Source organism: Phocoena phocoena, chromosome 3 (assembly GCF_963924675.1).
Source record: "Phocoena phocoena chromosome 3, mPhoPho1.1, whole genome shotgun sequence".
Lineage (NCBI taxonomy): Eukaryota > Metazoa > Chordata > Mammalia > Artiodactyla > Phocoenidae > Phocoena > Phocoena phocoena.
The window spans coordinates 158,294,456-158,366,544 of NC_089221.1; the positions used below are offsets into that span (position 1 = coordinate 158,294,456).

Below are 72,089 nucleotides of genomic sequence, written 5' to 3' on the forward strand. Positions count from 1 at the left end.
TAATATGATATTTAGGAAATTTCCCTATGAATGATTTTCTGTCTTTTTTAAAAATCTCTTAATATACTTTTTAATTTTGTTATTCCTTCTTTACAGAAATCATTGCCTCATTGTCCTTAAGTGTTTTTTTTGTTGTTGTTTTGGGTTGTTTTTGTTTGTTTTTTTGGTAATTATCAAACTGAAAGGGAGAAAAGTAGGAAGAAAGACAGGAAGTTAGGAAAGAAAAAAGACTGAAAGGAATTTTCAATCTCCATAGTAACACCAGTGTTTTAAGACAAACTACTGCACAATTTCACAGTCTTAAAACTGTAAATCCTGTGCAACACGAGAAAATTGAGAATGAGGAGCTGAAAATGAGCCAAATGCAGTGAAAGGGCACGAGTTTGGTTTTCAAAAGAACTGGAGTTCCAATCTCCGGAATCGTTTTCACAACTTTGCTGTGGAGGTGAGAATGGCTTCTTCACGGCAAGGTTTGAGACAATTGAAAGAAAACGTTCTTGCTAGTAACTCACAGCTTGTCAGGTTTTAACCAAGGTGTTGCCCCTTTTCTCCTCTTGGAACAAGACTGGAGCACTTGTCTTAGCCACTGGGGATCTGGGATGGAGTGTCCTCAAGCCATGTTTCTAGTACACACCTCTGTCCACGGAAGAAACCTGTCTCTCAGATGGGATACAGAGTACCTTCACTTTCTAAATGGCCCTGGGAAGGGACAAATAGTTTCTCCCCTTAAGTTAAAACTTTGGAAGGAATATAATTAGTTTTCTTTTCTCTGAGGTCCTTCTCAGGATACCGTTCTAGTATTAACAGTCTCCCCACTCTTTCCACTTCTCCACCTGCAGTTTACACTTCATAAGTACCTTCTATAGCCCCTGTGAATATCTTATTTAATTTAATTGTGTACTTGTTCTTGCACACAATGAATTTTACTGTATGTCATATGGATCTGTCATCACTCTCTTGGTGAGGGGAGAGATCGGGCAATAACCATTCATTCATCTTATATACATGGGCACAGCTTGGAAGCTCAAAGAATGAACTATTAGGGACTTCCCTGGTGGTCCAGTGGTAAAGGATCCACCTTACAATGTAGGGGACGTGTGATCGATCCCTGGTCGGGGAACTGGGATCCCACATGCCACAGGGCAGCTAGGTCTGCACACCACAACTACTGAGCTCGTGCACCTCAACTAGAGCCCGCATGCCGTAAACTACAGAGCCCATGCGCTCTGGAGCCTGTGCGGCACAACTGCAGAGCCCACGCGCCCTGGAGCCTGCGTGCCACAACTAGAGAGAAGCCTGCACACTGCAACTAAAGAGAAACCCATGCACCACAGTAAAAAGCCCGCACGCCCCAACGAAAGATCCTGCATGCCTCAACGAAGATCCCACATGCCGCAACTAAGACACAACACAGCCAAAAATAAATTAATTAAATAAATAAATCTTTTTTAATAAAGAGTGAACAATTAATTGCTTAATGTGGTAGTACAAGTCTTCTCAGCCTTGGGGAAACACCTTCTCTTCATTGCTCAAAGTTAGAAAAACTGAAAGGTGGTAACAAGTGCTAAACTGGAGAGATCTGAGCTCTCCCCCCACACATGGGCAATGACTCATGGAAAGGTCAGGAAATGAATCCAATGACTGACAACTCACAGCTTTTCAGATATGATTTTGCATGAGTTGGAGACAGCAGAGCAGATCACCTGCATTAAGGCTATTGATTTGTAAAACATTTAATCTGTGTATTTAGGAAAGTGTGTGCTAACAGTGTACCAAAAGGTAAACTTTATTTTCCCTGTAGATGCTGGTCAGAGTGTGAGCACTGTTGTCCCCAAATGCACCATTCCACCTCAGAAATGCCCACACTCAAACAACAAATCAAAGAAATTATTTTGCTTTGGTAAATTTATTGCTTCCTTGTGATTCTTTCTTGTGATTGCTTTCTTGTGATATGAGTTTTATGTATGTGTCTATAGATTTGTGTCTTGGTATATCAGTCATAATCCATAAACTTTCCAAGAGCAAGGAGGATGTTTCTCATTTTCTATTTTTTTATTTCTCTGATGCATTTCCTATGTTTTTTAAACTTAACAAAACCACAAAGAAGTGCAGACTTATGAGTAGAGCTCCTTTTATGGAGGTTCTGAGACCCAGTTTCCAACATGGTGGATGGGGAGGGTCCCCACACCAACAAACCTTGGACAGCAGCAGTGTGTCTAAGAGTACAACTCAATTCTGACACTAACTACCCAGGGAAAGTATCAGATTCCACAGGTTAAGTGTTCAGTCCTATAAGATTTCCTCAACCCCCTAACCACTTCAGAAGCCAGTTGCAAACCCAAGCTGTTACCTGTGCTTCTGACCAATTGGCTACAGACTGGAGGTTCCATCAATCCCCTCCTTGGACTTCAGATTCCAGCCACAAGTCCAGGTTGTTACCTGTGCTTCTGAGCAACTGGCTATAAATCAGAAGTTCCCATGATCCCCTCGTCAGGTTAATTTGTTAGAGTGACTCATAGAACACGGAAAAACATTTTACTTACTAGACCACCAGTATATTTTAAAAGGATATAACTCAGGAACAGCCAGATGAAAGAGGTGCATAGGGCAAGCATCTTGGAAGGGCATTCTCCTTGTACCTCTATGTGTTCACTGACCCGGAAGCTCTCCCAACCCTGTCCTTTTGGGGTTTTATGGAGGCTTCATTCATAGATATGATTGATTGATTACATCATTGTCTATTGGCTATTGATTCAACCTCTATCCCCTCTCTCCTCCCCAGAGGTCTAGAGGTGAGACTGAAAATTCCAGCCCTCTAATCACATGGTTGTCCATTGGCAACAGTCCCCATCCTTAGGTGCTTTCCAAACTCACCTCGTTAATATAACAAGAGACATCTTTATCACTCTCAACACTTAGGAAATTCCAAGGGTTTGGGAGCTGTGAGCCAGGAACTGTGGATGAAGACCAACATATGTGAGAAATATATGTTTGGTCATCTGAATGACCAAACATATATTTCTTACAAGTCACAATATCACAGCTCCTAAATCCAGAAATCTACTCACCGTTTTTACTTGTATGCCACCAGGTATCATTAAAAATCAGAAGCCAAAATGTGTGGATCTAATGGGAGGATTTCCACGGGATTGTGTGATCTCTTCTTCCCTCCTGTGTGCACACAGGTGGTCCAGCCAGGTGCAATTCCAGATGTGGGAGGAAATGAAGGCATTTCTCCTGGTCTTGACCCATTCCTCTATAAATGAGAGGGGCCGTGATATTTGTGCAGAGGAGCATATGGCAATGACAGTAAAATGCAGCTCTCCTGAGGAAAGCCTGAGAAGGGACCCTGATGGTGGTTTGGGTTTCTCAACAGCCCCAAGCTCTGGTGAAACTTCTAAACCCACAGGGGTCATTAGTACATACACTGAGGTGTGCTGTACGTATACATCACAACAAATTCTATAATCTCCCCTAGGGTCCAGACAGAAAATGAGACCCATGAAAATTTGTCCCTTGATATGGAAAGAATTTATTACTTCATGTAAGTAAAATCAGGGACTCAATCGATTTTTGTTCTATAAACATAAATACTGATGGATTATTTGCTTCCTTACTCTTTTCCCAAGAATTATTATGTAACTAAAAAACAACTGAGGTATAATCAGTCCCATCCCACTTGGAAAGAATCACTTTTTTTCCCCTTAGACCTACTGAAAATGGGGCAGAAGTATTCAGACATTGTTTTATTAAGACTTTTATGTATTAAAAAGAAAGAACCCATTGTCCTAGATAGTTGAAAAATTGTTTAGGTGCATTGATCAATTCAAAGTTTATTACTAATTTAAGAAAATGACAGGGAGAACAATTTTGCTTTATTTAGTTAGTTAGTTAGGATTTATACTTTAGTTTCAAAACCTAACTAGAGGGAAATTGAGCAAGTATCATGAACTCCTAATTTATTAGACTGTGTATATATGACTGTGTTTTTAATGCTCTTACAGAGGCATGCCAAGGCTGAAACAGAAAACGAATAATAACAGATAAATGAATACAAATTGAGTCCCTGAAATCAGCCATGCAATATCAGAGAAAAACATGCTAGCTTGAATCAATTGGCTAAGAGATTTATCAAAATAATTATTGGGTTCTTTGGAATACACACAGTTACAGAGTCAAGGAGTAAAGGAGTAAAAATTTACCATATAGGTAAATGTTTAGAACTTGTAGATTTGTGGAATATGTTTTTTATACAGACATATATACATATATGTGTTTATATGCCAACCGCCTCCATCCTTCCCTGTTATAATAAAAGAGTAAATCCACAGAAGACCCCAGAAGCACACAGAAAACATGCATGGAGGGGTCGGTTCTCGGAGAGCAGACAGATTTAATAAATCCCAGTGTTCCCAATTTCTCTGCCCTTTTGGGGCAATAAGTGTCAAATCACCACTGTAAATTAGCTCAGTTCCTTCTGCCTGCTGATGAAGCTATTTTACTTCCGGTTCCCAGCCAGCCCCACATATCACCCTCCTCCTAGTCCCCTTCCTTCAGGGCCTTTCCAACATGCTAGGATAGCTAGTTTAGTTAGTTGATTCACTTGACAAATCAGTCACATGATTGGGTGGTGGGGAAAATGATCAAATTAGTTATTTGAATAAATCAGCCAGTCTTTTGGTAAACTATAAACATAGCTCTGGAGAGTTACAGCTTCAGAAAAACTAATGTTTGAGAACAACTTTTTAATCATTCTTTATGATTTTAGTCGTTCTTTTTTTTTTTTTTTTTTTTAGTCGTTCTTTATAATGATTTGTGCTAGAAAAAAGTCCAGCTGTAACAGAGGGATGCCTGGAAGAAGGGGAGCGATGCTGGGGAGAGCAGACCAAAGACATCCTATAGGGAGAAGAGGTAGCTGTACCTTGCAGTTAAGATGAAGAGGGGTTCATAAAGCATGAAAGAGTCAATTTCTATAAAATTTTTATTCCATGTAATTTTATATAACGTTCCCCACATTCTTAGTGAGTATAAGAATTTGCATATGGAGTGCACACAAGGCAATGCATGAGTCAAAGGTGTCGTATTGTCATAGGGAATCAAAGCTACCTCTCAGTGGAACCATTCCTGGGCACAGCAATTCATCATGTCATGAGAATCATTACCTCTATTCAAATTTCCTCTATTCAAATTTAGCCTTCTATTCAAATTTCCTCTACACTTAAGCATTGCTTTTACTCATTTAGAACTTGACATTAAGCTTTATGTCAGTGGTAGTCTAGTTATAAATTAATAATAATACCACTATATTACATTTCACAAAATATTTTCAGACCCAGAATTCTGTCCACAAAAAGTTAATCATTTATTTATTCAACAAGTATGCATTGAGTGATAACCACATACAAACCAGTACTTGAGGTGCTTGAGATATGTCAGATATATCATTATCAATAGACAATGATCCTCCCTCAGGATGCTTACATTCTATCCAGAAAAGGCAAAAGCAAAAATAAATAAATAAAAATAAACCCAATAAATAGGATAACAATAAAATATATTAGAAGCTGATAAGTACTATATTGAAGAAAAGAGCCTCCATTGGGCCCAGTGAAGGGGAGTGGGAGGGTAAGCTCTGGGTGGGTTCTGGGGTAGGTCAGGTTGTATAGTTCTGAGAAGCTGGATTTGAGCAGCCTTAAAGAAAGAAAGGGAATGAATTAAAGAAGCATCTGGGAAAAGGAAACTGCAGGTAGAAGGCACAGCTGGGAGAAAGGCCCAATAGTAGGAAGTGCCTGGTGGTGTAAACCCAGCCAGGAGGCCAGAATAGATGGAGAATAATAAAAGGGGAAGTAAGGGGAGGGAGTTAGAATCAGAGTAGGAACTTGTGCTCAGATCTTCTAGGGTCTGAGGCTTTGTTGTAAAGATTTTGGCTATAACTATAAGTTGGATGGAAGGTAGCTGCAATGGTACTACAATCTTGGGTGCTAAAAGGATCAGTCTGGCTGCCGCATTGAGAAAGGACACAGAAGTGGCCGAGGTAAAGCCAGGATTATTGTTAGGAAACTAATGTAATTACCCAGAGGGAGAGGCTGGATGTTAAGACGATGGTTTTAGCAGCAGAGTGGTTAGGTTAGCTCTGGCTGAACTCTAGATATATGCTGAAGGTAGAGCCAACAGGGCTTACTGATGGACTAGATATGAGAAAGTAAAATCAAGAAAGGAGTTAGCCAGATTGTTGGCCTGAGTAACTGAAAAAATGGAGTCTTTATCCACTGGAAAAGATTCTGTGTATTGTGTATGAGTGAGTGTGTGTGTGTGAGTGTATATGTGTGTGTGTGTGTGTGTGTGTGTATGGAATTGGGAAGGGAAGGAGTAGGGACAATAATAGGAGATGCACAAAGCTTTGTGAAACTTGGAATGCAAGGGATGAAGAAAGATTTAAGTTGGTTTAGTAACTAACATACCTCATGATAAGATGCACATTGGGATAATAGGATTAAAGGGTGACAGTGGAGACTAGGATGTTAGCTTTCTTGGTAGGGAGGAGCCATTCGTGGGATTCCCTTTTCACCCCTTGAAGAGGGTAGCAGGCCTGAGGCCATGAGGCTTCCTTGTCCTGGTGAATGGGAGCCCCTGGGGTGACATGATCTTAGACCAGTGACCCTGTCCCTCTTGATCCCTATGGGGAAGGGGCTCTACTGCTCTGAGTGTATGTTCTCTGTCATGACTCCTCTCATAATTGCTGGCCCTATAGTGACATGGACACTCAAGTGTTACAATAAGTTGCCATGCCTCATTTAAGCCCTGATCATGGGGAAGCATGAACTGAGACCCACTGCATGAGCCAGTTTCTACTTAGTTCATGAACAGAAAAGGCCTAGAGAATTCATGGTATATAAAATATCAACAAGAGGGATGTAAGGGTACATTATTATTACCTCTGTTTCCAAAAGAGACAAAGAGGGGACTTGTTTGTTCATGATCAAACATACATGTATCAAATATGAATATACAGAAATCTTTGTTTAATACAAGGCCCCTTCAATAAAATATGTAGAGCCATCTGGAAATACAGTTTGATAAAATTTTGCTATTTCTAAAATTATTATACTCCATAATGTTCCTCCAAATGTAAAAAGTCTGAAAAGAAATATACTAATATAGAAAGAAAACTATATTAGTAATGTTATTGCAAAATATGTGAAAGATTTTAGTCAAAGAAATCTCTATAGATAAGAAAAGCTCCTTAAAAGTCAAGGTAGAGTTAAAGTAGAGGATTAAAGTCTTGGTGGATTATTATCAGGATTAGGTTATCTAAATTTTCTATTAATTAATAATTATTTAGCATTTTAGCATTTGGTTAGCAATTATTTATTAGACATAGATATAGAGAAAGATGGTAGCAGAGTTAGCTTTCAATAATTTTTAAGAAGTTTGTTGGAAATGTACAGAACATACTTTTAAAATAAGTCAAATATTATTATCATTTCATCATTCTGGTCATTTTTACATTGTATTTAAGTAGTAAAGTTGAATTTAAACCAATCATATAAATCACAACCTTACTTATTTCCCCAAACATTGGGAGGTCAATATCATTGTTCCATGTACAGGAAACATACTAAGTAGCTGAGACTGAGAGAGGTTGCTTGTTTGAAGTCTTACAACTAGGTAATGACTAGGTCAAAGAACTAGTTGAATCAGAATTCTGAGAAATTTCTACTCTAAAAAATGTATCGATGCTGTACACCTGAAACTAACACAATACTGTAAATCAACTATGCTTCAATTAAAAAAAATGTATCCAAAGATAAAGGAGAAAGTTGTAAGGGATAAGGCATGAGGCTCAGTGATATTAGAATCAGAGGAATGAATTTCATCATTCTCAAAAATTGACCCCTGAGTGAAGAGGATTTAAAGGGTAATTGAATAGTCATAGGAATCATGAATATATAAAGGGATGGTTCTGAATATATTAATAGATTAATATATTAATAGAAGGAAATGGAAGGTTAAACAATAAGAGGTATAAAGCAAGAAAAGAAGAAAGAAGCAATAAAGAGCAAAAGTGAGAGAGACAGAGACAGAAAGATGCAGAGGCACAGAGACAGAGAAAGAGGAGAAAATAAGAGAAGGAAAATGAGGAGGAAAAAGAATTACAGAGCTGATGCTAGAACAATATTGGACTGTTCTGAACCAATTTAAGAATTGCCATTTCTAATTCTTAATATATGGAAGATTGGAATGAAGAGATATTAAAAGGAATGAGACATTAAAATAAATGTATAGATATCTTTGTTTAATATGAGGTCCATTCATTTGAGGAAAACACATCAAGAAAGTATGTAGAGCCATTTGGGAAAAGAGTGGTAAGCCTGCTCCATTTCTAAAATTACTATTCTATACAATCCTTGTCCAAACACAAATATTTTTATATTTTCTCTTTTGCCCCTATGGGAAAATGTCCATAGTGACAAGGAATGAAGTGCTGACCTAAATGGGGACATCTGTTGAGCCTTCACATATGTATACCCTCCATTCTACTCCAGGAAACTTTACTAGGCTTGGGGTGTATCTTAGCAACAGAATTTTAGGAAGGATCGTCTCTAATGTTAGAAGCAGGGTGAAAATGACCCCTGGATGCCCAATTTTCTAACTCCACTTCTGTCGTAGGTGGTAAGATAAGAGGAGTCGTGTCACAAATGAAAAAATAAGGTCGAAGAAAACCAGAGAAAAGGTGATTGAACGTGTAAATATGAGACCCATGTGTGAGGTTGTAAAAGGAGATTTCACCTGCTTCATAGTCCAAGAAAATCCCAATGCAGCGGGGCCGTTCCAGGTGAAGGAGAGGAACTGATGGAGAGGCAAGGACCATGTACTCACTCCCTTTCAGTAGCCACATGGCCCAGACCCCGTTCTCAGGAGATGGTGTGGTTTCCCCCTTTCTTGACACTGTGTCTTGACAGACACCTAACCCCCATTCTGCTCTTTCTCCCACCATGACTTCCCAGTAATGCCTCCCTGATGAGAAGTTCTGCAAACCCAGGATACAAGGCCATGTGTCAAATCGCTCAGGGTTGTTGGGGACATCCCTCCATAGTTCTCCATCCTGCACACTGCGCAGGTCAGCAGTCAAGAGGAGGCTGGGATGTGCTGTGGCGGGATCCAGTTTTATGTCAACTGCAGAAAGAATTTTGTGGAACATGTAAAAGAACAGAAAAGACTGGTGAAAACCTAGGAAGCCATGATATTGAGAACTGTCACGCCATTCCTCTCTCCCTCTAATAACTCCTGGAGATAACAAAATATGTATTTCACCTTGCAGGTCGATGAGTATATGCTTCATTGCTTTTGAGTGTATTCCACTGCTATGTCTGCATAATCCAGGACTCATTACTGCCCCAGTTCAAACATCACCATTGATGATAAGACAAACCATGTGCATGACCATTTAGATTCCTTTTATCTCTATCCAGAGTACTTTGGAAGATCTTTGGTGCTCTTTGGAAGATCTGCATTTAAAATAAAATTTACAGCTCCCTTGGGATTTTTTTTCTCCTCAAAGCCTATAGGAAAAATTCATTGGTATAAAATCCACCACTTTCAAAGCTATGTTACTATGATAGGAAGAATTCTAAGATGAGCCTCATGACCTTCAGACCCTGGTGGTACTCTCATGATTCTGTTATATTATGTGACAAGAGGGAGATTATCTGAGTGGGTCTAATAAAATCACCTTTTAAAATCAGAGAGGTTTCTTTGGCTATCAGGCTGCCACCAGAAGTGAAAATCAGAGAGATTTGGATTTGATGTGTCATTGCTGCCTTTGAAGATGGAGTGGGCCACAGCTGAGGAGAAGGGTGAGTGACCCCCAACTGATAACCAGCAAGGAGATAGAAATCTCAGTCCCACAACTGCAAGGAACTGCTTTACATCAACAAACTGAATAAGCTTGCAAGTGGACTCTTCCCTGGATCCTTTAGAGAAGCCCAGCCTGGTCAACACCTTGATTTCTGATCTTATGGAATCTTAAGCAGAGATGCCAGCTGATCCCATGTGGTTATCTGATCTGAAGAACTGTGAAATAAATGGATGTGGTTTTGGGTAGCTAAATTTGTTGTACTTTGCTATGCAGCAATAGAAAACTACTACTGATGCTGTGAAGTCCCAGTGAGATTGATATGAAATTTTATTTGTACATATAATTAATAGATACCTCTACAAATGAAATGACCTCAGTGAAGAAGGGAGGATGTAAAATATTCAGTGCCTTTATTTTTGGTAAACATTCAAAATTAGTAAATTTCATTAATCATATTTTAATTTTTAATATACTAATAACAAATACTAAGATGCTGACTGTTATTCTTATTTGTCTCTAAACCACTTCTAACTATCTTTTATTGATACTCCAACCTGAATGGGTCACATAAGTAGTACATCATCTATATTATCCCATGGAACCCCACCCTCAAGGGTGCCACTATCATCCTCATATTGTAGATGAGGAGACTCAGAGTCCAAGAGATCATGTGATTTTCCCAAATTATATGATTTTCCTGTCATAAATAATGGGAATTGAAAAGGGGGTCTCCGTGGAATTGTGTTAGGCCTATTTAACAGATGTCATGTCATCATGCATCATTCCCACTCCAGCACACTTATTTGCTCCATTTATAAGAAAATAAATCTGTGAAATAGTTGTTAATACATCTATCTCCAGTTCCTCTCCCTACCTCTTCTTTCTTAAACTCAGTTGCTCACCAAGATAGAATAATATCTTAAGCAAACTACTCCTTCTTCCCAGTGCCCCATGCATTGATAAATGATCAGTCCTTAAAGTTCACCTTAAATGACTTTTCTGTAGCACTCAACACTGTTGAGAATCCTTTTGTCCTGGGAAACTTCACTTCTCTTTCCCAAAGACACCAGTCATCATGCTTTCCCTCCCTCTCCACTGGCCTCCCCTTCTTGGTTTCCTTCGCTGTTTTCTCCTCTTCTCCTCCATCACTGCTATTCGAGAAGCCAATGGTCTCAGGATTGGGACCTCTTGCCTCTTTCTCAGATCACTTCTGATGTGTTCTGGGGCTGGCAGGCACATTGCATTCATTAAATTCCATTCATATGCTTACTAATTCCAAATATATATATATATCTAGCCTAGACTTTTCTCCTGGAACTCCATATTTGTAAATTCATCTGTGTACCTGACATCAACATTTGGATATTTAACATTCATCACAGCATTGATGTGTCTAAAACCCATTTCCCTTTTTCTGCCTCACCTGCAGCTTTACCTGTCAATGTAAACAGCAATTTCATTACCCAATTCTGGAGATTTAAACCTTGGAATCATTCACGACTTTTCTCCTTCTCTGACACCTCATATCTAATCCAACAGCAGATCTTGACAGCTTTGCCTTCAAAACACCAAGATTCTGTCCATTTCTCTGTACCTCCAGTACCACTACCCTTGTCCAATGGACAATCGTCTCTGATTGGATTATTACAACGGATCCTAACTGGCTTTCCCACATCAAGACTTTCCCCTCTGTAATTTATTCTCAATAAAGCACACAGAGTGATCGCCACAAAACATTAATCCAATCATCCTATTCCTCCATTTACAGCTTTTAACTGATGTTCTATTTCACTTGGAGGTAAAGCTTTGCTCACAGTGGCCTGCCTGTTGGGTCCTGTGCTACTTGGACTTCTCTTGGCCTCCCCAGCTCTCCCCTCACTCACTCCACCACAGCCTCACAGAACTCCTCATAGCTCCTGGAATGCATCTTCCATATTTCCATCTCAGGCCTTGGCACTCATTTCTGATGCCTGGAATGCTTTCCTCAATGATCAAATTCCAAATTAGATGCCCTAACCCCAGAACTTCCAGCCACCCTTAATTTATTCTTTTTTTCAATATTCTGTATCATCTTCTAACATTCTGTGTATTTTGCATAATTTAAGCAAATATATGCAACATGAAGCTGTAGATTTGTAAGTTGACGTTATTGTTCAATTTTATATTCGAATGTTTAGAAGAGTTGCTGTCATAAAGTACACAATATTTGTGGAATTGATTAGTTAATTCAGTAAAAATAAGTGGGAATATGGAGACACTGATTATGAGAGTGTAGTAACTTGCAACATTTCATGCAGTTAGTACATATTACTTTGCCCATCAGAACATTGATTAAATCATTGAACAGGACTGATAAGATGGGTTTTCTCATCATGGGACAAAGTGGTTTCCCTGTAAGTAATAAAGCCACTATTTAGCCACTGTCTGTTTTCATTACTTGGTATAAATTGAATATAGAAAAGAAATTAAAAGTATTGAACGGTTACTGTTTTAAAAAACAACATAATAGGACCAAACAAACTAATTATAACACCACAGAGCCTACAGAGAGTACTTAAACATAACTGACTGAATATTTTTGGCTTTATTAACTATCTAATTTAAGAAATTCATCAAATTGCCAGATAATAAAATAATCCAAACCTTATATTATTTGATACACTGCAATGCTTTCATATATTGATGATTTTCTGTTTTCAAATGTTTCATTTTGTCCTCCAAACAATACAATTTTTTAGCATTTTATAAACAAGGAAATGGAGATTGATTAGAACTAATGTTACTTATATCACAGCTAATATCACTTTCAAGCCCACCATTCTAACCAAATGTAGCTTATGTGGGTGTCAGTGACTCTGATATTCTTTCAGACTATTCAGAAGTATCTCAACATTCTTTTTTTTTTATTCTGAGCACGGTGCTCTCTCCCTTCCTCCCTTGTAGTTTGGCATAAACATGTGACTCACTTCTATCAATAAAATCTTCAGGAAAGCCCTGTGTGCCACTTCGGAGTAGTGCATGATTCATCATAATCTTGCCCTTTTCCATGGCTACCAGCAACAGGAAGGAGGTGGGGCTCTGTCTGCACGGGTCCCCAGAGTGAGATTATGTGAAATTAAAGCCTCCACAATCTAGTAATCAACCTAAAACATGATCTCGAAATAAAACCTTTCTGATTTTAGCCACTAAACTTTGGGTTCTGTTTGTTACTATAGCCTGACTGGTACAGTAACAAATTGCAATAAGAGCCAAATTCCAGGTGTCATAGTTCCTCGAGCTCTAAAATGCAGCCTACCTTGGAACTTTCTCAACATTTCCCTCATCCCAGGGATGCGACACATTGTCTTCAGCTCCATGGGGATGGTCTCCAGATCCAGCCGTGTGACACTCTTACTTCTGAGAAGAGCGCAGAACCCACAGTTCTCAGTAGGGTTATCCACCAACCTCCCCAGCCTCTCCCAACCCATTCTTTGATTCAGAAAGTAAACATACCGGCTCAAGGCTCCTCCCGCACCCTGAAAGTGAAAGAGAAACAAGTAGGTGTGAGTTAGACCTCTGAACTGCTTTTGACAGACTGGGGACAGACCATGAATATCTCTTTAGGAATTATTGGAAATCATTAACTATTAAGGTAAAACTATAAGAAACATGACTCTCTCTTAATAAAAGCTAAAAACAGGCTGTTGAGTTTTCTCATGAATTTAAAATAATATAATCAGTTTGCCTCTATTAAAATAAAATCAGACCACACAAAGTTTAGGTTAATTCCTATAATATCTATTGGTTTAACTATTTTCTGAATTGATAATTCTGACATTTCAATATTTTAGTAAAGAGTTACATTCTGTGAATGCAATTAGGGTAAAAACAGATTCTAAGTATCTTCAGAATTTATTTGAGTAACAGTGAAAGGTTAGACATAAAATGTTACTCTCAATGTCCTTTTAAGAAAACCCTAAATTCCTCATTCTTTGAACCAACATATCATGTCTAAATTACCTAAGTGGATAAAAATAGAAGTCATTAATATCTAGCAACATTTTATCTCAAAGTAGATTACTAAATAAATCACCTGCATTGCATTTCCCCTCTCCCTCTAAAAAATAGCCACCTGTCAGATTAATTTTGACAGGGCATAAAGACAAGGGAAATGATTAGCTTTACTTTTCATCAGAATGACAGGCCTTGTTTTTGGCCATTGCTGGTGAAATACAGCTTACTGGTACTGAGAAAGAAAGGGAAAAGAGGGTATAAAAATGAAACTAAATTATTTGAGAATATATTCCCCCTAAGATTTATAAGACATTTTAACATTTCTTCAGTGCTAATAAACGATAACTTTATATACATTGTGTTTTGAGATATGGTAAGATGAGACAATGAATATTATTGAAAATGCCAGAGTTCTTGTGTTTATTTACTGTCTGAAATTTAGAAAATGTATCCCTTTCTGACAGTTTGCTCACTAGGAAGTGGGCATAGCAATACTAATAAAAATAATAACAATACAAATAACAACAACACAAATTTTACTGATATATAGATATATTGAAGACAAAATGGGACAAATTAAATAAAAAGTGTTTTGTAAATGCATTCATTTAATGACCCCCCCACTCCGTAACCAGTGCTATTTATCACAGTACTTGTATGAGGATAGGAATTACTTAGTTCAGAAATCCCTAAATGAGGCACTGGGGATGAGATACAATGAAGCGTGCCCAGAAAATTTCTATTGCAGTGAGTTCTATCATGATAGCATGCATCCAGCAACAACGATGACTTTCTCAGTTCACCTGGGATTCAATGCCTTCAAGGAGGATTAAAAGGAAATATTTCCTTTTCCCTGTTATTTGTCTCTTTGCTCTATAATCTCAAATATAGCGTGGGCAAGCTGCATGGAGCCCAGGCAATCTCTCCCTACCACACCTGGAATAGTCATGCAATATGGGCTAGAAAATTAGCATTTGTCTTAGAAATTAATGTGCGAATTTCAAGGTGGACAATTTAAAATATTACTCATACTTTTGGCTATTGACATTTAAATGGGTTAACAAGACTTTTGGGGATTGGCCATCACTGAAATACAGCAATATCATCACTGACCGATTTTGAGGTTACAGATTGTCCTTTTTCTGTTTAATCATATGTATATCATTAAATTGATTTTAGTTTTAAAAATATTTAAGTTTTGTCTTTAGTATGAACTATTTTATATGATTCTCTAGGGTCCCTTCAGATTCTGATGCTAGGATTCAGAATTAAGATGTTTTCCAAGTAAATTCTAGGGTGCCCATTCCCTAAAGATCATAAATGCTTAAGCTGTTTGTCTGTGAAAGCTGCTATTTGTCCCCTTGTTCTCAAGTCTACCCATCCCTCCCCTCCCAGGCACCCAGCCCCACCTCCAGCAGACCCAGGGCTGGGCGCTGGCACCTCTCCTCCAGCTCCTCTGCCAGATCCTTCAAGGCCCTGCTCTGCTGAACCAGCCGGTTCTTGCTCTCCCGCAGTCTCTGCAGGGTGGCTCGCTCCTCCTCCTCCAGTCTTCTAAGCTGCAGTTGCTCCTCCAGGGCTAGTAAGCCTCGATACTTTTCAAACTCCAACCTGAAGCGCTGCCTCTGCGTTTCCACTTTCTCCTGGAGTGACACAGTGCATCGAATGATCAGCAGATGGGGCAGAGCATTTGGCCTCCACCTTCACGGATGGGATGACGAAGCTGGAGACGGCAATGTCTGGAGTGATCTCATCTTCATAACTCTATGAACGGACCCACTGCATTCTAACAACATGCAGAAGCCAGAGACTACTCATGAGAAGTGGCCTGCTAGAGTTTTCAAACTTAGAGTTTGAGAAATACTGTTGGATTTGGGATCCCATTTCCATGGACTTGAGGACAAGGCACTTCCGTATTCAAGTTTCAGTACCGTATATAAAATGGGGGAAAAGAAGGGTCTGGGAATTAGAATCCCCAAACTGTTGAGCACAGTGACTAACATAGAGTAGTTGCTCAATAGAAGTGAAAATTTACTCTTAGTCACTGGAATGAGAACTGTGTGGAAATAACTGAATTATGAAGAGAGATTAGAGAGACCTGGATTTGTAAATGTGAATAAGAAAATGTTTATAGAGATTAGAAAATCTTCCTCAATAATGTGGTAATCATGAAACTGTAAGGCTAACATTCTCTGCAGAGCCAAGAAAGAAATAAGTTATTCTCAGGTCACTTATTGCAAAGGTTCAGGGAATTCATCTTGATTTCTACCCAAATCTCACCTCTATAATTTTTTAATAGACCTAAGGAACACATTTCGATACAGCATTAATATATCTAAATTTTATTCTCTGGAGATTGGTGTGTGGAAAAGTAGCTTTAAACTAAGAATAAGAGGCAAATTGCCCTCCCATAGTCTCTCCACATTTTGAATTCTCTGGTCCGTTATTAAACATTATACCATTTTGGTTCAATTTAAGAACACAAGCTAGTGCCTTTAAAAGAATTCTAATAACGATTTTCCTCAAATTTTGTAAGATTCAACTCTTTCCTCCAATTTCCCATTTCTACCTCCTTCTGCCACTTTCTAAACAACTAGATTCATATAATTCTGACCTCTTTAAAGTCAACCAACTGTGAATTCCATATTCTGATCTGAAAGGTACAACTCATTGAATTTCTCCCCCATTCTCCATGTTGGAGGCTGTGCTATTGAGGAGTGGTGCTAATAACTCAGTCATTGAAAAACAGTGGAATTATATTTGGGTCATAAGAGATAACATGGTCCAGAGGGTTTTAGTTGCAATTCACTCTTCTCTCATATCATCCTTCTGAGTACTACAATTATATCTACAGATACAGAAAGGCTAAGGGTTTTCACAGAATTTAGAGTTTATTTAAGCCCATGCTTTTTGCTTTTGGCTCACACAGATACATTTTCAAAGGTAAAAATCATGCTAGTTTATTTGGCCTAGGACAGGGATCTTAGAATCATCTCTACTTTAGAATAATCAGCGGAGGGTTCAAAAAATGAAGGAGCCCATATCTCAGATATGGAATTTCTGATTTTGTAAATTTGTGGTCAGGTCAGGATTAAAAACAATTGACTTGGATTGTTAGCATAAAAAGAATAAAAATTATCAATAGACATCACTATCAATGAACTTTACATATAATATACATAGCTATGGGAAAAGATAAGACTTATCACAGAAGAAAAATATAGCAAAAATAATCCTTATGAAAATATTGTCAGAAAACAGAGCACAAGACAAAATTTTTGAGAAAAGAAGAAAGAATTATAAAAATAAAAGGGTTCCTTGGAGAAGGACAGAGAAGAGAAATATTCTATAAAATAGATTCTATATCTATTATAATACATATTATATAAATAAAAACACCTATGTAATTTCCATATACAGCTTCTCAATATTGACCCTATTGACATTAGACCAGGTGATTCTTTGCTGTGATTTTTTTAGGGGAAAGGTGACTGTCCTGTGCATTAGGGTGTCTAGCAGTATTTCTGGCCTCTACACATGAGTTGCTAGTAGAGCACCCACCCTCTCCCAGTTGTGACAACCAAAAACATCTACACATATTACAAAATATCTCTTGGAAGGCAGCACTGCGCCAGGTTCAGAATCACTCTGTGTATGTTTGTGTGTGTGCATGTATAAATAGGTAAGAGAAAAAAAGAGCTCATGAGGGGCTTCCCAGGTGGTGCAGTGGTTAAGAATCCACCTGCCAATGCAGAAGACATGGGTTTGAGCCCTGGTCCAGGAAGATTTCACATGCCATGGAGCAACTAAGCCCATGCGCCACAACTACTGAGCCTGTGCTCTAGAGCCCGCAAGCCACAACTACTGAGCCCGTGTGCCACGACTACTGAGGCCTGCATGCCTAGAGCCCATGCTCCGCAACGAGAAGCCACTGCAATGAGAAGCCCGCACACCGCAACAAAGAGTAGCCCCCACTTGCCACAACTAGAGCTGTGCCCATGCACAGCAACGAAGACCCAACACAGCCATAAATAAATAAATAAATAAATAAAAAGAGAGCTGATGAGGTATAATAAAGATAAAAAATACTTATGGATGACTGAAAAAGACTGAAAATTCAGACTGTCTTTCTATATGTAAGATGATGACTATTAACCTGTATTTCATATATATAAGTGATGTGAAATATTTACTATTTCATTCATCTAACAAATATATATTTTTTAAACTAGTACTGACAGTACAAAACTCTGTTCTAGGTGATGCTGTGAGTTAAGATGAGTAAAATCAAGTGAGTGAGTAAGATCAAAATCAGTAAAGTTTATTTACAATTTGGATTGGGGTCATATTAACAGAGATAAAAAGAACACAACTGTACAATATAATTTGAGGGGATGAGGTGATCCAGGGTGAAACTGAGATTTTTTTTCTTGAGTACCTATGTAGATGGAACAAAAGTGCTGGAGTGCTGGTGGAAGAATGATTTAGTGACCCAAATCTGGATCCTTCAAATAGGCTAGCCTCCTGAACCCCAATATTCTCTCACCTTCCAAATGACAGTTTTCCTTCCCACACTGGCCTCCTGAGTCAAGGCTTCCTCCATCTCTTTCCTCACATGTTCCTGGGCCATCTGGAGCTTTACCTGTTTGGGAAGATATGCGGCAGCCGTTACAGATACCCTCATTCAGTACTTAATATTGACTGGGTATGGGGGGAAATACAAAGATCAGCTAAAACAGGCCCCAGAAAACATATAAAACTGTTCGACCTCGTTAATAACTGTTAAACATAAATATGTTTTTAAATGTTGATGCCAGATGGAATCAAAGATGTATCTAAAAGTGTGTTCATTGTATTTTAAATAGTAAAACTGTAATTAACCAAAGTGTTAAAAATACGGGAGTGAGAAAATTTTATTTTCACAGGATGGAATTAAAATAAGGCGTTGCAGAATATTTAATGACAAGAAATACAAGTATAAAGAAAATTAAAATAAGTATACTTCATGCAACTTTGCACCAAGTTTGAAAAATAAAAATGCTTATGATGAATATATAAAAACTAGGCAGAGACCAATGAAAATATATTCAATAAACAAAATCTCATATACTAATTCTTGGTTGAAAAGTGATGCTATTCCTTATATCTATATATTTCAACTGCTTACAGTTATTTATTACTTTATAATCAGAAGTGTATTTATTATATTTGGCAGAAGAAAACTTGTAAGTTAATATTTACTAAATGAAAAAGAAATACAGAATGTCATAAATCTTACAAGGGGTAGAAAAATAATTTAATGAAAAGTAAATCTCTTTCAACCCTAGGACCCCTGCTAGAGGTAAACACATGTATTTTATTTACAAAGAACACACACAAAGATAGACACATACACACATTTTAAAACTCTTCTCAAAGTCATTCAATAAGTCTCAGAAAAAACAAAACAAAAACAAAAACTAGCAAACAAAAAATGAAATTCTTCCCAAAGTCACTGAACAAGTCCTACACATCAAGGTTGTTCTTTTTTAAAGATAATATTCTAAGGTAGAGCACATAAAATAGCAGTAGAATCCATGGAGGCATTTAAAAGGATGAAGAAACTAGCAATTTTTTTAGTGTTTGGAAGGAATAGAATACTTCAACACTTGTGGACAAAAGAAATTGTAAGCAAAAGCAAGGAGGTGAAAACCTGTGGCATGTTTGGGGACAACAGTGATTAGGCTAGTTTTGCTGGATCGAATGATTGGTTTAGACAAGAGTTATAGTAAGAAAACTTAGGGCCTTAGAATGTCTTGATTGATAGGCTAAGGAGTTTAGAAGATATTTATTTGGTATTTAGTTGAAGAGCTACTGAAATAGAGAAAACTTCCTTAGAAATATGACATTATCCATGCAATATATAGTACCTTATGGATTAAAAGAAAAAAAGGCAGGAATATATTTCAAAAGTCTAGCTAGAAAGTAGCTAGCAACTGAATTTTGCAGAAGACAACCAAAATCAAGAAGAAATACTAAGAAAGATTATTTCTTGGTAGGTCCAGAGGGAAGTTGAGGGAAAAAAAATCACAAACCTTGATTTAGAACAATCAAAGTTAAAATAATTAGTAATAATTATTATTACTAATTATTTTGTTATTATAAATTATAGTACATAATATAAATATACAAAATATTATAAATTATTAATAATAATTTGTTAATTAAATTATTATTTTAGAAAGTTGATATTTGCACTTTATTTCATCGTGATAGTACTTCAGGTAAAGGTCGATAGATTAAAGATGACTTTAACCTCCTTTGTGCTAGCAGCCATTCCAGATATTGAGAATTTAAACGTGTTCAGGATATGTCTAAAAACTTTTGATGAGCACCAGCAGGGAGAATCTTCTTCATAGGGTTTCACAGATGCCACTTTTGTGGGCCAGGTACTCCAATGTGAGTCACCTTTTCATTGAGGATGCTCACATCATAAGTCCACAAATACGTGTTGACTAGAGAAGGGCCTGTGTGCTTAGCTACTGGATTTCTACATCAGAGTAACATGCATTGGCAGGCTTTAAAGGTGATCAGAGCCCTGTGCCTATCCAGAAACTATTCTTAGCAAATGTTCAAACGTGAAGGTTGCTTTATGCACCCCAATGTTCATTGCAGCACTTTTACAATAGCCAAGACATGGAAACAACCTAAATGTCCATTGACAGATGGACGGATAAAGAAGATGTGGTACATATATACAATGGGATATTACTCAACCATAAAAAAGAATGAAACAATGCCATTTACAGCAACATGGATGGACCTAGAGATTATCATACTAAGTGAAATAAGTCAGACAGAGAAAGACAAATATCATATGATACCACTTATATGTGGAATCTAAAAAAATGATACAAATGAACGTATTTACAAAACAGAAATAGGCTCACAGACTTCAAAAACAAATTTATGGTTACCAAAGTGGAAAAGGGCAGGGGAGGGATAAATTAGGAGTTTGGGATTAACATATACACACTACTACATATAAAATAGATAATCAACAAGGACCTACTGCATAGCACAGGGAACTCTACTCAATATTCTGTAATAACCTATATTGGAAAAGAATCCGAAAAAGAAGGGAGATATGTATATATATAATTGAATCACTTTGCTGTACACCTGAAACTAACACAACATTGTAAATCAACCATACTCCAAAATAAAATAAAAATTTTTTTTAAATGAAGGTTGTTTTGGTGACAATATTAATTAACATAGAGATAAACACTATGCAAAAGCAAGACATTACACAAATGATAGTTATTCGGAAGTGTTTCCAGTAACTATGTGCACCTGTAACTAAGAGCCCATTGGACAACACAGCCCTCTACACCAGAGCTCTAGCTGTGGAACCCAGATTATCAACATCAGGAAAATTAAGACCAGCATGAAATTAAATGTCCAGGGAGAATTTCATGGGAGAGGAGGGCAACCTAAAATAATAGTATGTCTGAGCTCCTGAACAGGGGTCCCTAAAGGGGGGGTGTGCACGGAGCAAAGGCATGGAGACCTCAAGGTGAATGTGAGCCAGGAGGGTGGTTGGTGCGGAGGGCACAGGTCATTCAGATCAGGTGGTAGCATTTGGCTCTGTCCCTAGCAAGGCACTCTTCACACCTCTGACAGTCGGCTCCTCTGTTACAGATCAGCATTTCCAGACCCAGGAATCGTGGCCCTCCACGTGCCATGGTAACACCTCTCACCTGGTAGCACCTGGCGGCCTCCTGCAGCGGTGTTGTGCGGTGGCTCCTGTGCTCTGGGGTGGTGTCACAGACCCAGCACAGAGCCTCCTGGTCCTCCTCACAGAAGCGGCTCAGCTCCTCGCCGTGCCTCACACACAGGCGCGCCCCCGAGGGCCCCGCGCTGAGACCCAGCTGCCGCACGCTGTCCACCAGGCTGGCCAGCTGCCTGTTGGGGCGGAAGCTCTCCAGCCTGAAGGGACCCCGGCACTGCGGACAGGCATAGAGGCCGCTCTGTGCACTGTCGGACTTCTCGCAGAACTCGGAGATGCATCTGAGGCAGAAGCTGTGGCCGCAGTCCACGCTGACCGGTTTCTGCAGGAAATCCAGGCACACTGGGCACCTAGCCTCCTCGCACAGCCGCTCCCCGGCCCCCCCCGAGGCCATGGCCGGCCGGGCCTCGCCCGGCCCTGCTGATAGCAGAGCCGCCTTCCCCAGCTGCCTGCGCTATCTCCCCTGGTGGTCTGGCACAGAAGGGAGGAACCCCACAGCATGAGAAACAGACCCAAGATGGGTTTTATCCGCTGGCCAGAGTCCAAATGAGCTACTCCCAGGGAAAAGTTGTAACTCAGGCACCCTCAACCACAAGGATAAAATCAACATTCTAGTTACCCTAGCCTCCTAGGAAACTGATCATTTCTAACGGAATCCCTCATAGTGTACCTTATTGGAACCCGAATCCTCATGTTTTCACTGTCAGGAAATTTGGAGAATTGCTTAGCTCCTTCCTTCCATTATTTTCTAACTACCCCATGACCTTCTTATCCTTATACGGCATAATGAGTTCTTAAAGTTTTTTTTTTCTCCAAACTTTGTTTTTTCTACCTCCTGTTAATTAGCCCATGATAAAAAATTTGGGTAGGTGGGTTGATAGGGAGATCCAAAAAATATGTGTGTATAATAATGATGGGTCTATAGCCCAACAACAATGCAAAGCATTTAAATAAATACCTGGCCCAGTTCAGTGAGTCCTATAATGACTGCACACATGTTGTGATTGTTGCAAAGCATATCTTGGAGGTGGCAAAGCCGTAGGTTAAGGCACTGGTTATAAGAAATAATTCAAGCATACGTGGCACCTGTGAGGTGGCGAAGGCTGAGAAAGATATAGAAGAAGAGAGATGATTTGACAGAAAGGATGTGATCCCTACTTGGGATGAATAGGGTGAGGTCATTAGGTCAGCCAGAAAGTAGACAAATGTGGAAAGTGTCTGTCATCTGCACAAAATGTAATTTTCATTTTGCTGAGTTTGAAGCAAAGATGCGCATGGCATGCCTGTTGCAAATCCTTCAGTCCTTCAATATGTGTTCCTCGGCACAAACTGCAAGTCTCAGACACAAGGGTAAGCAAAAGACAAATGACCCAGCTCTCAAGGGAACCTGAAGATGCATCAGGAGAACTCATAAAAGTATAAACTAATACCTGGGAGAAAGGACACTCACCAGTGCTGCAAGAATATAACAGGGCTTTGAACTAGCCTGTGGGGTTGGAGTTTGGCCCTTGGGAGTCTCTGAGTTAATAACTGAAGGGTGACTACAGGCTGAGCATAGGAAGGGGACTCTATCAAGCAGAACAGTCAGAGGGCACAGGGTACACAAGATGAACTGCTGCTGGAGGGAGCAGGTTTGCCCCAGGACATGAGGCAGCCAAGCAGGCTGGTATGTGTTCGAGGGGAGGATGAGTGGCAGTGGATAAGGTCCCAGTGGGAGGCAGGGACAGAGGACTCATGTCCTTGCAGCTCCTGTGTGGTTTGTGGGTCCTTATTCTAAGGCCCAAGTCTTGGCCTGGAGCTTTGGTGGAGGGCAGGGCCTAAAGGGTTTTGAAGTTGTCTACCTAAAGGTTAGGTGGATAATTAAAACAGAGAGATTCTTTGAGAACAAGAAGAGACAGTTATGAGCAGAACATCAAAGATGTAAATTTAGAAAAGAAAGGAAAAGGGCAAAAGTCTCAACAATAGAAAAGCAGACCCTGGTCCCAGGCTAAAGACTGTGCCACTTGCTAGATAAGGGGCTTTAGACAAGTTTCTCTACCAAACTTCCTTTAAAATATTAGGACATTGTTAGTGCCACTCCTACAGGGCTGTTCAGAGGATTGAATAAGCTAATAGATGTCACACATTTGATACAGGTTCTGGCATGTAGTATTTATATTTAATTAAAGAAAAAGAGAAGAAATAGCAAAATAAATGGATAATTAGAATGTAAGCAGGAGATTTTTTTTTCTACTATATCCCTAGTAACTTGAAGAGTAACTGACACATAAGACACCCAATGAATACTGGTTGAATAAATGAGTGTGGGAATGAATGAACAGAATCAGTACAGTTTATCCTAGAAGCTAATGGAGGATAAAATTTCAGTGACTATGTCAAATGTGAGATCCATATTTTTCTACATTTTACATATATGATTTTGACTTACATTGCTGTGACTCTCAAGATGCTAGAACACATTTCTATGTTATTTGGAGACATAATAAAGCATCATATTGCTCAAATGTATAGAGGAATTAATAACTCAGCTCACTTGAATGCAGATTTCCGAGTGCCTAAAAGGCTAAGGGAAGGTCACTGACCTTGGATGTGGGGGTCAAAGTGGTTTTCAGGAGGGTGAGATGGAGTGGGTGAGCTGACATCAGATGGCACTTCTTCCCTGACTGGTTCTAGGGTCACTGAATTTAAGCTTGGCTTTGTCTCTAGCATTGGGAGGCTAGGAATGACCTCTGTACCACTGTTCTTAAAAAAACAAATTTTCCTTACAGCGCATTTGTGCAAGTAAGTAGTGGACTGGATTATAAGTAGATGTCACTGTATTTACAAATGCCTTCCTGAGCACTTTCTTGTTTAATAGGATTGGTCTAAATTAAATTTGTGTTTTCTCATGATCATTCTTCTGGGGTGAATAAAACACATCTTAACCACATTTTGGTGCACCCACTCCTGGATCCTTACCCTGACTCCTTTCTCTGATTCATTTGCAGAATGCATAGTTCTAAATCTTTTAGTTAATATCCTCACCCCTTGCCATCATCCTTCTCTAATACTCCACTTCACGTGTGTTCTGCCTTCTCTGACACAGGATTCTCCTCCTCTGACCATTCCTCCCTGCTCACCTTTCCTAACTACTTTGACATGGTGGCTTTGGGCTCCTGAACCATCTCTCCAGGACATCCTTATTTTCTTTCCTAGCCTGAGTCTTTTTCAGCAAGGTTCTCAGATCTCTTGACCACACCTTTGCCTCAGCTTCGGGAATTTATAATCTCCTAGCCCCAAGCTCAGCCCACTCTATAATGAAAACAACAAAAAAAACAGCCAGCAGAAACCTCAAAAGCAACTGACACAGCACTTTCCTTCCTGCTTGTGGTTTTTAAAGAGAACTCTATTGGTTGTTTTTTTAACTCAGTTTTTCCTCTTTTTTTAATTGTTTTTTAATTGAAGTATGGTTGATTTACAGTGCTGTGTTAGTTTCTGGTGTACAGCAAAGTGACTCAGTTACACGTACATATGTGTGTCTATATATGTATAAACATATGTATTCTTTTTTATATTATTTTCCATTATGGTTTATTACAGGATATTGAATATAGTTCCCTGTGCTATACAGTAAGACATTGTTTATCTATTTTATATATAGTAGTTTGTATCTGCCAACCCCAAACTCCTAATTTTCTCCATCTTTCCCCTTGGATAACCATAAGTTTATCTATGTCTGTGAGTCTATCTCTGTTTTGTAAATAAGTTCATTTGTATCATACTTTAGATTCTATGTATAAGTGATATCATATGGTATTTGCTTTTCTCTGTCTGACTTACTTAGCCTGATAATTTCTAGGTCCGTCCATGTTGCTGTAAATGGCATTATTTCATTCTTTTTTATGGGTGAGTAGTATTTCATTATCTGTTGGTTTTCATTTCAGCAGTTGTATCATGCATTTTTATTGTTCCTTTTCCCCGAGTCTATATTGATAATTCACTGAGCTTAAGGTTGTCTAATGTCCTCTGTAGACACAGCTTCAGCTTTCACTGGCTATGTAAGGGGTACTTCTATGGAGGGGATTCAGAGAAAGTTTGGGGCAGAGAAGGTTCCTTGTGACAGTGAGTGATAACTGAAGGTCTCTAAGACACTGATCAGTGCAGTGGGAATAATGCTGGCCCTTGGCCTGCTTCCCATGCATATGAGCTCCAATCAGCACATGTACATGTTAATAAAAGTAGATTTATTCAGTAATGTTATATTCAAAATGAATTTACATTAAGAATTTTTTAAGTGATTTGATGGGTTCAAGGACAAGAATGTTATCTTATTCAAATTTTCCTCCAAAGTACCTTCACTCTGAGCCTGCATAGAGTAAGGGGCCACTATAGCTTCGGGAATAAATTAATACATGCAAGGTCCTGTGTGAGATTTATAACACTCTCTGAAGGAGGTGTTGTAAACCACATCCATATATTAAATGTGAGAAATTCGAGATGTGAGCAAATGCAGGGTTGTAGAAATGAGCCCTGTCTTACCTCTAGTTCTAGGTCTTGTGTTTGATGATGCTTCTGGTATGCTCGGCAGGCCCTATCAGGACTCTCATATTCTTTCTGCAAACATGTAGGAATTACAAGATCTGGATTTGGGATCAGATATAAAAACCCTACCCCAAAGAGTGGACTATCATGCAGTCCATAAGTGGTATTTAATTATTTTTCCAAAATTCAACAGCACGAGAAAAGACTTATGATGCAAATTAGCTGTAAAATTATCTGAAAAAACGGGCCAAGATACAGGCTAAAAAAATTACCTGCACATATGCCAAGCTATAGGCTATAAGTAGTAATGCAGTTATACTACCCCACGTGTGGGACACACACACAAAAGTTTGGAAGGTAAGATATAAGACGTTTAATTCTGGGAGACAGTACAATAGACATTTTAAAAGATATATTTTTGTCTGTATTTTCTTCTCCAAGTTTCCTAAAAAATATATGTACATGAATCATATTATTTTGAAATCATATTTTTATGAATATATTTTTAATTATATTAATTAAATCAAACATCAATATATAAGGAATTATGTCAGCCTACCTCATCAGGCTATAGTGTTTGTGTGATTCACTGGTGAATCCCAATGCATGGATGAGCCCCAAGCACATAGTAGGTGCTAAATGCATATTTGCTGACTAAATGGATCATCAAAAACTATCCAAAATAAATGCAATTTTAATTTTTTTTAATTTGTTCAATCGTTTAATATTTTATTTTAAATTAAAAGAGACAAATTTCATTTAACTAGAAATATTAATAAATTTGGTCTTTAGTTAGACAGACTTCCATACACTTGAATTTTTTTTTTTTAATCCTGCTATATTATGGATGGGTTAAGAACTTTTTCTTTTCCAATTCATCTCCTAATTCTCAAATTGCATTTTTGTGTTAGATCGACAGATTAACACTCAGAATGAGCTTGGGTACAGATTGCTTTAATTGAATGAATGAATGAATTTGCAGTCATGAGTTTTTAAAATTTAGTTTCACCTGTAATTAAAGCTTGGAGAAATGCCATTCAACAAAAAACAGCTTTCATACATTCAGTCCTCAGGGTAGCCACTCACACTAATTACATGCTTGCTAGATTTAAAAAAGACACTTTTTAAATTGATTTAATTTTTAGTTAAATATCATTGGGACTGATCTTAAGCTAAATTTTAGAATTATACTTCCAAAAGAATGTAAGAATTGCATCTATCCCGAGTGTTACCGACATCTAAGCCTCAGTGGGAAGAGTTGAATCTCAGAAGGTTGGTTCCATGATTTACTAATTTGATTGGCAAATTACAGAAGAATGTCTGGGGAACAGGATTCTCGGAAGAGCCAAGTCCTCAAGAACACAGAGTTATTGAAAGGAGAAGTCTGCTTTTGCAGCATCCAACGCCAGCAAAAGATGGCAAATTCCTGCTCTCAAGAAAAAAAGCACAGTCCGCATTTGGGTTACAAGAGAGCAAGGCAGATCTTGGATCCATGATTTAGGGCTCTTCATGCTGGGGAGACTGACAGGTAGGGGAGGTTCATGTGGAGAGGCTCGAAGTTTCTCAGAAGGAAATCCAAATGGTGTGTGTTTTAGTGTTGATGACACAAATTTTGTTATTTTGGTTGTTGTGGCAAGGCAATTTTAGCCTTTGCTGATGCTCTATCTACTTGGAAACAAATTAAATTATCTTGCCTAAATTATTTAGCACATAAAATTGTAATAGCTAAAAAGTAACCAAAAAAGAAATCTTGAGATGCCAAAGCTCATTTAGTTGACTCTAGGAAAGACTGCATATAAGGACAATAGCATTCTAGATTATATTTATTTTCACATAATTTCATATGTATATAATTTGCATAATAAAGCTACAGCATTAGATCTGAGGTTACACTGGTTATTCTAGTACTGAAGTAAACTCAGCACAGCATTTTAGGAATCAGAATTTTTTTTTAGCTCAATGTAATTAAGGTAATTCTACCACTTGGAAATAATTAGTAAATAATCAGTATTTCATTAGGTGAGTTTCTTATTTCTGAAAGTATTTAAGCAAAGAATGGTGATTAGTAGAGTCTGGTTTCCTTGTGCACTTGGATGTGCATTATAGGAGAGATTTTAGATGACTAGGAAACTGGGCCAAATGCCTTATAAACTTAGTCTCATGATACAATGCTGTTTTGCTTTCCCTGTGGGCTCCCAAACAAGGTCCTTATTGTTCTCCATGTTTAATTATTTTTTTAATCTATTCATTGTTTATTTTAAATTGAGTCCCATGGTAATATACATACCAAAAAATGAGAGAAAGGCAGGCAACAAAGGATCATTTTCCAAAATGGCTTTGTGACTTTACTAAGAGAATTTGTGAGCATTGCTGTCTCAGGAAATCTTCCATCATATCTCTCTTTCTGAACAAATCAATCAATCAAGAAAACAATCAATCAGAATTCCTCCCACAATGCAATTCAAGTGCTCAAGGAAACTGAACTTCTCTTAAATACTTTCTGTAATGAGGAACTCACCACCTATTGAAATAATTTAAATACTGATTATTTCCAAATGCTAGAATTACCTTAATTACTTTGAGCTTAAAGGATCAATCAATCTTTATTATTAAACAATAATATTCTAGTATCCTTTAGTTGTTCATTCAATGGCTTCAAGTCAGAACTTTTGGAATATTCTGCCTTTGAACCAAGATACACACAAAAAATTTATCTTGAATTGATGTCACAGGCTCCCAGAATGATGGTAGTCAGGGAAGGCATCATGGAGAAGGTGGTATCTGAGAAGAATGGAAGAACATGATATATGAACCATTTAGAAATGTGCAGGGACAATATCCCAGGAAACTGGGATGTGTTGAATAGAAAAGGAGGCAAGACCTGTGTAGTTTGAACAATACTAAGGAAGACAGAGTGTCTGGAGCAGAACGAGCAAGGAGGAACATAGAGAAAGAGATTGGAGAGGCAGTGCATAGAGAGAATAAGTAGGGCCTGGTAAACTGTGAAGGCTTTGGCAATATTTCCCTTTCTAAAGCTTTAAGAAATTTCATACCATACAGTTCAGTATATATTTATACGACAAATCCTTTAATGTGTTCCTGGTAACAAATGCATAGATTTTGTTAAAATACCATTTTTACTCTCCCTGAATTTTTCATTGTCAAATGAAGATAAGATTCCTAGTGATCTTACCCAAGTACAAGAGGAGAAAACAGAACATAGCAAAAATAGAGGACTAAAATAAAAACAATGAATTAGCAGAACAGTGGATTTGTGACATATGAAGAAGCTGATTGGCCACATTGTTTTATTTACTTATCAGGAAGATTTCACAGTACATTTATATTCCCTGTGTAAGCTGGGTGTTGCACTGGGCTTTAAGCAGAGGAATGGCATGCTCTGTTCTAAAAGTTTCACTCTGGCTGCTTTACTGAGTATTTACTGAAGAAGGGCAGATAGATGTGTAGGGGCTGCAAGGAGACTATTGAACAATCCAGGTGAGAGGAGTTGGAACTTTTTTTTTTCCAGGGAGGATGCAATGTTGTTGTTAAAGGGTGATCAGCTTCTGGATATATTTTCAGGTGGAGCCAGGCAATTTGGGTAAGAAATCAGATACTGGGTGTGAGAGAAACAAGAATCAAATTCCAGGTTTCTGGCCTGAGCAAGTGGGAGGATGGAGGGACCCAATGAGATGGGAGGAGACTTGCTAAGGGGAGGCTGGTGGGTGAGGCAGGAATGCAGGATAGTTTGTGTTGTTTCAGATGCTGATTAAATGTGTCAGTATGCATTTCAAATAGGGCGGTTGTTTACATGAGTCTTATATTCAAGTTTGATTCACACTTTAGGGTGTTGAAAGCCAAGTGATGGCATTTAAAGTCAAAAGACTGCCTGAAACCATGAGGGAAGTGAGGTAGATTGAGAGGTATTCAGCCCCGAGGTCATACATACGCAGGTTGGAGGATGTAGAGCTGCTAGAAGAAGAAATGGATAAAATGTGAAAAGACAAGCCTGCAGTTGAACTCAAACAGCATGTAGTCATGCACGTTGATCAACAAGAGTAGATCCAGGAAGAGAGAGGAGTCAACTGTGCAATGCTGACAACAAATCAGGATGATTAGGAATGAGGATGGATGATTGAAAGGCAATGGTCCAACAGAGTGATTTTGGTGTAGTGGAGAGGGAAATCATAATTCAGTGGATTCAAGTGGGAATACAGGCAACTAGGAGACACAACACTTTCAAGGGAAGGAGTAAAAATGAGCAGAAAAATGCAGGAGAACAGAATAACAACAAGACGTTTTTTTTCTCTGTTCTGTCATTTTCAAAGGGAGAGAACCAGCCTGTTGACGTGCTGAGGAAATGATCCAACAGAGAGGGGGCCGTTATTTATTCAGGGGCATAGGAGGGTGTAGTACCTGAAATACCTTCAACTATGTGAGAGGGTGTAACACCAGAAGCACATGTGGAGGGATTTCCCTTAACCTGTACAAATAGATGCACAGGAACTAATGGTAGGTAGTTGGGGATATTAGTAGCCTGAGGGTCTGGATATTCCCATTGGAGGATTTCAGTTTTGTTTTTCTGGATTTGTTGTTGTTGTTTAATAGTACAATAGGTATATTGCTGAGGGTATAGATACACAGCAAGGAAGTGTTGGAAGTTTGAAATGAGAAGAACATTATGAAATAATCATTGAGAAGAATGGAAAGTGATTAGATGAAGGAAATGTAGAATGGTTGCTCCAAGCAATAAGGACACACTGGAATTTACTGGTTGTGAATTTTAAAATGGCTACATTGTTGTCTGTCACCTCCTTTACTGGATGGAAGTTCATGTACGGCAGATGGATGTTGACTAACCAGAACTGGGTTTGACAATGAATTAAATGAAAGCAAAGGAAAGATTTATTGTTGAATGTATACAGGAAGGAGTGATTACAATGGCTGAGCATGGTATCTGGGCAAGAAAGTACGACGACGGAGGTACAGGTTATCTCAGCACAGGGCTTCACACACACGCACATGCAAACACATGCATGTGAAGAGCAGGTTATCCTTAAATATTGTTTGAGGGGAGAATGAATAAACTTTCCCAAGATATCTTAGGATTTATGCTGCATCTGACTTCTTTTTCAAAGAAGCCAATTATGAGAAAAGGAAGGTATTTGCTTCCTTATGTGCTTGACTTTTTTTTAAACTTTGTTGTTATTGTTGGTTTCTAAGTTTGCTTTCAATCAGAGTCCCTTTTGGCCTCTATCTTTCGACCTGAGACCACTTGTAGAGGTCAGAGAATCCAACAAATGGAATTGGCTGAAGTTCTTTCCAAAACCTAATATCCATATTCAGCTTCTGATATCAAAACGTATTTTTTAAAAGCAAGTTGAAATTATACATTTGCTCCTCTAAAATGCAGTACATAAAGATCTGAACTAATTTAAAAAAATTAGTCTCTGAAGTTCCAAACATCATTAGTTATATTTTTATGCCTTATGTACAGTGATTTTCCAGAATGTTTTTCTCCTCTACAGGCAATGGAGTCCCAAAATGTGTCCATTGTTACTGAGTTTCAGCTGCTAGGATTCCAGAATGCTCTTGAGTGGTGGACGTTGCTCTTTGCCATTTTCTTGTTCATCTACTTCCTCACAGTCACAGGGGATATTGTCATTATTATAGTGGTGAGCCAGGACCAGCGACTGCACTGACCTATGTACACATTCCTCAAACACTTCTCCTTTCTGGAGATCTGGTATACATCCACAATTGTGCCCCTTCTCCCAGCCAACCTGCTCTCCCAGGGCCAAGCCATCTCCTTCCCTGACTGTATAGCACAGCTCTACTTCTTTGCGTTCTTCGGGGCTACCAAGTGTTTCTTCTGGCCATGATGGCCTATGGCTGGTATCTGGCCATCTGTAGCCCACTGCACTACTCTTTCCTGATGAGTCCTGAGGTCTGCACCAAGTTGGTGGCAATCTCCTGGTTGACAGGGATCAGCACAGGATTCCTGCCCTCCTTGATGATTTCCAAGTTAGATTTTTGTGGGCCCAAGCAGATCAATCATTTCTTCTGTGACCTCCCTCCCCTCATGCAGCCCTCATGTTCCAATGTTTATATCACTGAGGTGGTCATCTTTACCCTGTCAACTGCTGTGCTGTGCATCTGCTTTTTTCTTACACTTGTGTCCTATGTTTTTATTGTGTCCTCCATATTGAGAATTCCTTCAGCCTCTGGCCGAGTGAAGACCTTTGCCACATGTGGCTCCCATTTGGCTGTTGTCACTATCTACTGTGGAACCACGGTCTCCATGTATGTTTGCCCCAATCCCCACCTGTCACCAGAAATCAACAAGATTATTTCTGTCTCCTATACTGTGGTCACCCCACTGCTGAACCCTGTTATCTACAGCTTGAGAAACAAAGACTTCAAAGACACTGTTAGAAAAGTCGTGAGAAGGACTTGTGGCATCTATGGAGTAAGAGTGAAGGCAGGTTTCTTTATTGGATAAAGAAAATCAACACACAGAATACAGAGTGGATTAAGTTCAGGGATAAGTGAGGGGCAGGTTCAGAGCCTTCAAACCTAAATGCCATCACTGGCATTACTTTAAATTCCACAAGCCATAATAAAACAGCTTCTTTATGGACCCTTGCCAACAACTGTTCAGAAGATAAATTGCCTCTATCAAGAAGTTTTGGAGACAACTTTGTCCTGGACACTTTCACCTTCTGATGGGAATCTGACTTTATAATTCCAGGGCATGATGTTTACATACACAATATTTTCAGATTCTATGAAAGGATTACTGTTGAGTTCATAAAGCCTATGTACAGAAAATTATACATCTTTTAAGTACTGTTGGGAGACTTGTCTTGTAGACTCAATTCCTGGTGCTCTCAGTGCTTGTTAAATATCTGTGGAATGAATGAATGAAAAAAGAAAAGATAGGGCTTCCCTGGTGGCTCAGTGGTTGAGTGTCTGCCTGCCGATGCAGGGGACGCGGGTTCGTGCCCTGGTCCGGGAAGATCCCACATGCCGCGGAGCAGCTGGGCCCGTGAGCCATGGCCACTGGGCCTGCGTGTCCAGAGCCTGTGCTCCACAACGGGAGAGGCCACAACGGGAGAGGCCACAACGGTGAGAGGCCCACATACCGCAAAAAAAAAAAAACAAAAAGAAAAGAGAAGTGAAATAATGTGTTGACCAGAATTATCTTTTAGTGACAGGAAAAAACAAAGAAGGATTTTTGAAGTGCCAAAGATTTAGTATAGTCACTTGGAGGGTTTTGTTTGTTTGTTTGTTTTGTAAATTCTAAGAAAGAAAAGAAAGAAGGAAGGGGGAGAGGGAGAGAAGATAGGTGGAGGGGAAGTAACTGGTGTAAGGAGAAAGAGAGGGAAAAAGACAAAAGAAAGAAGGGAAGGAAGGAAGGAAGGAAGGAAGGAAAGGAGGAAGAGAGAAGGGAAGGGAAGAAGAGGGAAGAGAAGGGAAAAAAGTGAAGGGAAAGAAAAGCCCAAAGTATTATATGTTCTTGTGAGTCTAGGAGTCAAAGTCTCTATATTAAAAGGCTTAAAACACTTTTATATTTTAAGTCAATCAATATTTAGAAGACCTCTACTAATCCTGCCCACTATTCTATTCACTAATTCCACAAATATTTTCAGTCCCTTGATATACGCTAATCTCCTTGCTGCAGTCTGGGTTACTCAGGAAATGGCCAGGGAAGACTTTGCCTTAAGGGAGCCTATAGTCTTGAGGGAGAGAGAAATATGTAATGAGTCATCAAAGGAATAATTGATTTCTTTATATTTGTGATGATTGCTATGAAATAAAGTGTAAACTTATACATTAATATAGAACAATAAGGTCTAAATCATCATTTAGCATCATTTAGCATTTAGCATCAATAGCAAAGCATTCTATGTTTATGTAGCACTTTAACCTACAGTTCCAGGATGAGAAGGATAAGAATGGAAATAGTGGCCCATGAAGAGAACATGGCATAAATGGCAGAAGCAACCAGGGGAACCTGGGGATGGAGGAAATAGATGAGTCTGGAGAGAAAGTCAGGAGCTAGTCCATGTAGGTCACTCAAAGCCCTGTAGGGTTTTTGGATTTTACACTAAAAAAAAAAAATCATTGATTATCAAAGGGTATCCATTTGGAAAGACATGATATATATATATATATATTTATTTATTTATTTATTTATTTTATTCATTTATTTATTTTTTTTGCGGTACACGGGCCTCTCATTGTTGTGGCCTCTCCCGTTGCGGAGCACAGGCTCCGGACGCACAGGCTCAGCAGCCATGGCTCACGGGCCCAGCTGCTCCGCAGCATGTGGGATCTTCCCGGACCGGGGCACGAACTGGTGTCCCCTGCATCAGCAGGAGGACTCCCAACCACTGTGCCACCAGGGAGGCCCCCACATGATATATTTTGCATTTGCAAATCCCACTACTGTTTAGAGAAAAGACTGAAAGAGAACAAGAGATTCTGGAGCCATTGCAGTAGCCTACACAGAAGAAGAGTTTGGTTTGATTTAGATTTGATAATGTAACCTATCATAGAAATGCCTCACAATGATGAGTTCAGGAGTGGAAAATCTAGGATCATTTATTCCTGTGAAGTGGCACCAGTCTGTAGTCTCTTCACAAACTTGTGATATGCTCCACATCTACCCCTGAGCTTCAGGGGTAAGTGCAGTTTGACTCTTTAGCTCATATAATTTCATCTCACCACCTGTCCTTACTTCTTCTTACCTTCCTTCTCCCAGTGCTCAAGGTCACACTTCCTCCTGGAACTTGACTTGTGAGGACTGTTGTTAGTCCTCATCAGATCCATCTGGTTCAAATACTGGGTAGAAGGAAAGCAATGTACTGGAAACTGAGATAGGACAGGAAATGGGTGATATAGGCTGGAAAGTATCATTGATCTGGACCTTTGGACAGAGTATCCAAAAACAATCAAATATCTTATCTTGCAAATCTTTGTCTCTGATTATATTGATTGTGCCTTCCATTTAATAAGACTTAAGTTATCTTACCAAAAGATCCTTTCTAATTTTAAACATGATGGGTGCCTGGCTCTGCATATGGGGAAAAAAGATTACTGACCCACATATGAGGGTGCCGAATGGACATCTGGATGTATGGATCTGGAGCTCAGAGGAGTAACCTGACTGAGAGGTAAAAATTAGGATTTTTTTTAAACATATAGATCACATTCAAAAGTATGGAAGTGAATAAGATTTCCAAGAGAAAGAGTGAAAACCAAAAAAAAAAAAAAGTGAAAGAGCATGGAGGATTTTCAAAATATAACTCCATAACTTTTAAGTAGAGGAGAGGAACCTGAAAAGGGACTAAGAAGGAATAACCACAGAGGTGGAAGGGTTATTGTGAAGTGGTTGTATAGACTCTTCTAAGGGAAGAGAATGTTATGGAAGGAAGAGGCATTGAGCATGGAAGGTGAGGATTAATATGTTTTTCTCAAAGTTCTCAACACAGAGGGTACTGTTGTTCCTGGGAAAGGCAGCATCTTTGGACTGGGGAGAGTGCACATCAGACTGATAACAGTGGGGGAGGGACTGGCTTGTAAGGAAATGCAAGCATTTGTGTATATGCAAAAAACTACCCTCAGAAATGCAATTGTGAAAGAATGAGATAAATATACCTATATTGGAGAGGTTGCTGTATTTTTGTAAGATGTAAGATTTTAGCATCTGATTAAGTTTTGAATACTTGTAAGAAGGATCCACTAGTGAGCAAAAATTTGAGGAATAAATATAGAGACTAATTACTGAAGGCTTGAGGTTGAAAAGTAAGGGATCTGGGGGCAAGTGTGAAGATATCTGCATTCAACAGGGAAAACATTTTATTTAGTGTGAGAGGCAGAAGGGAGAGAATAATTTTAATCTGACGAGGGTTCAAAGAAATAGAGTTAAGAGTTGGACAAATTCCCATCCGAGGACTTATATGGCTTGTGTTTCTGAGACAAGGTCAGCAGCTCTTATTTATCACAAAGAATGTAGGTTAAGGTTTGAAGAAAGTGGTAAGGCATTCCAGACTCATTTTTTAAAATGGGATTGATAGCTGGCTGAAGACAGGTGGATTTGAGAGCAAAGTTGAGTTCCTAGTTGAAGTAGGATATCACCAGTTTAATGTGATACTGAGCTACCTGTCTGTGTATTCTGCTTTAAGACCACTCAGTTGTTTTAGCTCAGTCCTATTCGGTGAAGTACAAGGTTCACCTTGAATTCAGGCTCAGCTCTATGGATACAGCTGGAGATAAAGGCAAGGACACAATGGACTTGAGAGTCTCAGATTGTCAACAAGGGAAATAAATACATGGGAGGGAAGTGAAGTGAAGTGAACACTGACCATAAGTCCAGAGTTAAAAAAAAAAATGCAGTTTTAATAGGTATTTGTGCTATGTGGATTGATAGGAAGTGATACATAGATGTTTAGTGGTTCAAAATAGCAGTGTAATATAGGGTTTAGTTTTGGATCACAGAAAAGTCAAAAGTATAAGAAAAAGTGAGATAAATCAGGTCATGAGAAGAAAGATGAATTGGCCACAAGGCTGAGGTCCAGAATTCTGGGAGGAAAGAAAGTCATAATCCTGCATCACCTGTAAAGGAGAGGGAGTACTCAGTAGCTTAGTGAATTGTCTCAATGAGGGGAGAGTGGGTTCTGTATTCCCCTAGCATGAGCCTTAAAGGATTTTTTTTTAAGTAGTGGGATAACAATAGCCAGGGCAAAACATTAAGTAGCAAGGAGTGTATCATTCCAGACTGACTCTGAATCAAGGGGAGGGAGATGTGAAGCAATTCCACTTGAGAGAGTTACTGCTCAGTTTCCATTCAAGCAAGGAAGTGGGGTAAGATTAATAAAAAAGTGATGACTAACCAAGGAACATAAGTTCCAAAGGGGGGAATGACTATGATTGACCCAGAGCTATCAGAGCTTTTCAAGACCTCTCCTGGGTTGGAGTTATCCCTGTTCTCTAAAGCTGTTACTCCAGCCTTGAGTGGAATCTGCCAGATGTGATATCTCAGAGTCTCTGGTGAGTAGATTTAACATGTTTTAAATTAAACACAATTTAATTAACAGTTCCTTTTAAAAGGGTCTCTAGACCACTGTGTTATAAAGATAAAGGAACCAATATTATGTTTTGTTGATTATTTCTATTTTCAGTTGTTTAAGAATTAAGTATCATTTTTTTAAGGAATCATTTCATAAATTTGAAATGGTTTTGTCACAGTATGGACTAGGAAAATTGTATGGAAGTTTCCATAAATCCATCACAACTACTGTGAATAAATTCCTGCAATTGCATGTTTTACCAATGGAACAAAATAATACATCATTTTTCTGGTTGTTTTTTTAAAACTTTGAATCATGTGATTGATCTATTAAGTGTACAAAATTTTAAAAATATATTTTATATGACACAAATCTTTATTTATTAAATATACCACCTTACCAACAGTTTAATAATGATAAAGAAAAGGCAGCAGTACAAATAAAGAAGACAATCCATTTTCATAAAAATTATGGAAAACTGATGTTATTAACATCCCTTTTACATTTACTCTTCATAACTACCAAGTAACATATTTTATCACAAAAATAAGAAAACTGAATGGGATGTGAATCCAAAGTCTCTGTTGGACTTCTATTTCTTCTCTTACTCATAACTTTGTGTGTTTGGTTTTTTTTTTCTTTTCCATTTTTATTATTACTTTTAAAAATTTCTTTATTATTTTATTTTCATTTATTTATTTATTTATTTATTTTAACATCTTTATTGGAATATAATTGCTTTACAAAGGTGTGTTAGTTTCTGCTGTATAACAAAGTGAATGAGCTATATGTATACATATATCCCCATTATCTCCTTCCTCTTGCATCTCCCTCCCACCCTCCCTATCTCATCCCTCTAGGTGGACACAAGCACTGAGCTGATCTCCCTGTGCTATGCAGCTGCTTCCCACTAGTTATGTATTTTACATTTGGTAGTGTATATATGTCCATGCCACTCTTTCACTTTGTCCCAGCCTACCCTTCCCCCTCCCCATATCCTCAAGTCCATTCTCTATGTCTGCATCTTTATTCCTCTCCTGTCGCTAAGTTCTTCAGAACCATTTTTTTTCGATTCCATATATATGTGTTAGCATACGGTATTTGTTTTCCTCTTTCTGGCTTACTTCACTCTGTATAACAGTCTCTAGATCCATCAACCTCACTACAAATAACCCAATTTCGTTTATTTTTATGGCTGAGTAATATCCCATCATACATGTATGCCACATCTTCTTTATCCATTCACCTATTGATGGACAATTAGGTTGCTTCCATGTCCTGGCTATTGTAAACAGAGCTGCAATGAACACTGTGGTACGTCACTCTTTTTGAATTATAGTTTTCTCAGGGTATATGCCCAGTAGTGGGATTGCTGGGTTGTATGGTAGTTCTATTTTTAGTTTTTTAAGGAACTTCCATACTGTTCTCCACAGTGGCTGTATCAATTTTACCTCTCTTTGTTCTTGCCATGACTGTTATCTTGGTTTTTGCTATGACTGTTATCTTAAGGCATCCACAAGAGGCAAAGCTTGGATATTTACTCTGTCCTTACTTCCATTTTGGAGAGCAATCAGAAGGCTGATTGTAAATGCCTAAGCTGCAGCCCACCTATCTCCTGTCTCAGGAAATGCAATCAGGAGACTAGTTGTAAGTTTCCGGCCTAAAGCCCACTTTTTTCTGCCTCATGAAATGTAAACAGGAGGCCAGTTGTAAATGTCTATATTGGGGCCCATCTATCTCCTGCCTCACTCTCTGTAATTCCCTTACTTTACCAGTGAGAAAACCTAAGCACCAAGGACTGAGGTTTCTCCAGGACCTCTGAGCAATAAACAACATTGTTATCCCTCTACACCCTGTTGTTCCTAACCCTCATCCTCAGTTAACATCCGTTTCCACTGGATGCAAATTCCTTCCTGTATTTGACTTATGCAACATATTCTTTAGTAATCCAGTTGATGAAGTTAGACAATACCTTTTTGTCTTCACTTGGGGGAAAAAAAATCACCTAAACAGTAATGCCACAGGATTTTACTGAGAGTCCTTCTTATTTCTCACAAGGCTTGAAGGCTGATCTGAATGATTTGGAGTCCCCTAAGGGTTCTACTTTGTTGCAATACGTGGATGATTTGCTTCTCTGCTTTCCGTCTCAAACCTCCTCACAGGAAGAGAGCATTCATACGCTAGAGCTTTTAGCTTTAAAAGTACATATAGTCATCATGGAAAGATTATAGTTTACCCAAACCCAGGATCAATATTTAGGGTATCTGATGTCAGAACAAGGGCTCTACCTAGATCCAGATAAGCTTCATATTTCTGTAAGTTTCCCCAAAGCCCAAACTAAGCACTAACTATGAGGTTTTCTTGGGTTAGTTGGCTACTGCAAAAATTTGATTCCAAATTTCTCTCTTACAGCAAACTTCTGTATATTTTACTAAACAATAATGTGACCCTGACCCAATTTTATGGTAAGAACTGACAGCACAGCCTTTGAGGCCTTAAAGGAGAGTTTTATGTACCCTCCTGCGCTTGGGCATTCCAATTATCAGTTTTGAATTTTTATGTATGAAAAGGAAGAGACTGCCATTGAAGAACTCACCCACAGGGGGATTACCATCTGCCCACAGGGTGTAATAGTCAGCAACTGGGCTCTGTGACACAGGGACATCACCTTTCACTTAGAACCATTACTGCCATTGCTCTTTTGGTTAAAGACATCAAGAAAATTGTTGTGGAATCCCCTTTAGCCATTGTTGTGCATCATGCAGTAGAAGTTCTCCTGTATTCTCATCACATTCAACATTTATCGGTCAGTGACCTCACCTCCTATGAACTTTTGTTGTTAATGTCTCCTCCATAACTGTTTTACACTGCAGTAACCTTAACCCTGATACTTGTCTCCCCTCCATCACAGACAAAGTTCCTCACAACTGTGTAATGCTAATGGACCACCACCTGACTCCTCATTTCAACCTACATTAAATTTCTTTGGGTGAAGTTGACTTCTCATGGTTCACTGATGACTCTCCTTTAAAAGATGACAGTGGCAAATATTGTACTGACTATTAAAACTTCTTTTGATATTTTTGAGACAGCATCTTTACCTATGGCTACCTCAGCCCAACAGGCTGAATTACACTCTCTTGCACTTGTTTGTACTTCAGCCAAAGGCAAAAACGTCAATATTTATATTGATAGTAGATATGCTTTTGGAATAGCTCATGATTTTGGAATGTTGTAGAAGAAACATGGCTTCCTTAGTTCCGGTGGAAATAAAATTAAAAATTGTCCCTATGTTAAGGAATTATTAGGTTCAATACTTTTACCTGCCACATTAGCTATTATTAAGATTCCAGGGCATTATAAACTTGACTCTCTGGAAGCTAAGAGAAATCACCTTGCTGATATTTCTACAAGAAATGCTCCCCTTAAAGGAAACAGCAGCCAGACTCTGTCATGATCCAAAAGGATACTTTCCCAAATAATAACTTAGAAAAAAAAATAGCTAGAGAAGTCCAACAATTGGCCTTAGAAGAAAAAATAAGATTGGAAATCAATTCAACAATTGTTGGTTTGATTTAAAAAGAAAGAGAGTGGAGACGGGAAAGATGGCGGAAGGATAAAACGCGGAGATCACCTTCCTCCCCACAGATACACCAGAAATACATCTACACGTGGAACAACTCCTACAGAACACCTACTGAATGCTGGCAGAAGACCTCAGACCTCCCAAAAGGCAAGAAACTCCCCACGTACCTGGGTAGGGCAAAAGAAAAAAGACTAAACAGAGACAAAAGAATAGGGGGCTTCCCTGGTGGCTCAGTGGTTAAAGAATCCACCTGCCAGTGCAGGGGAAACGGGTTCGACCCCTGATCTGGGAGGATCCCACATGCCACGGAGCAACTAGGCCGGTGAGCCACAACTGCTGAGCCTGCGCGTCTGGAGCCTGTGCTCCGCAACGGGAGAGGCCGCGACAGTGAGAGGCCCGCGCCTCGCGATGAAGAGTGGCCCCCGCTCACCGCCACTGGAGAGAGCCCTTGCACAGAAACGAAGACCCAACACAGCCAAAAATAAATATTAAAAAAAAAAAAAAAAAAAAAGAATAGGGACGGGACCTGCACCAGTGGGAGGGAGCTGTGAAGGAGGAAAGGTTTCCACACACTAGGAAGCCCCTTCACGGGCGGAGATTGCGGGTGGCGGAGGGGGGAAGCTTCGGGGCCGCGGAGGAGAGCACAGCCACAGGGGTGTGGAGGGCAAAGCGGAGAGTTTCCCACTCAGAGGATCGGTGCTGACCAGCACTCACCAGCCTGAGAGGCTTGTCTGCTCAAATGCCGGGGCAGGCAGGGGCTGGGAGCTGAGGCTCGGGCTTCGGTTGGAGCGCAGGGAGAGGACTGGGGTTGGCGGCGTAGACACAGCCTGAAGCGGTTAGTGCACCATGGCTAGACAGGAGGGAGTCCGGGGAAAAGTCTGGAGCTGCCAAAGAGGAAAGAGACTTTTTCTTGCCTCTTTGTTTCCTGGTGCGCGAGGAGAAGGGATTAAGAGCGCTGGTTAAAGGAGCTCCAGAGACGGGCGCGAGCCGCGGCTATCAGCGCAGACCCCAGAGACGGGCATGAGACGCTAAGGCCTCTGCTGCCACCACCAAGAAGCCTGTGTGCGAGCACAGGTCACTCTCCACACCTCCCCTCCCGGGAGGCTGTGCAGCCCGCTACTGCCACGGTCCCGGGATCCAGGGACAACTTCCCCGGGAGAACACATGGCGCGCCTCAGGCTGGTGCAATGTCACGCCGGCCTCTGCCGCTGCAGGCTCGCCCCGCATCCGTACCCCTCCCTCCCCCCGGCCTGAGTGAGCCAGAGCCCCCGAATCAGCGGCTCTTTTAACCCCGTCCTGTCTGAGTGAAGAACAGACGCCCTCCAGCGACCTACACGCAGAGGCGGGGCCAAATCCAAAGCTGAACCCCGGGAGCTGCGCAAACAAAGAAGAGAAAGGGAAATCTCTCCCAGCAGCCTCAGGAGCAGCGGATTAAATCTGCACAATCAACATGATGTACCCTGCATCTGTGGAATACCTGAATACACAACGAATCATCCCAAATTGAGGAGGTGGACTTTGAGAGCAAGATATATTATTTTTTCCCCTTTTCTTCTTTTTGTGAGTGTGTATGTGTATGCTTCTGTGTGAGATTTTGTCTGTATATCTTTGCTTTCACCATTTGTCCTAGGGTTCTGTCCGTCCGGGGTTTTTTTGTTTTGTTTTACGTTAAAAACATTTTTTTCTTAATAATTATTTTAATAACTTTATTTTATTTTTTCCTCTTTGTTCTTTCTTTCCCTTTCTTTCTTTCTTTTTCTTTCTTTTCTTTCTCTCTCTCCCTTTCTTTCTTTCTTTTTTTCTTTCTTTCTTCTTTCTTTCTTTCTTCTTTTTCTCTCTTTTATTCTAAGCCATGTGGATGAAAGGCTCTTGGTGCTCCAGCCAGGAGTCAGTGCTGTGCCTCTGAGGTGGGAGAGCCAACTTCAGGATACTGGTCCACAAGAGACCTCCCAGCTCCACGTAATATCAAATGGCGAAAATCTCCCAGACATCTCCATCTCAACACCCAGCTTCACTCAACGACCAGCAAGCTACAGTGCCGGACACCCTATGCCAAACAACTAGCAAGACAGCAACACAACCCTACCCAGTAGCAGAGAGGCTGCATAAAATCATAATAAGTCCACAGACACCCCGAAACACACCACCAGACGTGGACCTGCCCACCAGAAAGACAAGATCCAGCCTCATCCACCAGAACACAGGCACTAGTCCCATCAGCCAGGAAGCCTACACAACCCACTGAACCAACTTTAGCCACTGGGGACAGACACCAAAAACAACGGGAACTGGGCTTCCCTGGTGGCGCAGTGGTTGAGAGTCCGCCTGCCGATGCAGGGGACACGGGTTCGTGCCCCGGTCTGGGAGGATCCCACATGACGCGGAGCGGCTGGGCCCGTGAGCCATGGCCGCTGAGCCTGCGCGTCCGGAGCCTGTTGCTCCGCAACGGGAGAGGCCACAACAGTGAGAGGCCCGCGTACCGCAAAAAAAAAAAAAAAAAAAAAAAAAACAACGGGAACTAAAACACCAAAACCAACGGGAACTAAAACACCAAAACCAACGGGAACGAACATGCAGCCTGCAAAAACAAGACCCCAAAACAGTAAGATAAGCAAAATGAGAAGACAGAAAAACACACAGCAGATGAAGGAGCAAGATAAAAACCCACCAGACCTAACAAATGAAGAGGAAATAGGCAGTCTACCTGAAAAAAGTTCAGAATAATGATAGTAAAGATGTTCCAAAATCTTGGAAATAGAATAGAGAAAATGCAAGAAACATTTAACAAGGACCTAGAAGAACTAAGGATGAAACAAGCAATGATGAATAACACAATAAATGAAATTAAAAATACTCTAGAAGGGATGAATAGCAGAATAACTGAGGCAGAAGAACGGATAAGTGACCTGGAAGATAAAATAGTGGAAATAACTACTGCAGAGCAGAATAAAGAAAAATAATGAAAAGAACTGCGGACAGTCTCAGAGACCTCCAGGACAACATTAAATGCACCAACATTCGAATTATAGGGGTCCCAGAAGAAGAAGAGAAAAAGAAAGGACTGAGAAAATATTTGAAGAGATAATAGTTGAAAAATTCCCTAATATGGGAAAGGAAATAAGTTAATCAAGACCAGGAAGCACAGAGAGCCCCATACAAGATAAATCCAAGGAGAAACACGCCAAGACACATATTAATCAAACTATCAAAAATTAAATACAAAGAAAACATATTAAAAGCAGCAAGGGAAAACCAACAAATAACACACAAGGGAATCCCCATAAAGTTAACAGCTGACCTTTCAGCAGAAACTCTGCAAGCCAGAAGGGAATGGCAGGACATATTTAAATTGATGAAGGAGAAAAACCTACAACCAAGATTACTCTACCCAGCAAGGATCGCATTCACATTTGATGGAGAAATTAAAAATTTTACAGACAAGCAAAAGCTGAGAGAGTTCAACACCATCAAACCAGCTTTACAACAAATGCTAAAGGAACTTCTCTAGGCAAGAAACACAAGAGAAGGAAAAGACCTACAATAACAAACCCAAAACAATTAAGAAAATGGGAATAGGAACTTACATATCGATAATTACGTTAAATGTAAATGGATTAAATGCTACCACCAAAAGACACAAATTGGCTGAATGGATACAAAAACAAGACCCATATATACGCTGTCTACAAGAGACCCACTTCAGACCTAGGGACACATACAGACTGAAAGTGAGGGGATGGAAAAAGATATTCCATTCAATGGCAATCAAAAGAAAGCTGGAGTAGCAATTCTCGTATCAGACAAAATAGACTTTAAAATATAGACTATTACAAGAGACAAAGAGGAAACTACATAATGATCAAGGGATCGATCCAAGAAGAAGATATAACAATTGTAAATATTTATGCACCCAATATAGGAGCACCTCAATACATAAGGCAAATACTAACAGCCATAAAAGGGGAAATCGACAGTAAAACATTCGTAGTAGGGGACTCTAACACCCACTTTCACCAATGGACAGATCATCCAAAATGAAAATAAATAAGGAAACACAAGCTTTAAATGATACATTAAACAAGATGGACTTAATTGATATTTATAGGACATTCCATCCATAAACAACAGAATACACATTTTTCTCAAGTGCTCATGGAACATTCTCCAGGATAGATCATATCTTAGGTCACAAATCAAGCCTTGTTAAATTTTAAAAAATTGAAATTGTATCAAGTATCTTTTCCAAACCCAATGCTATGAGACTAGATATCAATTACAGGAAAACATCTGTAAAAAACACAAACACATGGAGGCTAAACAATACATTACTTAATAACCAAGTGATCACTGAAGAAATCAAAGAGGAAATCAAAAAAATACCTAGAAACAAATGACAATGGAGACATGACGACCCAAAACCTATGGGATGGAACAAAAGCAGTTCTAAGAGGGAAGTTTATAGCAATACAAGCCCACCTTAAGAAACAGGAAACATCTCAAATAAACAACCTAACCTTGCACCTAAATCAATTAGAGAAAGAAGAACAAAAAACCCCCAAAGTTAGCAGAAGGAAAGAAATCATAAAGATCAGATCAGAAATAAATGAAAAAGAAATGAAGGAAACAATAGCAAAGATCAATAAAACTAAAAGCTGGTTCTTTGAGAAGATAAACAAAATTGATAAACCATTAGTGAGACTCATCAAGAAAAAAAGGGATAAGACTCAAATCAATAGAATTAGAAATGAAAAAGGAGAAGTAACAACTGACACTGCAGAAATACAAAAGATCATGAGAGATTACTACAAGCCACTCTATGCCAATAAAATGCACAACCTGGAAGAAATGGACAAACTCTTAGAAATGCACAACCTGCCAAGACTGAACCAGGAAGAAATAGAAAATATGAACAGACCAATCGCAAGCACTAAAATTGAGACTGTGATTAAAACTCTTCCAACAAGCAAAAGCCCAGGACCAGATGGCTTCACAGGCGAATTCTATCAAACATTTAGAGAAGAGCTAACACCTATCCTTTTCAAACTCTTCCAAAATATAGCAGAGGGAGGAACACTCCCAAACTCATTCTATGAGGCCACCATCACCCTGATACCAAAACCAGACAAAGATGTCACAAAGAAAGAAAACTACAGGCCAACATCACTGATTAACATAGATGCAAAAATCCTCAACAAAATACTAGCAAACAAAATCCAACAGCACATGAAAAGGATCCTACACCATGATCAAGTGGGGGTTATTTGAGGAATGCAAGGATTCTTCAATATATGCAAATCAATCAACGTGATATACCATATTAATGAATTGAAGCAGAAAAACCATATGATCATCTCAACAGATGCAGAGAAAGCTTTCAACAAAACTCAACACCCATTTATGATAAAAACCCTCCAGAAAGCAGGCATAGAGGGAACTTTCCTCAATATAATAAAAGCCATAAAAGACAAATCCACAGCCAACATTGTCCTCAATGGTGAAAAACAAACCATTTCCACTAATATCAGGAACAAGACAAGGTTGCCCACTCTCACCACTCTCATTCAACATAGTTTTGGAAATTTTAGCCACAGCAATCAGAGGAGAAAAAGAAATAAAAGGAATCCAAATCAGAAAAGAAGTAAAGCTGTCACTGTTTGCAGATGACATGATATTATACATAGAGAATCCCAAAGATGCTACCAGAAACCTACTAGAGCTAATCAATGAATTTGGTAAAGTAGCAGGATACAAAATTAATGCACAGAAATCTCTGGCATTCCTATACACTAATGATGAAAAATCTGCAAACGAATTTAAGAAAACACTGCCATTTACCAGTGTAACAAAAAGAATAAAATATCTAGGAATAAACCTACCTAAGGAGACAAAAGACTTGTATGCAGAAAATTATAAGACACTGATGAAAGAAATTAAAGATGATACAAATAGATGGAGAGATATACCATGTTCTTGGATTGGAAGAATCAACACTGTGAAAATGACTCTACTACCCAAAGCAATCTACAGATTCAATGCAATCCCTATCAAACTACCACTGGCATTTTTCACAGAACTAGGACAAAAAAATTTCACAATTTGTATGGAAACACAAAAGACCCCGAATAGCCAAAGCAATCTTCAGCACGAAAATTGGAGCTGGAGGAATCAGGCTCCCTGACTTCAGACTATACTACAAAGCTACAGTAATCAAGACAGTGATCATGGGGACGTCATCGGAACTACCAGAGGACTGGCTGAAATACCAGTGTTCTGGCCAGCTTACAAATTAGAAATTATACAGAACCCAATTTTATTTTTTTGTTATGTAATATATATGTGCATTCCATATGTGGTCTCTAAAAACATAATGAAATACATCAACTCTTCCCTCCCTGTACTTTCTCCTCAGCAGAATCTAGCAGCCTCTACTATGAGTCTTATCCTTTTTTTTTTTTTATTGTTTGTACCAGATCACAACCCCAGGGAACTTATGTATTTACCAATGTATATCTAGATTATAGTTTACCATTGTTCTTTTTCTTTGCAATTCATTCCGTCCACTTCTGGCATCAGAACCTCATTTTTCCTTTGGAGAAGTCCTTGTGATTCCGGTAGGCTGTGTGTCTCCTCCCTAGGCTGTGTGACTTGGGGCTGGCTAGACACAGTGTTTTATATATACTCTATATGTCTTAAGTACTTATTTCTCTGTTTTCCATCATTTTCCCTCCACATTTTAGTGTAGTTATTTTTTAATTGACATTTGTAATCCTTTCTTTTGTTTGACTAAGGTACTGTTCAACCGATCTTCTGAGTGCTTAATTTCAGCATTTTTAATTCTAGAAGTTCCTTTGGTTGCATTTCACAGATAATTTTTGCTTAAATTGTACATGTTGTCCTTTTTTAAATACATTAATCATAATTTTAAATAATAGTTTCATTGAGATATAATTTACTTTCCATATTATTTAAAGTGTACAATTTAATGTGTTATGCATCTACCACCACAATCAATTTTAGAACTTTCATCCACCCCCCCAAAAGAAAAAGAATCTGTTATAGGTCACTCACTCCCCCATTTCTCCAAACCCTAGGCAGCCACTAATATACTTTGTCTCTACAGATTTGTCTAGATTGGACATTGCATACAAATGGAATCATACAATTACTTAGCATGTTTTCAAGGTTCATCCATGTTGTAGCATGCATCAGTACTTGATTTCTTTTTATGGCTGAATAATATTCCATGGTGTAGATATTACTGTTTCATTTATCCATTCACAGTAAATGGCCATTTGGGGTATTTCCACTTTGGGGCTCTTATGAATAATGCTGCTGTGGTTGGATTTATGTGCAAGTTTTGTATGCAGGTCTAGATTTGTTTTTTAAATTAACAGACTACTTCGGAGCAGTTTCTGGTTTACAGAAAAATTAAGCAGAAAGGACAGAGTTCTCATACCTCCTTACCTCTCTACCCAGTTTCCCCTATTAGTAACATCTTACATTAGCGTAATACATTTGTTATAGTTAATGAACCAATATTGATACATTATTACTAACTAATGTCCATGGTTTACTTTAGACTTCACTCTTTGTTTTGTACATTATAAGATTTTTGACAAATGTGCAATAACCTGTATCCACCATTACAGAACCATACACAGGAGTTTCTCTGCCTTTAAAATTCCGGGCTTCACCCATCCTTTTCTCCCTCCCCACAACCTCTGGCAACCACTGATCTTTTGACTGTCTCCACACTTTTGCCTTTTCCTAAATTTCATACAGCTGCAATCATATAATATGCATGTAGCCTTTGCAGATTGGCTTTTTTTCACTTAGCAATATGCATTTAAGCTTCTTCCATGTCTTTTCATGGCTACATAGCCTTTTCTCTTTATTGCTGAATGCTATTCCTTTGTACCGATATACCATAGTTTGTTTATCCATTCACCAATTGAAAAACATCTTGGTTGATTTCAAGTTTTGGCAATTATGAAAGAAACTGTTATAAACATCCATGTGCAGGTTTTTATGTGGCTGTAACTTTTCAGTTCCTATGGGTAAATACCAAATAGCATGATTACTAGATCACTGTGTAGTAAAAGTATGTTTAGTTTTGTAAGAAACTGCCAAGTATCCTCCTAGCAACAAATGAGAATCCCAGTTGTTCTGCATCGTCAACAACTTTGGTACTTCAGTATTTGGATTTTAGACATTTGAATAGGTGTGTAGTGGTATCTCATTATTGTTCTAATTTAAAATTCCCTGATGACATGGAATGTGTAGCATCTTTTCATACGCTTATTTGCCATGTGTCTATTTTCTTTGTTTAATCATAGTTGTTTTATTTTTTAACCAAGGCCTACTAACTCTTGTCCTCCTGTGTCTATTTATATTGTCTTTTTTCTTTCTTTCTTTTTTTCTTTCTTGAGCTTTTGATCATTTAGTCTTTTTCCTGGTATGTCCAATTATTTTTAATATTAAAATGGGGCTTAACTTATTTTAGGAAACTATAAAAATACCTCCACATTCCGGATGTTGTTATCGTTCTCTTGAAAAGATTTACTTTTGCCCATGGCAGACAGTTACTATAGGGACTGGAAACCTTAGTCCATTCTCAGTTTGAGCTCATTCAAAGCTGTTTTTCAGTCTGTGTGAAGGTCGCTCTATTTCTGTCTTGTCCTTCCTCTACAGGTGTTGCCATTTGGTATTACCATGTGAACGTCTGGATTCTCCCTATTCCCAACTACCCTTGTATTTGTTAGGCTTTAAATGTAATGGTTCCCCCAGCCCTGTGAGACTAAGGATACATGTAGCTTGTCATTCCATTAGTTGTTGCCTTTAGCTTGAGCTCTTGCCGTTTGGCTTCTGTGGTTAGAGTCTTTTGAACTCCTTGGCTTTTCAGCTCCTAGGCTGTATGAGTTGAATCAGCAAATGCCCCAAGGAGAAAAGCTGCACCAAATGTCAAGCTTGCATCTGTGTTTCCCTTCTCTGCAGAACTTGGCCCACAGGTCTCGGTGTCTCTCTAACATTCGGCTGCTGGCGAAGAGATGTTTTCTTACTTTATCCAGGTTTTCTAAAATTTCTTTAGACTTCACCTGACCTTATGTTATTATTGAAGTATCATCTCAATTATCCCTAGGAAGAAAATTTACAATTTTATGTTTTTATTTTCTATATTACCTCAGTTTCTGTAGAGACCTTTTACCTGATTCTTCAGTCTAGTTCCTGTGTTACCAGTAAGATGGAGATAGGTGGAGGCTAAGAATATTGAGGGGAAAATCACTGATGAATGATATGTCTCGTTCTTTTTGTTTTTCCTCTCCTTATTTACTCTGGCAGCCTACATTTGCCCTTCTTGATTTGACCCAGTTGCCCAAATACGCAACCCACTCTGGCAAAGACCTGAGTTTACGCTCATAAATGTCTGCATGTTAGGATTAGCTAGATGATGAACACCATGCCAAAGTTCTTTGTGTGACCAGTCAGAATGGCCATCACTAAAAAATCTACAAACAATAAATGCTGGAGAGGGTGTGGAGAAAAGGGAACCCTCTTGCACTGTTGGTGGGAATGTACATTGATAGAGCCACTATGGAGTACAGTATGGAGGTTCCCTAAAAAAACTAAAAATAAAACTACCGTACGACCCAGCAACCCCACTACTGGGCATATACCCTAAAAAAACCCATAATTCGAAAAGAGACATGTACCACCATGTTCATTGCAGCACTATTTACAATCGCCAGGACATGGAAGCAACCTAAGTGTCCATCGACAGATTAATGATAAAGAAGATGTGGCACATATATACAATGGAATATTACTCAGCCATAAAAAGAAATGAAATTGAGTTATTTGCAGTGAGGTGGATGGACCTAGAGACTGTCATACAGAGTGAAGGAAGTCAGAAAGAGAAAAACAAATACCATATGCTAACAGATATATGAAATCTAAAAAAAAAAAAATTGTTCTGAAGAACCTAGGGGCAGGACAGGAATAAAGATGCAGACGTAGAGAATGGACTTGAGGACACGGGGTGGGGGAAGGGTAAGCTGGGATGAAGTGACAGAGTGGCTTGGACATATATACACTACCAAATGTAAAATAGATACTAGTGGGAAGCAGCCACATAGCACAGGGAGATCAGCTCTGTGCTCTGTGACCACCTAGAGGGGTGGGGTAGGGAGGGTGGGAGGGAGGGAGACGCAAGAGGGAAGAGATATGGGGATATATGTATATGTATAGCTGATTCACTTTGTTATAAGCAGAAACTAACACAGCATTGTAAAGCAATTATACTCCAATAAGGATGTTAAAAAGCAAAAAGTTAGACAGTAAAAAATTCAAAAGAATTGCCCACACTCCTCCAACAGATTCTGTAACATTTAGCAGAATAGAATTCACACTGAATCTGGTTTATGAGTAAAAGAAAAGTCAAGTTTAAAGTGGATCACAGATGACAACCTTTCTTTTCCATGTGCCTGCTTTGGAGCCATATTTCTGCTGACCACTCAAAATCTTCCTCTTGAGTATTCTGTGATATATTAGAACCAGGAATAAGGGATGTTAGTGCTGGAAGGGTCAGCCACTGGTCTGCGATTTAACTCACATATCCTTTCTGCACCAGGCTCTTTAAGATCATTGAGTTAGCTTAAGAATTTTGAAGCTGTAGAAGTCAAGACAGTCCATTACAATATGCCAATATTACTATTCTCCTGCTCTGACATTCTCCACTGATGGACAGATGAAGGAGAAGGAAGGGCAGTCACCAGTAACTGAGAGTAAACGAAACTGGAATATTATAATTCAGTATCATTTGAGTGACTGAATTGGCTGGCAGAGTGTTCTCCAGTTAAGGGGGAGGAAAGATTAATTCTGCACATGACACCACTACTGTATTTATACAAGTCTACTGGGACAGTTGTTTACCTTGAATTGTTTTCTTCATTCATTTCAGTCAGACAGTTGTGTTGACTGATTTTCCTTTTTGATGTATGAAATGACTGACTGAATTTACCATTTAATTTCCACTAATGCACTGTAAAAACAATAAATTAGTCAACTTGGATTGGCAGGTATGAAAATGTTTACCCCAGAACTAGACAGAAATATAATATTGCCTTCTACAGAAATGTAAGTCATATGCCCTGGATGTGGGGGAAATGTTCCAATTTTAACTATTTTGCCATGTTTCAAAAATGTAGGGTCACTGATCCCATAGTAAAAATAAGAAGATCTGTGAAGTCCAGAAACACATAGTTTTGTGTGACTCTGACAATCACATAACACAAAAGAAAAAACTATTATGAGATAAATTTTACTGAGTTTCATACTTATCAAGAGGTGTTTCTATGTTAAACTTTTGAGTCTTATTCTAGAAGTTCTTTAGGAACAAACACTTCAAATATATTCATAGAAAACCCTCTTTATTTATAATTTCATTCTTCCAATATTTATAGTTACTACAACAGGCCATTTCTCCATGTCCCATCCCATGATTCTCTGCTCCTACTGAACATTTGGAAATTGGTGGCATGAGCAGGAAAGTGAAGCAGTTTTTGAGATTACTGAATAATGCTGATTTTATAAAGACTGCTTTCTTCCATAGCTGACAAATTTATGATGGCACTGATGGTTGGATACTACTCTTAGAGATGAAAAAGGTCTTAAGGAATCTTCCGTATTCCATTCACCAATCTGTGTTCTTGTTCAAAGCAAAATTAATTCCTTTCAAAATTAACATATTAGCTTAATAATAATTTTAATCTTAAAATAATCTATCTGTAAGACTGGGAATTTTGGGTAGGAAGAAGTGACAGAAGATGGGACAAAAAGAGAATTCATAGAAAGACAAAACAGAAATTTTTAAATGGTGGGTACGAACTTCTGTTTCCAACTCTATCAGTTTACCTTAGGAAAACATACTAGAAAGGCCAGATAAATCATAAGCAACATTTGACTGTGAGCGTTAGAAAGCTACTAAGGTAGCCATGACCTAGAAAAGTAAACTAGAGAAAGAAACTCACTGAAGTGAGAACAATACTCTGCACATGCGTTTCCAGCCCAGTCATTTAGAAACTACTGATGAAGAGCAAAAGTCTGAGAAACCGAATGTGGCTCCTAAGAGGTAGAAAAGCCAGTAGATCTTCGGACAATGTCATAGGACTAAGGAAACCAGAGCTGGAATTGAGAAATAACAAGGCAGCTAGAATTTTAAGGACCAAAATCACAGAGAGAGTAAAGATTCAGAGAACGGAGGAGTGTGGGCAATTCTTTTGAATTTTTTACTTTACTCCCTTGCAGTATTTTCCATGTGTAAAAGGTAGACAAGACGAGATGCTAAGAAGTCAAACAAAAGCTAACTGAAGTCAAAGCAGACACTTAATTGGCTCACAATGCTGAAGAGACACAATTGGGGTTCAGAACCTATGAAAGATTTGTGGCCCAATGCAAAACTAATGATATGAATTAGGACATTGGAAGTCTCTACATATGTGTGTGTGTGTCTGTGTGTCTATGTGTTAGGAAGGTTGATGCAACATCTACATTGAACCTTATAAAGAAGGAAAATGAGTATGAAGTTGGTCCAGTGACTGAGGTGATCTTCCCCTCTGCTCCCTACCTAAGAATAGGAAATTCTCTCCTCAAGAAAATACAGTTGACCCTTGAACAATGTAGGGGTTAGAGACGCTGACCCCCTGTGCAGTCAAAACTCCACATAGAACTTTATGGTCGGCCCTTCTTATCTGTGGTTCTGAATCTGAGGATTCAACCAACCACAGATCATGTAGTACTGTATTACTTATTGAAAAACAATCCATGTATAAGTGGGTCTGTGCAGTTCAAACCCAGGTTGTCCAAAGGGCAACTGTAATGTCATTCAGATTCCCTACAACTTGTCATATCCCAAGTCTGGTATTCACTGAAGACCCACCAAGACTACCAAGAAAAGGAGAATTAGAATAAAAAACAAAACAGAATCAGAATCATAGATGACCTAAACATTAAAGTTCATACATATTTTGGTAAATATTATCAAGTTCAAGAAAATAGATGACAAGGTGAAGAATTTAACTTGACATCTAGAAACTATAAACTGATTGAAGTTGAACTGATAGAATTAAAAATTATACGAAATTTAAAACTCGGTAGTGGATTGGACACAGGTAAAGAGAGGTAAGTGAACTGGAAGACAGAGTAGTAACAATATTAAGACTAAAGCAAGGGGAACGAAAAGAATAAAAAGTACACAAAAGCACATTTGAGACATATGGGCCACAGTAAACGTTTTTATCATATGTGTAAACTGGAGTCCAAAGAAAAAAGGAGAGAGAGATTGGGATGAAAACAATATTTCAGAAATATTAACAGCTGAGAGTTCTCTAAAACTAAAAGGAATATATGGAGCCATAAATTCAATAAGCACTAAAAAAATGCAACAAGAACAAATACAAAGAAAACCACACCTAAGATCACCACAGTACAATTCATGAATAGCAAAGAAAAACATGACATCTTAAAAGCAGCGGGAAGAAAAAGACACAGATTACTTTCAAAGGAACAATAGGATTAAGATTACAGTTTACTTCCCAGCGAAACTGACTAGATACTAGAAAATAATGGAATAACATTTTTAAGTGCTAAAGAAAAGAACTGCCCATTGGGAATTCTAGAGGCAGAGAAAATGTTTGGAAGGAAAGATGAAATAAGGAAATTTGCAGACAAACAAAATTTAGAAAATATGTTCTCATCAGAACGGACTGAATTAAATTCTAAAGGGAGACCTGCAGACAGAGGAAGATTATCACAGATGAAAATAAGGACTTTATAAAGAATTATGTATAACGGAAAGAATAAGTGGATAAACCTAAATAAAATCTAACAACACAAAAGGTTAATAATAAAATATATCAAAAATTAGAATGCATTAAAACAAATGAAAGAGGAAAAAGTAGTAAAAGAAATTTAAGATCTCAGCATTGCTTGAGAAGCAGTAAAAGACCTAATAAGTCATGGTACGTGTGTAACTGCTACTTATGTAAAAATAACAAGCTAATACAAGGGAAAATGTAATTTGAAGAAATCTCAAAGGAAGAAAGAAGAGCAAAAGGAACATAAAAAGGTGGGACAAAGAGTAAACAAGGAGTAAACGGTCTATAAGAAATTACATTAACTGTAAATACTCAAATTAAAGGACAAAGATTATTGAAACAAACAAAAAACCTAATTCTATGCCACCTACAAGAGACAAGAGTCAGATTGAAAATGAAAGGATTCAAAAATTATGTCACAACAACAATAAGTAAAATTGAAGAAGATTTTTTAATGTTAACATAGATTTGAAAGCAAAAAGTATCACTGGCGATAAGGCAGGTTAATAAAACCCACTGTTACTTTACAGGGAATATATTATAAGTCTAAACTTCAATGCAATATATGAAGGGAAATTCCAAAAATCTAAGTAGAAATAGGAAAATCTAAATTACCTAGATCAATAACATAGAACCACAACAACAAATCAGCAGATTATAGAAGATCTGAATACCATCATTAAAAACTTTGGCCTAAATTTACATAAAACACTGCACCAACAATGATGGAATATATATATTATGCAGAAATATTTAGGTGCACATGGCACATTTATAAAATTGACTATATTCTGGTTATAAAACAAGACTCCGAATAAGCAAGAAATTTAAACCTATATAACCAATATTTTACCAAATAGTTGGATATTAAAAACATACTTCTGATCATTATGTAGGTCAACGATAAAGTTGCAATGGGAATTAGAATTTTATTAATTCAATGATAATGAAAATATGCCATAACAAAACCTGTGGGTTGCAAATAAAGCTGTGGTCACAGAGAAGTTTATGTATTCCAATTATACTCTCTAAGTGTAAAACGGAAAGGAATAAAGCAACTAGAAGAGAACCTATCACCCTGAGGTAGGCAGCTCCTGAACTGTACCTGGTGGGGAAGGCAGGGCAGAACTTCAGGAGGCCAGCTGAGAGCACGGTGAACACCATGTCAGGAGCAGTCTCCAAGAAAGAGAATTTAATGTACAAAGGGATGACTAAACTATATTTAAGAGCTAGCACCCTGACCCCTCTTAAGGATGACTTACGTTGCTGGGGAAAAAATAAGAAGTGCTCGATGTAGAAGGTGAATAGCTTTATAATTCCCAGGAGAATCTTGGTACCAGGACCACACAAGAAAGAACTTGGAGTCCCCGTGGCTAATCCAGAAGAGAGAAAAGGAGAAAGAGAGATGCGAGAGAAAATAAAGGGAACTCTTGGTGCAATTTGGTGCTGCTGCAGGCCCAAGTCCAGGTATGTGCTCTCTATCTCCACATCTTAAGTAAAAGCCACCATGTTCCTCAGTCTTTCAGGTACTTAGAATTTCTCTTTAGAACGTGAAAATGGGGTCAGGTTTGCTGTCTGCATTGCTACAGTACAAAATAGAGGCAGGATGTTTGAAATAGTTCTCCATCTGGCAGAGGAGGCCTTGAAGCTGTGAGCCACTCGCTGCAAACCAGCAGGACATGAAGGATTCTTGAGAAGATCTGAAGCTACTGGGAGGCCTTTGAGGAGTTAAATCCCACAGTAAATACTGCACCTTCAATGGCCCCTTCTCCCTCTCTGTCCAGCCTTCCTCCACTCCCGTGGGGGCCCAAAGGGGTTCAATGAGCACTCTTTGACTTGTACTTGGTGGTCCCAGAACTTGACGTGGGCTTGGAGACTTCCATGAAAAGTCTGCCTTCCATCACTGGTTTAGGTTTCTTGGGCTCTCTGTTCCAGGCTAATCCCTTCAACCTGCTTTTCCCATTTCTGCCAATAATCCCCCTCTCCAGACCTTCCTAATGCTCTTCTGGGGAGGGGGTAGATTTACTGAGGGCAATGTTTATTTCTAGAGGGAGAGGTGACCACATGACTTCACACTGGTTGTCCCCTTGATTATTCACTTTCTGTCTAGATTAGTCGTGGGTGTTTGTGCACCCCAGCCTCACCCCCAGGAGGCTTTAGAACACTGTCCTTATCTCAGCACTGAGCCTCTGTCTAGCCTCCTTCCCTCTCTCCTTACCCATCTTTACCCACAGACTCGCAGGCTTTCTGCAACTCTGAGGAAGATAAGCACTTCACAGAACCTCTGCTACAGAACCAAACATACTGAAATGACTCTTTACGAAGATACTGAAACAACAGAAAATGAATACATGACAATTGTTTCTCCTGAGGGTTCAGTTACATAGGGGGCCTTTAGCAAACTTTGATTGATAAATCTAACCTTTCCTTCCCTGGCAATAGTTGATCACACTGTGAGGAAAACAAGTTAGAGAATGGAAAAATAATATTTGGATTTCAATGAAATAATAAAGATGCAGGGACTATCTTTGACTTTTGCAAGGTGAGAAGACAGTTTACATTTTGATTATTTGATGGCAGGAATCCCTTTTAAAACAGGGCCAGTCTGCGTGATGCATTTAAAACTCAACCTTTTCAAATATAGCCATAACCCCCACAAGATTTCTTGATTTCTCTGGGGTCAGATAAACCATCACATTTCACAGTGGTGCCCTGTATATGAAAGTGATAAACATAACCTGGAAGCACGGCAGTGGCTAAAAATATGGAGCTAGAAGCCATTCGTTGAAATTACTTTTTGCTTTTAATTCATTGCATAAAATGCTAATGTCCAAATTCAGGCAGGTTGATCTTACCAACCATCAAGAGCTTCAACCCTGCTAACAGCTAAGTATGCACTTTTAAACCCTACTTTGACTGCTCCAGAAACTTACTGGGTTTCGTTAATGCCTCTGTTACTATTTCCTTTGTGTCATTTTGTTTTGTTTTAAAAACACAGCTGTGTGATCTTGGGGAAGTTACATTATTTCCTTGAGACTTGGTTGCCTTCTCTGTGCATATCTGGGTATAATTTTAGTATTGCTCAATAGAATTTTTGTTGATAATGAAAATATTCTATATCTGTACTATGTAAAGCAGTATTCAATAGCGACATGAAGCTAATAAACATGTTTGAAATATGGCAAATGCAAATGAGGAACTGAATTTTTAATCTTATTTTTAAATTCGTTTAAATATAAGTAATGCCACGTGGCTAGCATCTGTTGACAGTACAGATCTACATAATATTTTAAGGACACTCTCCACTCAAAAACTACCATTCATTAACTCAACCTAAATATTTTTGCCCTCTGACAAACAAAAAATAATTTATGCTTCCCTTGAAATTATCTGTCAAGACCTTTATCAGTTTGGGGACATTATACTCTTAAAATTGACTTTGCTTATTGAAACTTTAATAATGTTGGAATTTCCTGCCCTTGGTACCACCTTTGTGATGATGGGAAATATTGTAGATAATCAAGGACCATTTCAAGAGATCATGGAGAGAAACCTCCTTCTGGATTTAATTTCCTTATGAGGATGTCAGAATGCTAAATTACTTAAAATAAAACCCATACCGTTTTTATGCTAAGTTATATGCTACATGTAGCTGGAAAAATGTTAAAAAGATTTTTAAAGAACTGCGCATCTATTTTTGAAGCTGATTTGCCTGTTCAAGGCTCGCTAGCACTTTATCCATCTCAGTACTATTTCACTTAGTAAACAAATGCAGTTGCCATAATTGCTGCATATGTGTCTGTGTTCCCTTCTAGGTTATATGTTTTTGAAGTTAGAAACTATATTTGTATCACAGCCCCTATGTATAGCACAATACCCATTGCTAATTCAGATTGTGTTTTAAGATATGAGACAAAATTTAAGACTTTTATTATAGTCATAAACATCTAGCAAACCAACCAGAAAATAAAAACTAATTTTCAATTGGTTGGCCAAGAACAAAAAAGAGAGGAATACCTAGTGCAAAATCATCTCTCTAATATCTACGGTTGGATTTAGAGCACACACATGCTAAACTTATTTTAAAATATCTTCTCATCAAAGATTTGAGGTTGGACCGTAAAATATTATATCAGAAGTGAAAATAATTATGTGGTCTGACCAGTGTGGATCACACAAAGTAAGTGTATACAATATATACAGTAGATAAACTATGAGGTCCTACTGTAGAGCACAGGCAACTATATTCAAGACCTTGTAATAACCTGTACAGGAAAAGGATCTGAAAAAAGAAATATATATATCTGAATCACTTGGCTGTACACCTGAAACACAACATTGTCAAACAACTAGTCTTCAAGGGAAACAAAACAAAACAAAACAAAGTAAGTGTAAAGGGAAGTATACTTTTATAAGTTCACCTCTGATATCCAATGGCCCAACTTAAAGACAACAGAAAGTACAACTTTCTAGGAGAAACCACATGGCCAGCAAACCAGGCCGTTACCCTCGGTAACGGTCATACCTGCCAAAAAATATACAGACTAGCCTGCATTCATGAATACATAGGAATTCTTCATTTATCTGGCATTATTAGGCAATGAGGTATTGTATGTTAGGATAAGTTTTTTTAAGTGACAAATTGAAGAGGAATTATTTTAACCTTCACTTGGTAATTTATTTCTAAAATGAAGAAATGTATCCACTGGTGTATCTAATGTTTCCGTGATAACTTGGGGTCATCAGTTCAATCAACGTTTGCATGAATAATGCAAATGGAAACAAGACAGGCATGCTTACTGAAACTGAAAATGACATGGCACTGGCTGGAGTAACTAATGAGAGAGCAAGAAAAAAAACAAAAATGAAAACAAACTGTGATCAAGAAACAATCAGTCAAGTTCCGATTTTCGTTTCAAAACGAGATACCACAAATCCCAGCGAGAGACTCCAGCATCATTAGCTGTTTTTCTCCTTTGTTTCCACCTTCTTTTCCTTTTCCTTCTACCCTAGATTGTTCCAGGAAGTGATTATAGCTCCTTGCAAAACAAATTCTAATACTTGCTTTCTCTCACACAAACTTCACAATATGTCCATGTGATAAATAGTGTGGAGGTAAAACACAATTCATCACAGGCACATCTCCTATGAAAACAGAATTAGAAACTAGCTTCTAAACATGCAGAGAGAAGGGTGTGGTGTCAGGCACTAATTTCCTTGCGAATTCCTCTTCATTTCTAATAGACGTTCTTCTTTACCAAGATCCCTTTTTATTGGTATCCTATTCCAGACTGCTCCACTCCGCCCATCCTCATTCTGTAAAATACATTCACACTCTTCTGTGACCCTACTTATTTGCCCATTAAATAATCAATCACAGAACTGTCGGAATTAAATACAGAGTGAAATTAAAATACTGGAGTCACTTGGAGGGTTTAAGCAGCTCCACCAGAAAATACTCGGCGTGGATTTAAAAGAGGCTGCGTGGGACTTGCTCTTGTCCAAGTTCTTTCTCAATAAGTATCTGAAATAAGCCTAAATTCAGAGTTAATCAGACTGGCCTGCTTTCTCAGGTGGACTGGAATTCATTGATCTTTCCCCTCAACTCCGATGTCAGTGGCACTTTCTGGAGATGAGGTGGACTTCTCTGCCTACTGCAGAAGCGCAGTTCCCCCGGGTCCACTCCCTGTCTGAATCCCACACTTGAGGCCAGATGCCAGCCTTCCCAGAACATTCGTGGCCTCATTTCAGTTTTTGACCTGCTCAGATTGAGTCCCTCTAGACTCTTTCTCAGCTTGAAACCTGATCTTCAACCGCTTTCTCTGACCTCGATGGTGACCTGCCTACTTTAGGCCTCAGGTGCTTTAGCTATAAAATGATATATTTGTCCTTAATTCTAAAGTCTGCTTTCTAAAGCGCTACAATGTGGTGGCTCCTTGAAAATGTTTCTCTTTGCTGGTTTTAATTTTGTAGAGAATTAAAACCCCTGCTACTCTAAAAGACAGTAAGTTACATTGGATAAGGAAAGTGTGCTTTTGTAGTTAGATTAACAGGGATGGAAGACGACTTAGTATGTTTTAAGATACTCATGATCCGTTCTCGTGAGAGTCGGGGGGAGAAGGGGAAGAGAGTTAATAAAATACCAAACGATTGTGACAAATTAAGTTCACCAAGATGTAGCTGATTAGTTACTACTTGAACAAGCCACACAAATCCAATTCAAGTTGTCCTTTATTTTTCTAAGAAGGATCCCAGTGAACTGAGTCCCATGTTCAGTAGCTCCACGTTCAATGGCTTAGTCTTTAAAAACTGTTATGTTGCTGGAAGAAGAAATATTGCCCATCAGTCCTAATTGATGTTTAGCTATCACGCACATTTGAAATAAATTTATTACTTTGCCTGATCTCAGTGTAATACATTCCAAAGGGGCAAAGAGCACACGAAAAGTTATGGAGTCTCCATCTTCTACACTGAAGCGTGCAATAAATTACATATTATTTGGCCGTGAAATTCACAAGCCATAGAAACCACGCCATTAGCAATGTGTACAGTGGTAAACAGCAGGTAATGAGAATGACAGAAAACAAAACAGACTGTGTATGTTGGCACTGCTGCCAATAAAACAATCATTAAATGCATTCATATGCATCTATGCTAGGTAAGCTCATTAGGGCAATTGCTATGAGTTCTACATACCTGTCAGGATATTATATATGGCCCAGTTTCTATGGCCTTTATTCAAAGACTCTGAGAAAGGGTTACTCTGGGTAAATTCAGACCTTTTCTCAATATAGAATTTGGTCAACATGCATTCTGAACAGCAAAATTTCACAGTATTTTCCTACACTAATTGCCATCTCAGCAAATGCAGGATTAAGTATAATGGATTATAAGAAGTGAGAAAGGAAAGATGGAAGAAAAGAAGGAAAGTAGAAAAAAGGTGGGTATGGAGTACTTCAACATTTATGTAAAGAGTGGACCTAAAACTAACCTGAGGTTTCCCTGAGCTATTAGCATACGCTATAGAAACTTAAATGAAAAAAAAAAAAAAAACCAGCAAGGGAAACTCAAAGATTCTTTGTTTTTTCACTCTACTGCATATACACGTCCATGTTAAACAATCTATATGCTTATATCCAATAAGAGAGCATTGTTTTGCAAGGCTATTTGTGTTCTATGAGCATGTAAAGGTCAGACAACTCAACTTTAGCAGAGTTAGCCTTCAGGTGAATAATTGCTTCTTTCAGGTTGTGAGCATTTGAATTTTCCAGAAATGTTTCCCAAAATATGAAAACTAAAAGAAGGGTCCTAGGACAGCGTCCTTTAGAAGTTTTATATAGTATCAAGGCTTTTAGAGGAAGAGAATCCTTGTCGATTATCAACACAATGATTCCAAGCAGGGCAATTTATGCTGAGAATATTATATAACAGAACCCACTTCACCTCCATTATACTGACAATGATCTTCCTTACTTCAACCTTGTGCTTCTTAGTAAAGATGAAAATACGGAGCCAAGAACAGACAGTGACAATGCCAGAGACTCAGCTGTACCTATAGGTGCCTTCAGACAACATCAGCCACCCAGGCTAAAGTCCTGGTTTAAAACATCCCAACATGAATGAATCTCAAAAACCATATGCTGAGCAAGTGAAGCCAGATCAAAAGGGCACCTACTGTATTATTCAACTTACATGAAATTGTAAACTCGGCAAAAGTCATCTCTAAAGATAAAAAAACAGATCCGTGGTTGCCTTGGGGTGGGAGATGGGGATACTTTTGCAAAAGCCTAGGAAGAGGGTTTTAGAATTGTTATCTATCTTTATGGGGGTGGTAGTTAAACAAATGTATACATTAACTAAAAGTCACTGAACCGTTGACTAAAAATGTCTTCATTTTATTGTATGTAAATGATACCTTAATAAGGTTGATTACAAAATGAACCAAAACCAAAACAAAGCAGAAGAAAAACCTCTCAAGTCCTCAAAGGAAATACACTGTTTTCTTCCAGGGCACCAGATTGGAAATGAGGCATTGGTCTGTTCTACCCTCAGATTATCCCTAGGATTATCTAGTCTATTTTAAAGCACTAGAGTCCCCCTATCAGGAAAACTCACCCCATGTTTAATTACTTTGATTTCTTTTCTGCCTCTTCTCCCAACACAGTGAAGCCATTCACGAAAGAGAAACCAGCTTTTTGCAACTTTGCATCATGACACATTCTTTCCAAAGCTATTATTTATAGAATAAAATTTAGGTACACTTTGTAAAAATCTAGCTTTTTGAGCCTTACAAATCTTAAGAGTTAACCTATTGCCTCCACTGCAATTTGGAAAAAAATTATTTTTAAAATGAATAGCTGAGACTTGACACTTTTTTGTGTGTGATTTTCTCTTCCCCTAAGAGAGAAGTGAGTAGGAATGAGAAACACATACATAAAGAAAAAAAATTATCTTGCTGCCTTTGCATGGTTATAATTTATAGGAGGCCCTTTTCAACAATAATCTATTATCAGAATCAATAAAATATCATCTCCATGAAGGCCAGGCCAGGATATTTGTCTCTTTTTCAGCAGATTGCAATACAAACCACATTCATGGATATGCTTCTTGATGATCTTTGTAATACTGTAACAGTTGCCCATTTCCTCATGCCTCTTCACCTTAGCTTCAACCTAGTTTTTCACCAATGCCCTCACATTTCCTTCTCTATCACTTGGTTGTGGGCCTCTTTTCCAACTCCAACCCCAACTCACATTTCACTCTGGCACCAAAGGAAGACTCACACCTTCCTGCTTTTTAGTGATACCTCAAGGTCATTACCATATTGTGATCACCCTGAAGAACAGCCAGACAATTGTTATTTCAGAGCCATCTGACAGTTTGTAGCTCTAAAAATTAACTAAGGACTGCATTTGTCAAAAATATCCTAGTTTAAGATTTTGGTAATACAGCAACAGTAATTCCGAAGTCATTTATGACAATCAGTGTGGGAAGCACCCTCCTTCAGGAAGATCCTTTGCCATACAATACTCTTTCCCTGTCTGGTAATAAGGAAGAATGGCCGTGGAAAGTAACCTTTTGTGGAAAGAAATACTTGGCTTTGAGCAGGCTTGAAGTTCATACATTTTTCTTGAATTAGATTCCCCATTAATTACTTTATCCACAAAGAGGTAATTATCAGAGTTATGTAAGCAATTAAGGAGATGCTACTCCACATTCTTTCAGCTTGTTGACCTTTCTCACTTTATTTCATGTGGCTATCTGAAACATCAGGGATTTACATGCCTTTTTTTTTTTTTAAACAGATTCCTGTGTGTGTGTGTCCCCATGATGAAAACATCATTAAAGTAAAATATCAGGAATAGACTCTTAAGAAGCAGAGTCTACTTAAAGTCCTGGAAAATATGAAAGCAGTAATATTCATGGACAACTCTACACTCTGAAAGTTACTCCAAATGTTGTTGATCTCTCTTTTGTCTAGGAATTTTTCAAATTTTCTACCATCATCATTTGTTAGTTTTATACTTACATAATAAAGGCATTATATCATACAATCTTTTGTTATCCATTGCAGTTTTAAAACTATTCCTTTCCTTGTCCTCAGCAGATATGTCATAGATTATTAGTACACAAGCAAAGACTTTCAACGTAACAGTACTTTATATACTTTATAGTGAGAAGAACTATACTGAGCTATCTCTATCCTAAGACAATGCACTAGGAAAGCACTAGGAATTCTTAAGCACTAGGAATACAGAGACGATCAAGGGGCAAGTTCCTTGCCTTCGAGTGTACATGATCATTATAGCAAATGCTTAAATAGCACTTAGTATGTAACTCACCACAGCAGTCTTATTATCCTCCTTTTTAATAGGTGAGCAGAGGAAGCCACAGGGAAGTCATAGGGTAAAGCCAGAATTTGAACCTAGGTAGAGTAGTACACTCTCCACGGCTTTAACTACTACATTAAATACATATATATATATAAGTTTTATATATATATATATATATATATATATATATATAAGACTCCAAGTATTCCAAAGTTACAAAACACTTATCTACCAAAACTTAGAAAGGAGCACACAAACTTGCATAGAAAATAAACATGTGGGCTTCCCTTGTGGCGCAGTGGTTGAGAGTCTGCCTGCCGATGCAGGGGACACGGGTTCGTGCCCCAGTCTGGGAATATCACACATGCCGTGGAGTGGCTAGGCCCGTGAGCCATGGCTACTGAGCCTGGATGTCCGGAGCCTGTGTTCCTCAACGGGAGAGGCCGCAACAGTGAGAGGCCCGCATACTGCAAAGAAGAAAATAAACATGTAAAAGTTCATAAATAAACCACAATATAACCTGCTCCACATAATATACTGACTGCAGTGTCCTGGGCCTCTCCCATCCTTAGGTAGCCGGAAATTACAACAAAATAATACTTTTCACCTTTGGAAGCCACACCATCTCTCATACCAACCAACCAATTACTTCCTTAGAATTGGAAATTAACCTGAATATCATAAAAAAAATATATATAGCATTAGTGATGTAGAATCTTTGTTTAAAGACAATAACTTCAATAGCAGAGGGAACTTTACCATTGCAGGCTTCCGATAACCTCTATATTTCTCAGATTTCATGCTAAATCATAAAATGCCATATTGTGTCTGAAGCTATATTTTCAATAGTCCATTTTCTTAAACGGACTAGCAAAGCCGTAAATACTGAGGAACATTTTGGCTCCCAAATCCTAAAGCCATTCTGATTATGCCTTTTCCTCCCAAAAGCCCACATCTGTACCTTGGGCCCAGACCTGTCTACCAGGCCCCTCTAAAGCACTGAAGATGAAGTAAGATCCTCTCGCCACCCCCAATCCCTTTCTACTGTGCTCTGTGTCTCTCAAAAAGATGCAGCTGTAAACTGTCACCCACGCTTGCTGCCCTCCCTTTTCTAACTGGTCACCAGGCCTCACCCATTCTCTCTCAGATCTGCCAAACCCGGTCCTACCTTTTATAACTTAAGCGGGACCCTTAGATTACAATTCACCCTTCACCCAATCAACTGCCTTCCACATGGAGGTCCAAGTGAGCCTCTAAACCAGAATTCCATTTCACTGTTCTTTGGTGTTTCCCGCAGCCTTCAGGATAAACATCCAAACTTCTGACAGGACAAACAAGGCGCCTTTCTGTTGGGCCCCACTAAGTTTTCAGTATCAACTCTCATTTCTTTCCCAAACCCTGAGTTCCAGTCCTGTACATTAGTTTTGCCATATTTTCTTACATTTCTCAAACTTCAACACACACTGCTTTCTCCTGCCACCCCAGGTAGCTTCTACATATCCTTAGAAAGGATGGCACTTCCTCCAAGAATCCTACCCTGAACTTTCCCTTCCAAGTTTCTGTGCTCTGCAAAGGGGAAAGATGGCGGGGAGGGATACATTAGGAGTTTGGCATTAACATATACCCACGACTATATATAAAATAATCAACAAGGACCTACTGCATAGCACAGGGACCTCTACTCCATATCCTGTAACAAACTGGACGGGAAAAGAATCTGAAAAGGAATGGATATATGTATAACTGAATCACTTTACTGTACACCTGAAACTAACACAATATTGTAAATCAACTATCCTCCAATATAGAATAAAAATTAAATTAAAGAAAAAAGAGATTCTGTGCTCTGTAGTAGCAGAAGTCACTTCTTCCAGAGCACTGACTCCTGTGCTTGTGTTTACTTGCTGCCCAGTAGAAGGGAAGATTACCTAGGGCAGAAGCATCGTCTCCAGCAGCCCTTGGTTCTGACAACTCATTCAAGTGCCAGGATGCTTTACACACATAACCTGCTTAATTAATTCTAAGAACCCACAGAAAGAGTGGTTTTTAATGTCATTTTACAAGTGTGGGGATTGTAGTGCAAAAGAAACCTGTCCAGGCCACAGAGAGCATAAGCCCTGGAATTCAAACCCTAAGCTGCCTTGACACCGGTGCTCTTTCCACTATATATGATACACCTACTGAAAAAAATTTTTTTTTTCCTGAGCCCTGTTTGAATGGAAAGGAAATGAAGCTGGGATATATCCATTTCCTAATCGCTTTGGTGTGTACCAGGCAAAGTCATTCAACAGACCAGGTAACATCTGTGCAACAATTAACGATGCTCCAAACTGTGCTAAGTGTTCTACTTTGTAGAGTCTAGAAGCATTAACACAGTGCATCCTTGTAACCGCCACGGAGGCTGGGTCCTGTGAAGCCCATGCTACAGATGAGAACACTGAGACCTTGAAGCCTTAAGGCACTTGGCCGGGGTCACTGAGCTGGCAGGAGTCCTAGGCCGCACGCCCCGTCTAGTGCACGCACACCCGGGCACTGGGCACCGGTTCTAGTGCCCACCCTCCGCCTTTAACCATTTAAAACCCCGCTTCTCAGCGCCCACACGAGGGCCCCTGGAAGCGGGAAGTACAGACCTGTCTCAACAAGCCGTGGCTGGAAGAAGCTCTGGATACAGATCAGGGGCAGAGGGTGCTCAGGAGCGGCGCCCAGTCTACCCCGCGGAGGCGGTCGGCATTAAGTCCAGCAGGCCCTCCCTCAGGGAAGCCCGCACGGAGGGCAGAGGCACCGAGTCCTGCAGCGCGCACAGGTCCTCAGAGCGCGAGAAGGAGTCGGCCGCGCTGTCCGGGCGCAGCTTCACCGAGTGTTCACGGCCCGAGCGCGGCCTCAGGGACGCTGGCTACAGACAGGATGCCCACACCCGCCTGTGGGTCCCGGCTCGCCTCCCGGCCCCTCGGGCGCCCACTGCCCGGAGGCTGCGGCCCCGCATCGTGCACAGGACCGGCGTCGCAACCAGAAGACATAGGGCCACGGGCCCCAGGTAGGCCGGGCCCTCCATGCCGGGCTCCGGAGCCCACGCACGGCCTGGTGTTGGCGCGGGCTTCAACGCCCTCCCGAGCCGCGCGTTGCGGTTTAAGCCTCCGGGCGGGCGGGCCCGTGGGGGCGGGGCTCGAGGACTTCTGCGCGCTCGCCGTGCGTCCGCACGCAGACCCGCCTCCCATGACGACGCGGCTTGAGGAGCAGCGCGCAGACCCGCCTCCCATGACGACGCGGCCTGAGTAGCGGTGTCGGCAGCTTGGCGACTACAGCAGCGCGAAAGGTAGGAGGTGTGGAGAATTTGGGGTTTCCAAAAAGCGTTTGCTGACTGATCCAAACGAAAGTGAGACATGGTTGTATCAGTGCATTTTAAAAGTAGTCAAACGCCCGCAAAGTGTCTGTGCTCGCCCCGCCCAGGAGAGAGTGTGAACTCCGTGAGGGACGCAGGAAAGGCTGAGTGGACGTCTGCCTGTGGTCCCTTACCTGGTGCACGGGTGTGTGAATTTCTGCGGAGAGCTCTTAATTTCTGCCGTTTCTGCTGACTTGACACGGTGGTTGGCAAACGGTGACGTGTTCCGTGCATTCAGGACATGATCGTGGTTACTAATAATCACTTTGTTTTGCACTGACACCTCCACAGAGAATTTTCTACTGAATATCCACTTTACAGAAGAGAAACTGAGGCGTAGGAAGTGAAGTGACTGAGTAAGAGGAAGGACTCAGACAATTGGTGTTAGTAAATTAAGCCTGCAAGGAGGCCGTTAGCCTGCGGTGGCTCTAGTGATGCGGCCGCCTAGTTAAACCAACCAAAATCTAAGCCTGTCAACGCCTCAGGGTGAGGAACAGCGCTGAGGACACGCAGTCACAAACCACCAACTAGGCGTTAAAGCCATAGCAAATCACTCGTTTCCTTGCTTTGCTTCTGCCCTTTTGAAATAAACATCTCTGCAGCTCCTGTGGCTGGAGTGCTCCTCACCTCTTCCGCTTTGTGGTGCGTGAATTGAATCTATTTTTGCGAACATAAAGTGTTAAAATTTTAAATATGCCTCAGTTTGTCTTCTAAGATTGGCCGTAGAAGTTGGATTTGTGTCCAGTTTCTAGAGCAGTGGTCGTCCTCTGGTCAGGCCTTAGGCGTTACGTGTACAACGTTCCTCTTCTACCACCACCTTCTGGATGCCTCCACCCACTACCAGCTCCCACGCATCAGTTCCCCTAGATGTGGTCAGCAATGGCTTTTACATGCAGCGTGCTCGCATTATAACATCGCAGACACTCCTCCGTCCTCCAGCCAGCGTGTGAAGTGAAACGTTACCATTCCTGTTGAAGAGTCTCTGGTGTGACCACTTTCCCAAACACAGCCACTCCCCAGCTGACCCTGGGTAACCACTCCTCTGAACTTGGTCTCCATCACTGGCATGGATGTCTTTCTATGTAGGCTACATTTTTAAGTATTCTTAAACTGCATATCGTATTCTATTTTGTTTTCTCTTGTTACTTGCTTTATTTAGTGTTATCTTTGCTAGGTTCATCCATGCTGACATGTAAAGATCTGTCTAGTTCATGTACTTTCCTCGCTACGTAGGATTCCCATGTAGGGAAATACAATAATTTATATGTGCATTTTCCTGTTGATGGACATTTAAATTGTTTCGAATTTTAAGTATGATTTCTTTTAAAAAAAATTTTATATACTTTTTAAAGGTTACTTTACAGTTATTACAAAATATTGGCTATATTCCCTGTGTTGTACAATACACCCAGTAGTTTACATCTCTCACTTCCCCACCCCTGTATTGCCCCCTCCTCCCGCTCCGCACTGGCAGCCATTAGTTTGTTCTCTATGTCGGTGACTCTCCTTCTGTTTTGTTATATTCATTCAATTGTTGTATGTTTTAGATTCCATATATAGGTGATATCCTACAGTGTTTCAGAGTTCAAAAGACTCTCACGACAGAAGCCAAAAGGTAAGAGCCATTTTACATTGATAAAAAGCATTTTAACTATGTAGAAGCAGGAAATGAAAAGAAAGAACTTTGCATTACATTTAATAAAAGCTTAGGGAGATCTTTGTGGTATATTAGTGAACTTATTTGTGGAAATTTAGCCATGTACATTGTGTTGGAGAGGCACCAAGAGTTCAAGAACTCTCACAATTTGAGTACACAATTGCCTTACTTGTAGGCCTGGTGGCAGCCATTTACATAACAATGATTTGGAGGATGTTGTGTTAGTCAGCTCTTGCTGTGATAATGCTTTGGAACAAATCGACCCAAAACTCAGTTCCATAAACAAGAATTTATTTTTCTTGAACCTATTGGCTAGCTGCAGTGGCTCTCTTTTAGACCTCTAGATGGCTGGTTTTGCTCCGTGTTTTGGGTCAGTTTGAGGTCTGTAACACACATCTTCCTCTGGAGCCCAACTGTGAGGCCGCAGCTCCCAGGCCCTGTCTTCTCACAAAGTTCACTGAAACATAGGAGGTGAGCCCAACTGCACAAGCCCATTTAAGGCCTCTGCTGCTCATTGAAGGCCATCATGTCTGCTCACACTTCATTGGCCAAAACATGTCACAGATCTAAGCTGTATTTAGAATATGTGTATTTGTTTAAAGTTGGGTGCCCTCACAGAAGAATATTGCATTTTGGACAGTGTTACCTTAGCATTTTCATTGGCATTTGCAAACGTGATAAACGCCATGTGCACTTTTTCACCTTTGAGAACTTTCTGAAATTGTGGGACCATTTCTATTGGAAAAGAGGAAGGTACACTTTAGAACTCAACTCTAGTTATGGCATTGTTGGGAGAAGAATGAATGAGATAAGGTCAATACAAGTGAACGATTTGGGATCACATATTCATCATTAACATTAGCATTCTACAGAACATTCCTGGAGAATTGTGATGCTTGCTTTATGTGATTTCTATCATAAATCATTAGAATCTGACCAAGACACTTCAGTGAAACATACATCATACAGCACATCGCATTTTAGATTTTGCTACCACTCCACAACGTATCATCAATACTTCACCATAACTCAGAAACAGAAAAAGAAACTGAGTGAGTTCATTGTTAGCAGACGGGCTTCACAAGCAATACTAGTGGAAGTTCTTCAAATGATAGCAGACAGTAACTCAAGCCATAAAAACAAAACAAAGAATGCTGACTAGAGCAGTTGTGTAGGGAATTATAAAAGATACTGTAATTTCAAATTTCTTCTCCTTTCTTCTCTTAACTAATTTAAAAAGTAAGTGCCTAAACAATATGACTATATTTGGATTGTTCTCTATATAATATAAAAAAATATCATATATTTGATGATATGGCACAACGAAGGCAGTGAGAACAAAGCTGTGTTAGAATAAAAATGACAGTAGATCATAAGCTGAATTTGCAGGAAGAAAGGAAGAGAACCAGAAATGGTAAATAGATAAACCCGACAAACTCAAAAATATTTATTTGCTCAACTTTCTTCTCTAACCTCTTTGAAAAAATAAGCTTGTGAGAAGTAATTATTATAATGTGTTAAGTATGTAACATATATAAATGTAATAAAAACAAAAAAGAGGGGAAGGGATACAGCTCTATAAAAGTACAGTTTCTGTTTCTATCTGGAATGAACCTAGTAAAAATCTGAAGAGATTCTGAGATGTATTACATAAGCCCTAGTGCAACCATTACTCAAACAATGTGGTTCAAAATCATTAAAGGAATTACATGTTACAGTAGAAAATATCTACTTACTATAAAAGGAAAATGGAGGAACAATAACAAAAAAACAAAAACATGAGACATGTAGAAAACCAAAGGTAAAATGACAGACATAAATCAATCCTACCATATCCATAATAAAAACTAAATGTAAATGAATTAAACAATACAAGCAAAAGGCAGACATTGTCAAACTGGGTATTAAAAAATGTTTTCTATAGGAGACACTGCTTGGATTCAAAAGTCTAATGTGTACAAAGTAAAAGGATGAAAAAATATACATCATGCAAATAGCAACTGTAAGCATTGCTGAAGTGGCTGTACTAATACCAGAAAAAATAGACTTTAAAACAAACAAAAAAGTTACTAGCTATGAAAAGGGACATTTTATGATAAAGAAAGGGAAGATACAAAAATCTTTAATATATTTGCCCTGAATAAGGTAAAACCAAAATCCATGAAGAAGAAAATACCAAAATCCATGAAGAATTGAAGGAAGAAATAGATAATTGCACAACATTAGGTAGAGGCTTCGGTACTCCACAGTCAATAATGGATAGAACAGTTAGGCAGAAGATCAACAACGATATAGAAGACTTGGACGAGACTATGAATTAACAAGACCTAATAAATGTTTACAGAACACTCAACCAAACAATAAAATACTCATCCTGCTCAACTACATGTGAAACGTTTTCCAGCATAGATGACATGCTAGGCTGTAAGAGAAGAGATTGAAACCCACATACATTGCTGGTGGGAATGTAAAATGGTGCGGCCGTTTTACAAAACAGCTTGAGAGTTCCTGCAAGTGTTAAACATAGAGTTACCCTGTGACCCAGCA

The 72,089-nt window shown here is 39.1% G+C and overlaps 2 protein-coding genes across 2 annotated transcripts; one reads left to right on the forward strand and one right to left on the reverse strand.

Moving 5' to 3' along the window:
* Nucleotides 1-8,587: 8,587 nt before the first annotated feature.
* Nucleotides 8,588-22,014, reverse strand: TRIM58 (tripartite motif containing 58). Its single transcript, XM_065873768.1, has 6 exons — nt 21,592-22,014; nt 18,396-18,491; nt 15,262-15,492; nt 13,352-13,374; nt 13,155-13,255; nt 8,588-9,177 (listed from the first exon to the last, which is right to left on the reverse strand). The coding sequence occupies exons 1-6, from the start codon at nt 22,012-22,014 to the stop codon at nt 8,588-8,590; spliced, it is 1,464 nt and encodes a 487-aa protein (XP_065729840.1).
* A 9,658-nt stretch (nt 22,015-31,672) lies between these two features.
* Nucleotides 31,673-32,643, forward strand: LOC136120351 (olfactory receptor 11L1-like). Its single transcript, XM_065873769.1, is given in 2 exon segments — nt 31,673-32,009; nt 32,012-32,643. Coding segments are annotated over 2 exon segments (969 nt in total).
* The last annotated feature ends 39,446 nt before the right edge of the window (nt 32,644-72,089 follow it).

Bases quoted from the DNA above. Each gene is read 5' to 3' on its own strand.
- TRIM58 (XM_065873768.1), bottom strand. From the start codon at position 22,014: ATGGCCTCGGGGGGGGCCGGGGAGCGGCTGTGCGAGGAGGCTAGGTGC. The intron at 15,493-18,395 runs GTGAGAGAATAT...GTGTCACTCCAG, and splicing joins GGAAAACTGTCATTTGGAAG to GAGAAAGTGGAAACGCAGAG. The intron at 13,256-13,351 runs GTATGTTTACTT...CGCTCTTCTCAG, and splicing joins GCGGGAGGAGCCTTGAGCCG to AAGTAAGAGTGTCACACGGC.